Below are 70,562 nucleotides of genomic sequence, written 5' to 3' on the forward strand. Positions count from 1 at the left end.
CTGCTGGCAGCTAACCAGATGAAAAAACACCAGCAGGGTTTGACAAGAAACACAACTCAAACAGCTTCTGAAACGACGCTCAGCCGGCCAAGTCCCATTTCCAACAATGCAGAGTTAAAAAGTAAGCAACCATCCCTTTAATTAAAGGTATTTTTCCAAATCATGCTGGCGTTCAGTATTTACTGGGAATGTGATTTCCGTGAGCTTGGGGAATAGCTTTTAAAGTCTCCTTCCCTCCTTCCTGCCACAACCTATTGGTTTGAGTCCTGGCCTTCATCTTGCACGCCCCTCAGAAAAAAGAAATGTTCCTGGGAAAGACAGTGTAGTGGGACTCTGACAAACTCAGAGTCTGGCCATCAGAAAGGCACACAAAAGTCTTCCACTGTATGTGGGCGAAGAACAGATGGAAAAAAAACCTGTGAACGTGATTCTCATTCAGTCTTAGAACATAATTCAGAATTTGTCAATATTTGTCTACTACGCACAGGAGTGTCAGAAATGAGGGGCCGACTAAGAGGAGTTATTGACTCACTCACTTTGCTCATGTAAAGACAAGTTCCTGGAGTCAACCTCCACGCGTTCACCACAGTTGCTCTCAACATATTATTATTTGCTTGACTCAAACATCACTGAAAGGTTAGGATTTATGCATTTGGCTCTCCGGTTAATAATGCGGGTCAATATTTGCAGAGGAGGGGTGAGCAGTGTGTTTGAGGCATGGCCGAGCAGAGAGTCCCAAGGTCTACAGCTCACCCTGGTGTGAACAGGATCACGAGAGGGCCCGTCAAACCATAATTTAAGATCTCATGTCTGACTTCAATAAGTTATGTCGATATAGGTTGTGTTAGAACCGTTGGGTCAGCCATTTATTCTGATTGTTGAAGTGCTGTGTCTCAAGACTTGTGCGAAATGTTACCTACAGTGACTTACAGTATGAGTGAAATAATTTGGTTTCCAAAAACACATGCAACCAACAGAGCCCTACCTTTTTTCTCTCTGTCTCATCCTCTGCTGGGCTACTGAGCCATTGGGCCCGACCTGCTAGTTCGCAGGCTTATACAAGACCAGCGTTCTTCTTTCACTGGGCAACACGGATATGTGCATCTTAAGTCACTCTAGATAAGCACTTCCCATGATCTCCTCAAAGTTAAAGCCGATGTCCGTTTCACTCACTGTTACTGGTTAGCTGCTTGTATTGAAGGCATGTGTACAGACAGTGTTTCCCCTATGTTTTTCCAACAGTGACACGCCGACACGCCGGCATCAACAACACAATAGACAATGCGTGAAATGCTAAAACGTCCTCCCTGTACTCCAGTCTCTCTTGTTTGTCAACTTTATTTTCTTAACATTATGAGACAATACTGTCTTAGCGTCATTCCCTAATAATAACTGTACTCACTCTCAATTCACCATTCTCTAAAACTGTTCATCAATCAAACTCCTAATATAAGCCACTAACTACTAACTAATATTAATTCCATTTACAATATAGTGTGTTGCATTGGGGGTTATACAGGGCTTAGAACTTACATTTTTGCTGGATGTAACACAAAGTGTCCCATGCTTTCACATTACATTTGTAACTTCACATATTCCTGAGTATTTCATACAATACATTCACTGCGGCACCGAATAGTTTTTCTGCAAAAAACTATCCTTTGTACATTACAGTGGGGGGATGGAAAATACAGTTCCAGAAAAAATTAAGAGACCACTGCACCTTTTTCTTTCCTTTCCAAAAAAGTTGAAAAGGAAGGTTTAGAGTGAGGAACAGAAGGGTTAAAATTAAGAGACCACTACAAATTGAACGCTTCTGTCCCTCACTCAAAACTTTTCCTTTTCAACTTTTTTGGAAAGCAAAGAAAAAGGTGCACTGGTCTCTTAATTATTTCCAGAGCTGTATGGTTGGATGTATTACACAATCCCTCTCCAAAGCTAATGAGCACAAGCAAATTGACAACAACAACATAAAACTAAGAATTTTTGAGAAATGGTCCAGTGCTCCAGAGGCCTTCAGAGGTCTGGGTATGAAGATACCTTTCCTACACTCTCTCTTGCTGCTTCTACATAGCAATATAATTTAAGGGGTAACTCGTCAACCATATTTTTGCATCGGCCCCACCATGCGTTCTGATGGAAGGCTTTGGGCCGGGGGGAAATGTTGATAAATGCTAAAATGCTTTAAATTCCACAGGGATGACCATTATCCCATGACTTATCTTTCAGTGGAAAACAGTTTCTGGTTTGTGAATCACTCACAGCTGCGCCCTGTGCACGGCCGTCACAGTAGGACCATTTCCCTGTTTTTGTGCTTGTCACTTGGCTGTTGTGCTTCTCTGTTCAATCGCAACAACCATCCCGAGAAAAACAAATCAGAAAATTAGAAATATGAGCAGAGAATGACCTAGAATATTCCTCAAATGTATGTGATGGATCACAATACATTTCAAAATGCACACAAAGTATCTGGCATATTTTTCATATTTCGCATATATCCTTAAATGTGTCCAGAAAAACTATCATACATCTCTAGAGACCTCTGCACCTTTTTCTTTCCTTTCCAAAAAAGTTGAAAAGGAAAGTTTTGAGTTAGGAACAGAAGCGTTCAATTTTCAGTGGTCTCTTAATTTTAACCCTTCTGTTCCGCACTCAAAACCTTCCTTTTTGACTTTTTTGGAAAGGAAAGAAAAAGGTTCAGTGGTCTCTTAATTTTTTCCGGGGCTGTATATTTGTTTTCTGCTGCTTTGTGTGTAGCCGTCACCCCTCCCTGGCCTCTCTCCTCCCTGGCCTCTCTCCTCTCGGTCCTCTCTCCTCCCTGGCCTCTCTCCTCTCTGTCCTCTCTCCTCCCTGGTCTCTCTCCCCTATAGACTCTCTCCTCTCTGGCTTCTATCCGCTAACGCCTCTCTCCTCCTTGGCCTCTCTTCTCCCTGGCCTCTCTCCCCTGTAGCCTCTCTCCTCCCTGGCCTCTCTCCTCTCTGGCCTCTCTCCTCCCTAGTCTCTCACCCTTATAGCCTCTCTCCTCCCTGGTCTCTCTCCCCTATAGCCTCTCTCCTCCCTGGCCTCTCTCCTCCCTGGCCTCTCTCCCCTATAGCCTCTCTCCCCTATAGTCTCTCTCCTCCCTGGCCTCTCTCCCCTATAGCCTCTCTCCTCCCTGGCCTCTCTCCCCTATAGCCTCTCTCCCCTATAGTCTCTCTCTTCCCTGGCCTCTCTCCCCTATAGCCTCTCTCCTCCCTGGCCTCTCTCCCTTATAGCATCTCTCCTCCCTGGTCCCTCTCCCCAGCCCCATCAACACGCTTTCTACCTACTTTTTTCAGCGGGCATAGCGTATAAATGACTTCTTACTGATGCATATGAGTGTAGTACAGTGAACGTATATGCAATATACATTATTTTGTAGTACATAAAGCATGCAAAAAGTAGCATACAAAAGCCAGTCGCGATTTTTTTTTTAAATGACCAATAAATAATGTGTACAAGACCGACCTATGAAATAGCTCTGATTGACTTGTTATTTAGTAGAACTTCATGCTACTTCACTCCTGCCAAAATATTAAGTATTTTTCCGCAAGGCAACAAACGTTACTTCCGAAATACATTATGAAGCGAACTAATCAAACAACTGTCATTTGTCCAACCAAATAAACGTAGTCGAGCAGCAGAAAAAACTGCCAGCTCTGCTGGTGCACTTCCCCCAACCGATGAAAACAAAGGTTTTGAAAGCCACCGATCCCATGGTAAGGACTTTGTACCTCTGTTGGTACAGTATATCAGTAAATTACGTAATTTTGCCATAAACCTATTTTTCAATATTGCGGTTTGGCAGTACTCCCTCGTTAACTGCCTTAGCTAGCTAATGTTTTTTAGCTTACTTTAATGTTGACAAATTTTGAGTTTTGGAAATGGTAGCTAGTTCAATTGGAAAATGCGGGTAGGGAAGCTGACAAAAGGACAAAATTACGATACAATTATGAGTCGTTAACAAAATCCCCCGATTTTCACTGTTTTCCAGGAGGGTCACATTGACCTGTCTGTAATATTGGTGGGGGGGGGGGGGGGGTCATGACCCCCCGTCCCCCCTAATTCTACACCCCTGATTACAGTATACCCAATTCTCCGGGCACCACTACACCACTGAATATAGTGTATTTATGTCGATACAGGATTACTTTTCCAAAACACAAGTGTTTCTGGTGTTAAACCAAAGAGAAGGACTCATTAAACCATGTCATCTGGCAGAGGCTCAAAAGTCATGTCCTGTTGATATCCCTGCAGAAATCCCACATTAAGCCTGAGAAGGCTGTCCCCGCAGGACATGTGCTCCAGACCCTGCATCTCTTCTAGGTTACCATTATACGCGGAAGGATGCAGAGATGATGAACACTGACAAAACACTGTTCCAGTTCCCTCAACCCACTGGCTGGGAATAAAGAAAGAACCTTGAGGCACAGTTTGAATCATCGATTCAGCTCAACCCATCAAGATCGAACACTGGATAACTGTGGAACCCTCCCCACACACACACACACACACACAAACACACACAGACACACACATGCACAGACAGTAAGACTGTTAAGAATACATCTATACAGAATGTCTTGGCCCATCTTGTATAAACCTGCCATTCTTCACTTGCTGTGTGAGGGTTGAGTCCTGTTCAATGCTTGGCAGAGCACCAAGAACAGTCAGAATGAATACATTCTCAACTCAGCAGAAGGCATTTAACATTTAACTAATATACTATTAATAATGTAGGGAAGAGAGAAGTCGGAAATGAATTATTGAGCTAAAATGTCTCATGGTGTACTTTTACTTTACTGAAGTTACATGCACGCAGGGCCATCAGCAGGAATCCTGGGCTCCCTGAAAAGACACATCCCTGGGCCCCCTGAAAAGACACATCCCTGGGTCACCTGAAAAGACATCCCTGGGCCACCTGAAAAGACACATCCCAGGGCCCCTTGAAAAGACACATCCCTGGGCCCCCTGAAAAGACACATCCCTGGGCCACCTGAAAAGACACATCCCTGGGCCACCTGAAAAGACATCCCTGGGCCCTCTGAAAAGACACATCCCTGGGCCCTCTGAAAAGACACATCCATGGGCCCCCAGAAAAGACACATCCCTGGGCCCCTTGAAAAGACACATCCCTGGGCCCCTTGAAAAGACACATCCCTGGGCCACCTGAAAAGACACATCCCTGGGCCACCTCACTTATAGGCGACATTGACATTATTACAATAAGTGGGCCCTGCTAGCCCATGGGCCCCATGAACAATAGACATCTTTCCCTGCGTTGGCTATGGCCCTGCATGCAGGCTATTGATCTTGGTGATAATTCATTGTTTGTCACCGCCAGCTGTGGCTGTACCACTCATACTGATAAAGCATGGGGAAAACCCTCCACAAAATAACTTGAGAAAAGACACTACAATCTCTTTAACGTGTAGTTCCTTTCATCATTCAACTTGCCGATAGTTCTGTTTCTTGGTCCAAATTGAATTAGCAAATACTTTATTGTGTGAACTATCGACCCATTTTGGAGCTATTTTTGGAGCAATATAGAATAATTTCATTACTTGGCGTGAAAATGATTCCTTCACCACCAAGAAAAGAAATCACACAGAATTACACAGGCACATGTGACAGGCCTCTACAGCCTTACAGGGCCATGTGATCACACATGTGACAGGTCTCTACAGCCTTACAGGGCCATGTGATCACACATGTGACAGGCCTCTACAGCCTTACAGGGCCATGTGATCACACATGTGACAGGCCTCTACAGCCTTACAGGGCCATGTGATCACACATGTGACAGGCCTCTACAGCCTTACAGAGCCATGTGATCACACATGTGACAGGCCTCTACAGCCTTACAGGGCCATGTGATCACACATATGACAGGCCTCTACAGCCTTACAGGGCCATGTGATCACACATGGTTCTGGGCAAATGCTTTAAGTGCAACTGCAGGATAGTGTGAAGGAATAGCCAGCGAGAGAGAGGGGGAGAGAGAGGGGGAGAGAGAGGGGGAGAGAAATAATTCAGATCTTGGAAGACAATGATCATTCATTTGTTGTGCTAATTTGAAAATGAAATTAAGCAGTTGTTCTCTTATTGGGGCCCGTTGATTAATTCCTGACAACACGGTTCTGAAATATCACTGTTCCAGGACTGGACTTAAATTTAAACTTATTTTACCATGTCATTAATATTACATACATACTTATTATATGCCAAACTCTTTAAAAGGGGTATTGCCTTTAGAATTTTGCTGACTTTCTATAAAATGTTAATTGCTTAGTACAGTAGTCCGCTACAGTATGTACAGTGGTCTGCTAAATACAGTGGTCTGCTACAGTATGTACAGTGGTCTGCTAAATACAGTGTTCTGCTACAGTATGTACAGTGGTCTGCTAAATACAGTGGTCTGCTAAATACAGTGGTCTGCTAAATACAGTGTTCTGCTACAGTATGTACAGTGGTCTGCTAAATACAGTGGTCTGCTACAGTATGTACTGTGGTCTGCTAAATACAGTGGTCTGCTAAATACAGTGGTCTGCTAAATACAGTGGTCTGCTACAGTATGTACAGTGGTCTGCTAAATACAGTGTTCTGCTACAGTATGTACAGTGGTCTGCTAAATACAGTGGTCTGCTAAATACAGTGGTCTGCTAAATTCAGTGTTCTGCTACAGTATGTACAGTGGTCTGCTAAATACAGTGGTCTGCTACAGTATGTACTGTGGTCTGCTAAATACAGTGGTCTGCTAAATACAGTGGTCTGCTAAATACAGTGGTCTGCTACAGTATGTACAGTGGTCTGCTAAATACAGTGGTCTGCTACAGTATGTAAAGTGGTCTGCTAAATACAGTGGTCTGCTACAGTATGTACAGTGGTCTGCTAAGCACAGTGGTCTGCTACAGCATGTACAGTGGTCTGCTACGTTCAGTGGTCTGCTACATTAAGTACTTTGGTCTGCTATGTACAGTAGTCTGCTATGTACAGTGGTCTGCTGCAGTAAGTACAGTGGTCTGCTTAATACAGTGGTCTGCTACAGTATGTACAGTGGTCTGCTAAATACAGTGGTCTGCTACAGTAAGTACAGTGTTTGCTACAGTAAGCACAATGGTCTGCTACAGTAAGTACAGTGTTTGCTACAGTAAGTCTGCTAAGTACTGTAGTCTGCTGCAGTAAGTACAATGGTCTGCTACAGTAAGTACAGTGGTCTGCTACAGTAAGTACAATGGTCTGCTACAGTAAGTACAGTGGTCTGCTGCAGTAAATACAGTGGTCTGCTAAGTACAGTAGTCTGCTGCAGTAAGTACAATGGTCTGCTTCAGTAAATATAGTGGTCTGCTAAGTACAGTAGTCTGCTGCAGTAAGTACAATGGTCTGCTGCAGTAAGTACAGTGGTCTGCTAAATACAGTAGTCTGCTAAGTACAGTAGTCTGCTGCAGTAAGTACAATGGTCTGCTGCAGTAAGTACAGTGGTCTGCTAAATACAGTAGTCTGCTAAGTACAGTAGTCTGCTGCAGTAAGTACAATGGTCTACTGCAGTAAGTACAGTGGTCTGCTACAGTAAGTACAGTGGTCTGCTATGTACAATGGTCTGGTACAGTAAGTACAGTGGTCTGCTACGTACAATGGTCTGCTACAGTAAGTACAGTGTTCTGCTACGTACAGTGGTTGTGTCTGGATTCGAACTGGATTCTTAGGGATTATTGCAAATGAACACAAAGAATGTCATGCCGAAGTGAAACATATAATCTACCACTCATCTAAATAAATTACATAGAAAAATTATTTATTGTGTAAGTATTCACCCCCTTTAGTAGAGGCTCATTTGGCAGTAATTACAGCCATGAGACTTACTATCCACTTACTTTGGATAAGTATCAGCTTTGCACATCTGGACACAGCAATCTTTTTGATCCAAACCTCTCAAGCTGTGTGACGTAGAATGGTGACCGTTGATGAAAAGAAATGTCACATTTTTACACATATTCTCAACTGGATGGAGGTCTTGTCTTTGACAGACCCTCTATGACATTGACATCTTTATTTTCAAGCCACTACAGTATGGCTTTGGCTGCATGTTTTGGATCATTGTCCTGCTGATTAATCTTCTCCCAGGTCCCTTGAATCCTTTGCCTGTAATTTGATGCATCCTATTTTCCCTGTATCTTTCAAGGCCTTGACAAAGAGAAGCATCCCTATAGCATGATGCTGCTGCCACCATGCTTAATTAGGCTTGCGCCAAACATAGCCCTTAGCACTGAGGCCAAAAATGTATATTTTAGTCTAATCAGATCATCGAATCCTCCGTTTGGTCTCAAAGTCTCCCTCATGCCTTCTAGCATGTGAGTTTCCTCGTTTGCGCCCCTCTCCAATGAAGGCCACTTCTGTGAAGCAGTAAACTGCAGTGTATCTCTGTAAGCTGTAGAAGACTGACTCCTTCAGAGTTACCACAGGCCTCTTGGCGGCCTCCCTGACCAGCGTTCTTCTCAACTGGATGCCCCGGTTCGAGGACGGCCTATTCTAGACAGATTCACCATTGGGTCATAAACCTGCAATCCTGTTTGACACCTTGACTCCACACAGAGAGGATCCATTCAAGTAATTATTTGACCTCTAATGACAAGACCAGTTTATTCAAGGGTGACATAGCAAAGGGGATGAATACTTATGCAATCAGTCATTTTATGTTTTATGTTTCCTATTAAATTTAGAACAATCTGTTCATTTTTTTCCTCACTTTGACATCATTTAGTTTTTTGTATTTATCCCAATTAAATCCATTAAAAAGTGGAAAAGTCCTAGGGGGGTGAATACTTTTGAGACCCACTGTAAATATACCTACAGTGATGGTTGCCATTGTATTCAGTTCAGAATGAAGGGAGAGGCTTCAGGAAGTAACTGCAGATGGCACAAGGGCATGATGCAAACTTCCATTTTAGGTCCACTTAAGAGAATGTCAGAGTTAGCTGGCTGTCAAATATATGGCCACCCTTAAAAGACCTGATCGGTTTCCTTGGAAACTCAGAAAGACGCAGGGAGACACAAGGAGACAAAGAGAGAGACAGGGAGAGACAGGGAGACACAATGAGACAAAGAGAGAGACAGGGAGAGCATCGGGTAGAGAGAGACACAACAACATCTCGAATTATGTGAAACTGAACTGGTGTTGAACTAACTAAGGCTCACAATTTTTAAAAGCCTGTCCACTTTTTAGGTGTTAAATTGTTTTGGCCACGCAATTCCGAGTCTCATGGGACATCACATTCTCTTAGCAATAACTCCATGACTTAAACGTGTAATTTTACTTTGTTAGAATGAGTCCCTACCAGGCATCCATGTGTTGTACGGCAAAATGAGCTGTATGCAATTGTTTCACACACACACAAAAAAAAAAAAAACTTTTCACCCGATAATTGTATCTACACAAATTCGACAACTCCATAAAAATCCACGGTGACTCTGTAACGGCCCATTACATTTAAATTCCGTTTTAGTAATTTTTTTCCTACTACAGAGGTCAGTGACTCAGACAATTACCAAGCCCAGTGTGGTGGTGGTGGAGGAGAGTGCTGTGTAGCCGAGCGGCTGTGACATAGCGCCACTCCAGCCGCTTTAAGGTCACCCCAGAGGACATTCTATCCTAATGTGTCTGGAGAAGACGGCTCACCCAATCCATGCCTCATAACAGGGAAGCTGAAGTCAGTAATTGAATCCCCTACCATGCTATATGTTTCTACAGAATGCCTAATGTCTTTGTACAATATTGCGTTGCTCTCTAGGAACCCTCAAAAACAGAAGCGAATATGCTTTGGGTAGGCCAAAGCATTCAAGTATCAATACTGAGGTTAGTCATTGTCAAACAGGCAGTCTTTCCATTTTTCTGACGTTATATGACAATGTTACCTCATTATGACCTTTGTGGTGTGGACGTTCCCGTTAGCTCATGGTGAGTCAACAAACTGCCTGGCGAATTCACGTCAATCCTCCTCTACAAACTTCGAGATCACTGCTGCTCTTCGGCTCTGACTGCGGAGAACGGGGACACTGCAGTGACTTGTTCTGCTGAATTGAAGCCTTGACAAATTGATCACAGTGGAAAAAAACATACAAATCCTTGATTTTCCTTTTCTTTCTATTTTTTTTTCTAGAGAGGAAGTGAAATCCTTTAAATCCACTCTGGGAGGAAATTAGACCCCTGCGACTGTAAAGGCAGCCTCTGGTACACATGTTGCTCATGACTCTTTCAAGTCACTGTTTGAGAATTTCATTGCTTCCTTGTGGACACTGAGTGTACTCAATGTACTCAGGTCTGGCATTTCGCTTGCTATAGGAGTCAATTACTTCTTTTTTTTTTACGGGCTCTTTAATCGTTTCCCATTTTAATTTTTTATTTCAATCTGTCCCCTGGCCTCCAGTGACTACGGGCCAATCCCATCTGGCCTACCAAGTCTCCAGAGCAGCCACATCTGGCTTCTCCTCTGGGCCTTCGTAGTGTCTGTGTGTGTGTGTGTGTGTGTGTGTGTGTGGTATTGCCTCGTTGTGTGGCACATCCTGTCCCTGTTCCCGCTTCCCTTTATGTGGCTTCCTGGTTGAGCGTTGATTTATTCCCCTCTCTCGGTCCCCACTGCTCCCCACCTGGGGGCCTGGTACCAGGAGGGCCTGTCAGCCTGTTCTCCTTCCGTCACATGGCTGTATTTCTGTTTCGCCTGATGAATCTACAGAGCAATGTTTTGATTCACTTAATTATGTTTTTCCCTTTCAGTGTGCCGCTACGCCAACCTGGTTGTCATCTTGAGGCTTTTGAGGTCCTTCTGATCTGACACATCGAAACGGGTGTTTCGCTGATCGGCCCTTCTGTAGGAAATACAATGAGCTGGTGGTTTACAGGGAGATTTGGCAAGACGAAGCAGATGGGGTAGTTCCAACGCCTTTTCTAGAGCTTAGCAAATGACCCTCAGCATTCTGGCCGGGCTACCCAACCTATTTGCTCTGGTCAACTGCTTCGCCAAGCCCGCAGACATTCGTTTTTTCTCAGCAAAGAGTCTTTATCTGAACCCCAGATATTCTCTGGCTACAAAAACAAACAAACCAGTAGATAAGTCCTAGAAATTGATGGGTTCCCTTTGATTGCTCCCAGAAACCATTGCGTTCGGCAAGAGCCAGAACAAACGTTAGGAAAGCGCCATGTGATCAGATTGAGTAGCAATTTCAAAACTACTTGTGACTGTTTTGTAAAACACCACTCATACACCATTTTGACATCACTAAATCAACTGCAATTGTCGGAGTTTCAGACTGAAACATATAGTGAAGGACAGTGAAAAGAGAAAGGTTTCAGTTTTGAGTCCTCAAGAAATCAGGAACCTAAAAATAACTATGATGCCCCATATGTCTTTCAGTTAAGACATTTTACCTGTTATTTACTGTTGAAAAAATATCTGAAGCATTCCTGGCTGGGGAACAATCGTTATGTTCTTTGTTACCAGCTTTGTAATCACATAGTTCCATGAACTGATTTGACACAAATTACTTAGGTAGGAAAACTTCTGAGCCATTGGTAGCCCATGAAATCATCAAAGTTAACACAGTGCTTCCATCATGTGGCCAAAAGAGATATTGCATAGCATTTAGCCATTTCCTACTGAGCTCCCAGTCCCCATTCTCTAATGGCTGGCACACAATGAGAGAGACATATTGTGTATAAGATGACCCTTCTCAAAAAAGGAGATTTGCACTTAAAATAAGTGGCCATGAATAATAAGTTGAATTCACTTCACCATCATTCTGCCTTTACTTTCATTGTCTTCTGCCGATAACATCGGATGGACTGAGGGAGAAAAAGAGGATGGTTGTTTTGCTCTGGGGCATAGCCACGTACAGTGTAAATGTTGAAAACTATCGTAATCATATGCACTGTCAAAGGTTTGGTTTTCATTTGTTTGTTTTTATTAGAAAGAGGCATATGTTAGAAAGCTTTGGAAAACATCCCGATAATGTGTGTAACAACACAGTAACAGCATATAAAAACACCTACAAAAATTGCTACAATATTTTAATTCATCCTTCAAAGTGTCTCCCTGTCTAACGGCCATAAATACAGTTGGTGGAAGTAGAGTCGCTGAGCCTGTGGTAGAGTGGCTGATCATTGAGTGACAAGTGACAGGCAGTAGTGATCCGACAAACAGGCAGTTAATTTGATAATGTGTTGAACCGACGTCCGTGTCACAAGCCCAGCGTCCCAAAAAGCACTAGAATAATAGCATTAATTTGTTCACCATGTAGGGAATAGAGTGCAACCTCTCCCTGGTCTAAAGTACTTGACTATATAATGAATACAGAGTCATTTCCCCATAGTGCCCTGGTCTAAAGTAGTGTACCATATAGTGAATAGTGTGCTTTTCAGGACATCTACAGAGAAAGTGTCTCAGTCCTTAATCCAGTGTGTAGATGTTCTCCTCCACAGGTCTTCTCAAGCGGATCTCATAGATGATATGGGGAGGTTCCTTGGCTGACAGGCTAGGGTATCAGCACAACATCAGATATAGTGCTAAGAATCATATATGTACAGAGTACAAAATCTCTTAAAACATGGTTATGGATTTGTCTGCCAATGGTCTGATACATTACATTTGTTTACCATTAGATGTAAAAAACTGGATTAAAAAGAGAAGCGTGGCTTTACTTTTGTGTGTGTGTGTGTGTTTTGTGTTTACATTTCTGCCATGCTTATCTCGTTAGCTTACCAGCCTGTCTTTAGAGCTCTTCTGTGAATCCCCCCTGAGAAGAAAATAAATGGTTCAAATCAACTTAAATCAATGTTTATTTTTCATATTGCGCAAGAGAATACAACACAGTGTACAAGTTCAGTGGTATGCTTACTATTAAAAAGGGCAATGCAGTTAAAAAACATTTTCCTGTTTGATGCAACTGCCACACTAAAGGGTTAAAATAACTGTTTTGTGTGAGAGAGTTTAGAAATAAAATGCAAACAGAGTTTGAGTCTGTTATTTAGTTGGGATCAAATATTTAACCCAACTCATGACATCACAATCTGATCAGATACTAATACACCAATGACTGCTCATCTGGTTAAGGGAGCGTTCTCTGGACCATCCTATCATCCAATCAGGGCTGTGTATGCAAAAATACTTCACATTTGTCTGCTAACACCCAAACTATCAGACTGAGGATTTACAGGGCCAGAGGAGGCTCGGGGGAAATGCAATTTGAGGTAATTTTGAGTGAATAAACATGCACAGGGATTAATGAGACAGTGTTTGTTTTCCAAAATGAAATTGAAAAAAAAATAATGAGAGGGGGCTTTAAAACTAGTACGTGGTAATAAATGTTAATATGGGCGCACGGTTCACGTCACAGCGGGATGTCCGAATAGGTTAGCATTGGCACGCCGCGTCGTTTCTCTATGGAAGCTGTGAGTTTGCGGTACATACGTTTGAACCCCAGTATGACCAATGCCCCCGTTATAAGTATGAGTAGACTGATGGAGAGAGAGAGCACTGGGATGTTGATCTGGAGAGAGAGGCTCGGCGGAGGGTTCTCCACCTGTTTGTAGAGCACAGAGAGATGTGGGATGATGTTAAAATACCGAGGGGATTCATATCCCAGCAGCTTCGCCTCCGACTTCAGCTGAGTTGTGGAGTCGGTGATGAAGGCAACGAATTTCAAAAACTGCAAAACAATTGCTTGGAAAGTTTTTTTATATATATATATATATATTTATATTTATTATACCCCTCTGGTGGCCATTTTCAAAATGCCAGCCATCCATGGGACCATTTTGGACAGGAGTCGTGAACTTATCTCCCAAAACAATAGTGCCATTTAACCTGCTGTTTTTACGTGCTGGAGAACACAATACAGTGCAGTTTGCAGAATGTAGTATGTATCCTGTAAAACATTCATATGAATGTGCCAAAACACACCAAATATGTATCTTAAATACGTTTCATGATATCTTACATTTAAAAATGTCAAACTATCATAGGGATGGTCAATAAAATATACTGATTGCAAAGATATAATTATGAGAGCATTTGATCAATTTAATCAAAAAAACTTTATCTGTACTTGTGAACCATGGACATTCCAATCAAATTCTATCTTTTTGACTGCGATGCTTTACTGGTTTTTGACTGCGATGCTTTACTGGTTTTTGACTGAGATGCTTTACCGGTTTTTGACTGAGATGCTTAACCGATTTTTGACTGTAGGACACTTACATGCAGGCTACTAACATGCTAAATATGTTATGAGACATTCTGCACATTCAAATTCAAAGATGTCACACACTATTTTGAAAGAGCATGCTGAAATGTGACCCACTGAATCCAGAGATCAATGATTAGGACACCAATTAGAATAATTTTGACCATATTTTCAAATAGTTACCTAAATAAAATACATAATGTTACATTCTATATTACAAAATCAATTTAACATTTGAAGTAATCGTTTTCTTAATATACCTCCTATTGAGGTATACCTCGTAAGTTTGACCAAATGTCATTACACATTTCAAAGAATACCCATCTGTCCAAGTTGATGTATGTGTTGTATTTTGTTTTCCACATGACCTGAAGCAATTTAAGCAATCATTGGGCTTTATGTATTATTTATGAAGATTTGGCTGTGTGAATCCTGTCCCGTTAAAATCAATGAAGCTGATGGGATCTATATTGGAAAACACTTACCATGAAGTAAAATAGAATAACTCTTCCAAGCCATTTTACCTTGACATCTTCATTTATAATAAAATTTGCTTTTGTAAGATTGAAGAGTCTCAGCGTAAAAGCATTTTCTTAAAAATATTAGCTATCTCTGCTGAACATAACGCATTCCTATTGAAGTTAAGCTACAGTGACACGTGTATTAAGTGTTTTCATACAAACCATTGAAACTAACCGTGTAAACATTTTCGAAAGTATGTCGTTTCTCTTAATTTCCTAAAAAGAAATTATAGGGACATATATACACACTTTTTACTTTATTGGAATTTCATTTGAATGTCTTAATGTACTCTGAAATTAAAACATAGGACAAATAAACAGTTTTATAATTGTACATTACTGTATTTTTACTGTATGTTTCAGTAATGTTAACCTAAACTTTTTTTTTTACATCAGGTAGTTTACCATTTACCATTACAGGTTTTTCACAGGAATTGAACTGTTTAAATTTCAATAGAAACTGGAAAAATGGGGCTGTTCCAAATCTTTTGACCAGTAGTGTACATGGCCCTCTTAAGCCTTAATGTCCTTTTAGGCTTTGGGCTTTATATCATTTTAATTGGTTGAGATATAGTCACGTGACTCCTGCCCAATATGTACCATGCAGCCAATTTGCAACCATTTTCGAAGATCTCTGCCTGTGGGGTTGTGGACAAAATAAAAAATGGCGCTATAGACAGAAGAGTTATTCAGACATGCTCTATTTATGTGTGAATTTGAGTGCCGTTATCAAAATTCACACTTGTTTCTGCTTTGCATCTGCTCTTTCATTAAGTGGTTTGCACTGTGGTATTAGTGTAAATTGGAACTCAGAATACTCACAAGTGTTCCAGAATGCGAAACACTGGTGTTCTGTCGCAGGATGGCAAGATGTGATGACTCAACAGCTCTCCAGTGGTCTATCAAAATAGAAACCTCATATTGGTGATGGGGGCATGGCGTCTTTCACCATTACTTGGCAGGAAATCCTGACATTGTATCACCCACTGAGACATCATCCTGACCGCTGCTTGATTCTCTTGAAACGAAAGCTGTAATTTCAACACCTAGCAAGGAAATACTGCATTCACCTATTCAGCTTTAGAATATGAATCTGCCCTAAAAAAAAGAACATATCTAAAGAACATATTCCCTGCAAAGGCATCACATCATAATCACTTTATGTAAAGGGTGAAGCAGGTGATATGACAATGTAAGCACAATGTTGCCCGTCCTGTAACTTCAGATCAGGTTTCAGTGAGTTTCATTATTAACGCCGTAGCCCCACCGTTTGACATAGGGGAAGCGCTGAGTAGGCGATGTGTTTCTAACCCATCTCTCAAGAATCGTCAAACTTCTACTAACCATGCATGAATCATCATCACAACCATGACCTTTAACCCAAAACCAGATCCATCTGACTATGCGCCCTGACATTAGAAGCAGAAGTCATTATCTCAATAACCGATTTCCTGGTAAATATGCACCTCACACAACACCCGAGTAGCATTAATCCACCTTTTACCTGACAGTGCAGCGTACTCACCTGTGACCGGCCTAGCATCTGTGTTATTCACAACGGCACTCGTTGTTGTGACCGCCACTGGAGCTACAAAGAAAACGTGTCAGAATTTCACAGACATAGTGACTGCTGACAGCCTCATCAGCCAGTGGTTCAGCAGAGGTGACTCTAGGAGGTCTCACATCATTCATTATTGTGCAGTTCCTTAAAGGTAAAGGGGTGTAAGGGAGTGGGAGGAGTCAGTTTCCCTGGTAGCCACCTGTGCTTGCAATGTGTTAAATTCAGGCCTCGACTTATCAGACGGATGCATATGTAAGTATATTATGGAAATGGTGACGGTAAAGCCTTTCATTATTCGTTCCTGCTGCATTAATACTATCTTGGGAATGGTTTTAATGTGGGGTTCGAAATGAGAGAATCCACAAAACAAGTGCCAGTCCCTAGATGCTGCTCAAGTGACATTTCAAAAGAACACAACAAAGTTAATACTTTCCCTGTATCATTTCAATAATGTATATTCAAATGAAGGTCAACTGGCCAACATTAAGAAAAAACGGAGAAAATGTCTCCCGCTGCTTTCTTTATAAAGGCAGGGGCGGAAAGTAGTCCATCCAATGCCTAAAATATCCACTCCACGTCGCTCAGAATATAAGACCCAAAAATAATTTACATTACTTACTCTGCCATAAATTACCTTTCATCACCCTCAAGTTTTGAACAACTTTTATGTCGTTGAAAAACCCATTTATGTCCACTCGGCAACAGTATGGGCCGCTGTCGGTTCTCTTCACGTCGAGAATTCCTAAGTCCATTTCTCCCGCGAAGATGTCGCCGTGCAGTCTGTACCTGTCCGACACTTTAGAGATGACGCCGTTTTCATCTGTCTGCACAAGGATGTCGTTGCACCAGAACGTGCCACACTCTCGCCCCCAGCACACCCGCTTCAAACCCCAACGGCTCACCGAATATTGGCATGACAGTGTGGCAGTAGCACCTTCCATCACCCTGAACGCTGACACTGAACACCTGGCTGTTGAGCACCGGGGGAAAGAAGCGCCAGAATAGTAAGGTATATTATCTTTCACACAAACATCTTGACGACACATCTTGACGACACATCTTGACGACACATCTTGACGACACATCTTGACACACATCTTGACACATCTTGACGACACATCTTGACACACATCTTGACACACATTCTCAACTTAGCAATACGTTTTGATCTCCAAAGTCAATATTTTTTTTTAACTGTTGAAAATACTGTGCAACTGTTTCATCCTGCAGTGAACTGCAGTTATAGGCAGTAGGCTTATTGCTGGACTATAGCTCACAGTTGTTCTGCAAGTAGGCCTAATGCATAAAGAAATCACAGTAATTACACATTTACTATAGTTTTAAAAGGGCTCCATTTGTTAGCCATAAATAAACTAGAAAGTGCGAATACGATTATCTATGAAATAGTGTGTGTAGGCCTGTTAATGTAGATGGGAAATTACTAATAGAGAGCCATACCAAACAGCTTCTAACGAAATCTAAACTTAGCAATGCATGTAGACTACCAATTAGATTTTAGCACGTAGGCTTGCTAAGTTTGGCTGCAGACAGTATACTTTCAACCAAACGCCAATGTATCCAACCTGTCGGGGAACAAAGCCACTGGACAGCCTTCGGCAGTAAACAAAGGACACGCCGAGAGGAGCAAGGCTGTTGTTTCCTTCCCTTGTTGCTCGAATCAAGTCCCACCCCAGGCGACCGACTTGAACAACACCGAGGCACCCACCCCCCCCCTCCCCACAGTCAATGGACAGCCCATGACCTGAATGTGCATTTGCCTTACCTGAGACAGTTAGCAGGACAAGGATCAAGCGCAGAAAAGACGGAACGGAGCCGGCAGCCATTGCGTACATCCAGTGTGCGGGAGTGTGGGGTACACACGACACTGTGTCGTGCCGGGCGCAGGCAGGGCGGTGCAGGGACAGGGCATCTGAATGGGCAGCTGTGTTCTCGGGGGCCACTGCCTGTGACATCGCCAGGCTGGAAAGTCAGAGCCGCTGTGACCCCTCTAAACCTCCTCCCATGGCGGGGGTCCGGGAGCAGAGAAAAGGCCCATTGTGGATGGGGTTTGTTGTCCACATTTTCTGGCGTGAACAAACTGCATTGATGGTTTGGGAGGCTCGTCTGCCGTGGTGTGCAGTGGGCACGTGTTTGCACACAGGGATAGGCTTTTTAAAAGCTAGCCCCGGGCTAGTACTAGCTGGGCTGGCCTGTGACCCAAAATCCTTAAATTGATTTAGGGCTTTTAGTACTTCATAACAATGCATATGGACAAATTTCATGGTAACGTAATGATTTTTTTTATTTTAAAATGCATTACAAATCAACATTTAGCATTACAAACTCTGTGCATAACGAACACTTTCAGCACTTTCTACCAATTTGTTTATATGAAGAGGGTAGATTTTTGTTACAATATTACTGTATATGTTTTTCATTTGACCAAAATTGTGGTCACCTAATCTGAGACAGTGAGAGTGACAAGGAAAAATATTTAGGATAGAGACAGAGGGCCAGAGAAAGGGAGAGAGAGAGGGAAGAAGAGGTGGGAGGTGGGGGGGAAAAGTAGGGAGGTGGGAGGACAGGCAGGGAGGTGGGGATACAGGCAGGGAGATGGGGGGACAGGCAGGGAGATGGGGGGACAGGCAGGGAGATGGGGGGACAGGCAGGGAGATGGGGGGACAGACAGGGAGGTGGGGGGACAGGCAGGGAGGTGGAGGGGACAGGCAGGGAGGTGGGGGGACAGGCAGGGAGGTGGAGGGGACAGGCAGGGAGGTGGGGAGACAGGCAGGGAAATGTGGGGACAGGCAGGGAGGTAGGGGGGACAGGCAGGGAGGTGGGGGGGACAGGCAGGGAGGTGGGGGGGACAGGCAGGGAGGTGGGGGGGACAGGTAGGGAAGTGGGGAGACAGGCAGGGAAATGTGGGGACAGGCAGGGAGGTGGGGGGGACAGGCAGGGAGGTGGGTGGGACAGACAGGGAGGTGGGGGGGACAGGTAGGGAGGTGGGGGGGACAGGCAGGGAGGTGGGGAGACAGGCAGGGAAATGTGGGGACAGGCAGGGAGATGGGGGGACAGGCAGGGAGAGAGAGGGAGAGTGAAAGAAAGAGATAGAAGAAGAATTGTCCAAAGTGATTTCATAATAAGAAGACTTCCATGAAAGACTGGAGTCTCCATCTGTGACCAAATGTGGTTTGATTGTGACAAATGTCCTTCTTCATAATCCACATCATTTACCGTCATCCTGTTTACCAACATCTTCCCTTATTTTTATATTAAATTCTTTATGTGGCTTATGCCAAATTTCATGAAAATTGTCTTAATATGTTTGATATATGTACTCCTAGATTTTCATTTGATTTGGGGAGTGTTCACATGAACCTGGTGGTCACAGGTGGTTGACCAACAAGGTGTGGTTTGTGAATAATTAGATAACTTAGTTTCAGGTGTGTTTTCAAGTGTGTTATAACAGGAGGACTGTTATAAGAAGAACACTGTGGTTTGGTTGACAGTTCATGTATCTGCATTAATATGCCTGGGCTACAAAGCCAATGGGTGTGGCTAAATGTCATGATTATAGAGGTGATATAACTGACACACTCAGAATGTGATGTCACACTCTCTGCAAAATAACTGCGGTTTAATCTTCTACCATTACTGGGTCCAATACACTATTACATAATACACTGAACAAAATTATAAACGCAACACTTTTGTTTCTGCCCCCATCTATCATGAGCTGAACTCAAAGATCTAAGAATTTCTCTATGTACACAAAAGGCCTATTGTTCACTTCTCCTTTGCTGAGATAATCCATCCACCTCACAGGTGTGGCATATGCTGATTAGACAGCATGATTATAGTACAGGTGTGCCAAGCTGTACATGCCCTTATGTTGGTCATTAGTCACGAAGAGGATGGCATGTCCTCCAGAGATCTACTGCTGGCATCCGAGTCACGAGAAACGTTGCATTGGGAAAGGTAAATATCATAATATATCATATATTATGATATATATTATATATCATAATCATAATTATATTGATAAATAGCATTTATAGTGAAATGTAATATAAAAACACTGTTTATAAGAAAACTGGTTACAGAATGGTTTGTTATATTTTGATAGACCTGCGTAAGTGTCATAACCAGTCATAAAATGAACACAATATTTGTCATAATGTTTCAAAATAAATGGGGCATTATAGTGTCGTGACCATGTTATGACATGGTTATGACAGAATTATGACCATGTTATGACACTACCCTTCAAGTAATTTCAACCAACACGACTGGATAAGTGCGTCTTAAGTGTATCTTAACGCATCTTCAGGGACATTCCTCATAGTCAGCTCTGTCATCACATTCTGTTTGATAGATGTTCTCTATCGCCACTTCTTGTGCTTGCTGCCCGGGGCTGGACTCTGAGCTCCTGTACCCAACTGTGTCACCAGAGTTCTGTGGTCTGACAAAGGAAGGAAGAGTCAAGCATTGATGTCTATTATGAATGCTGAAGCTTGACATACTTCCGTAGCTGACAGAGGAGATGCCATCGGTAGAGATTCTATTTAGAACACCTGTTCTGCTTTGTGAATATTAAGATTACTGGCTGTATTAGGTTCTAAAAGGAATAACATGCTAGAACCAGCTTAGTGGCCAGAGCCTCTGATGAAGAATTGTAAGGTGGTGAAATCAATAATGCTCCATAGGAATCCAGTGAGGCAGCCTTCTACACCTCTCCAACTTAGAGGGTCAGGGTTATTAAAAGAGGAAGTCAAATGTCTTCTGGAGTTCAACTGACAACCTAAATTTATTTATTCCAGTGCCTCCAAGAGCATCAGGGGCTCAGAAGATGGCCAATTGTTTCCCTTCCCCAGGGTGTTGTGGTCTTGGTTCTCATAAAATAGTTTAATTGAAACCGTGCCTCACAGACCATAAGGGCCTAATCATTTGTAAGTAAGCCCAGATGCTCCATCTACAGATATCACACAGTGACTCATTCATTTCTTACCATATTGTGGTGATTCATTGACTATGACAGTTTGAAGTGGTCGAGTCAGGAAATGGCCTACTTACATTTTGGGTACTGCAGCATCTCTTTTCCATCGCTTTCTTGCCACTGGTATCAAACATTGTTTTCAGAAAAACACACAAAGGCAGACATTTCACTTTTTCCACCCCCTTTTCTACACCCTCAGTGATATACTTGAGTCAATTTGTTGTGATTATTAAGTATAAAGATTGCATGTACTCACTCAAAACAAGAGCAGATACAATCACCAAGCCAATCAGAACCAGTAGAATGGACACAAGGATCCCAAATAGATTAGGGAATCTCATCTGCTTCTGTTGACATCACAAATTCATTCCAACTGGGACAGCATTTCAATAATACAATATGAGAATGTATGGAATTATATGCGCTCATTACTGTTAGTCACTTTGGACAAGAGCATCTGCTTAATTAAATTAGCAGACACTCTTGTCCAGAGATTAAATGTACAACACCATTTCCAAAACAGTTATGATGCTGCTTAAAATGCAAATAAAAACAATGAAATTATGTGCAAATCATTTAAACCATGTAGAAAATAGTACAAAGACATTATATCAAATGTTGAAAACAGTAACATGATTGGGTATTAAAGATCATTCCAGAGAGGATGTGTCTGTCAGAAATGAGGATGAGGAGAGGTTTACCACTCTGTGAAAGACTGCGGGCAAATAGTGCAACAATTCAGGAATAACCTTTCTCAATGTAAAATTGCAAAGAGTTTGGGGATCTCATCATCTACAGCAAATAATGTCATTGAAAGATTCAGATAATCTGGAGAAATCACTGTATGCAAGGAACAAGGCCGAAAACCAATTTTCATTCATTTCATTCATCATTTCATCCAATATTGGATGGCCGTGATCTTCGGGCCCTCAGGTGACACAGCATTAAAAACAGATACGATTCTGTAGAGGACATCACTGCTTGGACTGAGGAACACTTCCCGAAAACCACTGTCTGTGATCACAGTGCGTCACTGCATCCACAAATGCAAGTTAAAACTCTACCATGCAAAGAAGAATCCACATATAAATTAGATCCAGAAACACCAGCTCCTTCTCTGGGGCCAAGGTCATTTTAGATGGCCTGAGGCGAAGTGAAAAACATTCCTGTGATCTGACTAAACAACATTTTGAAATAATTTTTGGGAATTATGGAATAAAGAGGAGAGGGACCATCCCGGCTTGTTATCAGTTCACAGTTCAAAGGCCAGCATCCGTGATGGTATGGGGGTGCATTAGTACACATGGCATGGGTGACTTGCACATCTGTGAAGGCACCATTAATGCTGAACAATATATACATACTGCCATCCAGGAAACAGGGAAGGCCTTACTTATTTCAGCAAGACAATGCCAAACCACATTCTGCATGTATTACAACAGCATGGCTCCGTAGTAAAAGAGTCCAGGTTCTAAACTGGCCTGCCTGCAATCCAGACCTGTTACCAATTGAAAACATTTGGCATATTATGAAACAAAAAGAGGACAGGGGAGACCCCGAACTGTTGAGCAGCTTAAATCCTATATTAAGCAAGAATAGGAATACATTTCACTTACATAACTACAGCAATTGGTCTCCTCAGTTCCCAAACGCAACAACAGAGAGTTGTTAAAAAGAGAGGTGATGCAACACAGTGGTAAACAAGCCCCTGTCCCAAGTATAAATGATTTGGACATCATTGCATTCTGGGTTTTTTTGCAGTTCACGCAATGTCTCAACTTTTATGGAATCAGGGATGTACATACAATACTAGAGAAAAACGGATTTCATATTTCTGGAGGTGCAACTTGCTGTCATGCTTACCGATTCCGATTTGATGTAATGTGTCGAGAATGTGTAAAAATATGAAGAAGAATTTTCCGTCAAGTAATCTACACAGAATGGAAATTAGAATTTTAGAGAATGTAATGCTTCTATGAACAGTCATATGTAGTCGTATTGCCTTGTCCAGTACCGTGTGTGTGATAGCCCCTGGTCTGTGAGGTTGTGGTCATGTTATCTGGTGTCCTGGGTGTTGGAGGGGCAGGTGCTGAAATCAGACAGTAACACAATGACACAGTGCTGAAATCAGACAGTAACACAATGACACAGTGCTGAAATCAGACAGTAACACAATGACACAGTGCTGAAATCAGACAGTAACACAATGACACAGTGCTGAAATCAGACAGTAACACAATGACATGGTGCTGAAATCAGACAGTAACACAATGACACAGTGCTGAAATCAGACAGTAACACAATGACACAGTGCTGAAATCAGACAGTAACACAATGACACAGTGCTGAAATCAGACAGTAACACAATGACACAGTGCTGAAATCAGACAGTAACACAATGACATGGTGCTACAGTCACTTGCTCAGTTCATACAAATACTGCCTCCTACAATCTCCTCCTACAACTCTCAGTTGGATCCCAATTATGTACATTTATACTTTAGTCATTTAGCAGATGCCCTTTTCCAGAGTACTTTTAGTGCATTCATCTTTAGACAGCTACAGTGGATATAAGAAGTATACACACACCTGTTAAAATGCCAGGCAATTTTGGCACCAAAACTTCAGGCGTCCGTTATAAAGCTGAAGATGAAGAGGAAGTTCACCTTTCAGCATGATAACAACCCAAAGCACACATCCAAGTCCACAAAAGCATGGCTTCACCAGAAGAAGATTAATGTTTTGGAATGGCCCAGTCAGAGCCCAGACCTGAATCCAATTTGAACATCTGTGGGCTGTGCACATGAGATGTCCTCGCAATCTGACAGATTTGGAGCGCTTTTGCAAAGAAGAGTGGGCAAATATTGCCATGTCAAGATGTGCCATGCTAATAGACTCCTACCAAAAAAGACTGAGTGCTGTAATAAAATCAAAAGGTGCTTCAACAAAGTATTAGTTTAATGGTGTGCACACTTATGCAACAGGTTCTTGTGAGTTTTTTATTTTTCCCCCTCAAAGATTTCAGTTTGTTTTTCAATTGAATGGTTCACATTATAGGTCAAACATTCACGTTAAAGGTGGAAAATGTTCTGACATGATTTATCTTTGTCTCATTCTTTTATATCACAAGAACCTAGCATTTTAACAGGGGTGTGTTGACTTTTTGTATCCACTGTAGGTAGGACAGGTGATCTCAGTACCTAAACTAAGTTATTGACAGGTTTTCCTCTGAGATTTTCCTCTAAAGTTTACCATTTACCATCAGCTTTGCAAATGTTATAATATCGAAATGAGTTTGTTACTCGTAAATATTAGAAATTGCTACATGTTGCATTCATTGTTGTGTTCAGTGTATAAATGGCAGAATACATCCAATAGTTGTGTGTGTATTTCTTACCTTTGTTCACAGTCAAAGTGACTTCCAATTTCTCATCATTGAACAATCCTACGTGTTGCACTCGACATCCATAAATTCCAGAATCCTTCTCAGAAGTATTGAAGATGGTTAGAGACACATCCCCTGTTATCAGGTCACCGATTAACTGATATCTGCTGGAAACTTTATCTGTCACTTTAGTCCCGTCAGTCGAGATGATTTGGTCACTACAACCTCTGATTGGTATGGTTCCTTTCCCCCAGCATGTGTGCTGTGGCCCCTTATATTTGGCATCATATCTGCAAGGCAGAGTCACGTTCTGACCCTCAATACCATTGACTTCAATGGTACATTCACTGACTTTAAATGAGAAAAAAGTAATGAGAAGAGAAGAAAAGTGTTTGATTTGAAATTCTAATCATTTACTTTCTAAACCAGATAAGCAAACTAAAGTGTATTTATTGTGTGTCACTTACCTGAAAGAAAGTAGAGGAGCAAACATTCAACTATACAGCTTCTCCCCATGATGTCACCTTCAGACCTGGCCAAACTAACCAGAACTAAATAAAACCACTTGAACTCACTCTCTTCCTCTCTGACGTGTCAGGTCTTTAATAAACTCAAGTCAAACCACCTCGACTTCCTCATCACGACATAAATGTGCGGTTGCTTGTTTCTTCTGAGCTTTCTAGAATGCAGAGATGGTTAGGATAGTTCTGTTTTTATTGATACTGTTCAAAATATGTAATTCATCATGCAATCTCTGACAAATTCCCTGGGTATCTCTCTGAATGTTCTTGACACTAGCCAGACAAGCTCTAAAACGGCTCACACAACTGTTACTGACCCCCTCTGTGTTATATAGGATCTACACTCTGTCTTCACTGACCTCAGTTCTGGATTACTGGATATACTGTAGATAGTAAATCAAGAAATACATTAAAAAAAATATATAATAAGTTAAATAATTAATACAATATCAGTTAAATACATAGTGATGTAGATTAATCATAAACATTGTGCAGTAGGTATTTCATTTCCAAATTTTTCAATCTGTTGGAACAAATATTAAAGCATTATTCCTAATAATAGTAATGGTGAAAAATATACAGTCTGCATTTATTTCCCCAAAATATGTATTTGTAGATTTTCATTTGACACCAAAATGGATGCCATAAACAACATGTTTTGTGTGTTACATAGAAATGGCCAGTAGTGGTTAAGCCAACAGGGTGTGGCTTGTGAATAATTTGACAACTTAGTTTCAAGTGCGTTCTTTATTATTATGTCATAGCACAGGGTTTGAACAAGACACTGTCCCACAAAGTTGAACTTCAGTGAAACACTGTGGTTTTGTTTGACATTTAACATATCTGCATTAGTATGCCTGGGCCACAGAGCCAATGGGTGTGGCTAAATGTCATGGTTACAGAGGTGATAGAACTGTCACATTCGGTTATTTGGACCAAAACACTATTACATACAAAAAACCCCATCATCAAGTGTTCAGTTCATTCTGTTGAATTCATTCTGAATGTAGCCAGACATATTATTAAGCCTTTATTCAGACATACATTTCATGTAGCAGTTTGTCCGGCTGAATCGATAGTCCAAGTACGAAGCTACTGCGCTACTTTTTAAGGGCACACGCATCCAGAGCGACTATAGTGTCGTGACCATGTTATGACATGGTTATGACAGAATTATGACCATGTTATGACACCACCCTTCAAGTAATTTCAACCAACATGACTAGATAAGTTCGTCTTAAGTGTATCTTAAGATGGCAATGTTGTTGGGACCACAGTTCAACCCGGTAGTTGTTAGGACATCAGTGGCATAGTCTTAAAGCATGAGGGTGGTGAAAGTTCTCACGCATCTTCAGGGACATTCCTCATAGTCAACTCTGTCATCACATTCTGTTTGATAGATGTTCTCTATCGCCACTTCTTGTGCTTGCTGCACGGGGCTGGACTCTGAGATCCTGTACCCAACTGTGTCACCAGAGTTCTGTGGTCTGACAAAGGAAGGAAGAGTCAAGCATTGATGTCTATTATGAATGCTGAAGCTTGACATACTTCCAGTGGCTACTATTACATATGAATGTCTCATTGTATCAACGTTTTCTCACAACTCATAGTCAAAACATGTTTGTTTGTGCTCTGTGACGGAAACAGACTCCCATAGCTGACAGAGGAGATGCCATCGGTAGAGATTCTATTTAGAACACCTGTTCTGCTTTGTGAATATTAAGATTACTGGCTGTATTAGGTTCTAAAAGGAATAACATGCTAGAACCAGCTTAGTGGCCAGAGCCTCTGATGAAGAATTGTAAGGTAGTGAAATCAATAATGCTCCATAGGAATCCAGTGAGGCAGCCTTCTACACCTCTCCAACTTAGAGGGTCAGGGTTATTAAAAGAGGAAGTCAAATGTCTTCTGGAGTGTATAAATAAAATGTATTTATTCCAATGCCTACAATAGCACCAGCAGCTCAGAAGATGGCCTATTGTTTCACTTCCCCAGGGTGTTGTGGTCTTGGTTCTCAGGGATGTGCTCAAAGGTTTGCAAAGGTTTGCATGCCTGATTGCATATCTTGGAGTATTGATAATATATGTACCATTTGGAAAGAAAACATGAGTGATTAGGCAAAACGCATCTTTTATTTCTTATGGGATTCACATTCAACTGTAGGTCATAACAGAATGGCACAATCATAAAACAAAACACTGCAAAGATTTATAAAAAATGACTGACCCCTGTTTAAAAGTCTTCATACCCTTTGTTCTTATTACTGTGTATTGCCCCTTTAGCATTAATGACCAGAGTGCTGTCTTTTGTAATAGTTGTCCATGAGGCCCTGAATCCTTCCAGGTGGTATAGCTGCCCATTTGTCTTGGCATAATGCCTCCAGGTCATGCAAAGTCTTTGGTCGCCTTGCATGAACCGCATGTTTGAGATCTCCCCAGAGTGGCTCGATGATATTAAGGTCAGGAGACTGTGATGGCCACTCTAGAACCTTCACTCTTTTCTGCTGTAACCACTGGAGGGTCAACTTGGCCTTGTGCTTAGGGTCATTGTCGTGCTGGAAAAACCAAGAGCGTCCCTTGTGCAGTTTTCATGCAGAAGAATGCAAATTGTCTGCCAGTATTTTCTGATAACATGCTGCATTTAATCATGACATACATTTTCATAGGATTCCCTGTGCCTTTAGAACTCACACACCCCCATAACATCAGTGAGGCACCACCATGCTTCACAGTGGTATTCAGTTCACTATAGGCCTTGGTTATGACCATGGTTTCGTCACTCCAATTTACAGTGTGCCAGAAGCTGTGAGGCGTGTCAAGGTGTTGTCAGGAATATTGTAACCAGGCTTTTTTGAGACATTGGTGCAGTAAAGGCTTCTTTCTGGCAACTCGACCATGCAGCTCATTTTTGTTCAAGTATTGTCGTATTGGAGAAACCTTTATTTCTCCTGAGGTTACCTGTGGGTTTTTCTTTGTATCCCAAAAAATTATTCTGGCAGTTTTGGCTGAAATCTTTCTTGGTCCACCTGACCTTGGCTTGGTATCAAGAGAAGCCTGAATATTCCACTTCTTAATAAGTGATTGAACAGTACTGACTGCCATTTGCAAGGCTTTGGATATCTTTTTTAATCCTTTTCCATCTTCATAAAGTTCCATTACCTTGTTACGCAGGTCTTTTGACACTTCTTTTCTGCTCTCCGTGGCTCAGTATCTAGCCTGCTCAGTGCATCCATGTGGGACCTAACAAACTCATTGACTATTTATACACAGACACTAATTACAAATTTAAAAGCCACAGGTGAAATTCACCTTTAATTGCCATTTTCACCTGTGTGTGTGTCATTTTGTGTGTTTGTAACAAGGCCAAACATTCAAGGGTATGTAAACTTGTGATCAGGGCCATTTAGGTGATTTCTGTTATCATTATGATTCAAAAAGGGAGCCAAACTTATATGCGATAAATAAATGTCTTTATTAAATCACTATCCTTAAATAAAAGGTAGGTTTTTTGCATGATCAGTCATATTTACAAAATCAATGCCAAAATTTCACAATTTCTGCCAGGGTATGCAAATTTATGAGCACAACTGTATATCATCGTTTTAGTGAAACCAAGCCTCACAGACCATATGGGTCTAAACATTTCTAAGTAAGCCCACATGCTCCATCTACAGATATCACACAGTGACTCAGTCATTCATTAAATTATTGTGGTGATTCATCGACTATGACAGTTTGAAGTGGTCGAGTCAGGAAATAGTCTCCTTACATTTCAGGGACCAGAGCATCTCTTTTCCATCTCTTTTCCATCTCTTTCCTGCCATTGGTAACAAAGATTGTGTTTTCAGAAACAAACTCCAATATACACTACTACGTTTTGCACTACTTTTTCAACAACATCAGTGATATAGTTGAGACAAATGTACCGTATTTATAAAGTATAAAGATTGCGTGTACTCACTCAAAACATAAGCAGATACAGCTATAGGAACCAGTAGAATGGACAGCAGGATCTTAAATTGGTTATTGATTCCAATCTGCTTCATTTGACATCACAGATTAATTCCAATTAGAACAGCATTTCATTAATCCAATATGAGAAATTATGGAAATACATGCAGTCATTAGTTTATCTGGATAACAGCATCTGCTAAATTGCTTAAATGTACATACAATACTAGAGAAAACAGGATTTTATATTTCTGGAGGTGTAACTTGTTGTCAAGCTTACCGATTCCAATTTGATGTAATGTGTCGAGAATGTGTCTGAATATGTAGAAGAATTTTCCTTTAAGTAATCTACACAGAATGGAAATTAAACACAGAATGGAAATTAAAATGTTATAGAAAGTAATGCATCTATGAACGTTGTATGTGGACAGTTAGGATGTCTTTATTGCGTTGTTCGGTACCGTGTGTGTGATAGCCCCTGGTCTGTGAGATTGTGGTCATGTTATCTGGTGTCCTGGATGTTGGAGGGACAGGTGCTGAAATCAGACAGTAACACATTGACAGTGCTGGAATCATACAGTAACACAATGACACAGTGCTGAAATCAGACAATAACACAATGACAGTGCTGAAATCAGACAGTAACACAATGACACGGTGCTGAAATCAGACAGTAACACAATAACATGGTGCTGAAATCAGACAGTAACACAATGACACAGTGCTGAAATCAGACAGTAACACAATGACACAGTGCTGAAATCAGACAGTAACACAATGACATGGTGCTACAGTCACTTGCTCAGTTCACACAAATACTGCCTCCTACAATCTCCTCCTACAACTCTCAGTTGGATCCCAATTATGTACATTTATACTTTAGTTATTTAGCAGAAGCCCTTATCCAGAGTACTTTTAGTGCATTCATCTTAAGACAGCTAGGTAGGACAGGTGATCTCAGACAGTTCTATCACCTTGTTCACGTTATAGGTCAAACATTCACGTTAAAGGTGGAAAATGTTCTGACATGATTTATCTTTGTCTCATTCTTTTACATCACAAGATCCTAGCATTTTAACAGGGGTGTGTTGACTTTTTATATCCACTGTAGGTAGGACAGGTGATCTCAGTACCTAAACTAAGTTATTGATAGGTTTTCCTCTGAGATGTTCTTCTTATGTTTACCATTTACAATCAGCTTTGCAAATGTTATAATATTGAAATGAGTTTGTTACTCGGAAATATTTGAAAATGCTACATGTTGCATTTACTGTTGTGTTCAGTGTATAAATGGCAGAATACATCCAATAGTTGTGTGTGTATTTCTTACCTTTGTTCACAGTCAAAGTGACTTCAAATTTCTCATCATTGAACAATCCTACGTGTTGCACTCGACATCCATAAATCCCAGAATCCTTCTCAGAAGTATTGAAGATGGTTAGAGACACATCCCCTGTTATCAGGTCACCGATTAACTGATATCTGCTGGAAACTTTATCTGTCACTTTAGTCCCGTCAGTCGAGATGATTTGGTCACTACAACCGTTGATTGGTAAGGTTCCTTTCCCCCAGCATGAGTGTTGTGGCTCCTTATATTTGACATCATGTCTGCAAGGCAGAGTCACGTTCTGACCCACAGTACAATAGACTTCAATGGTACATTCACTGACTGTAAATGAGTGAAAAGTAATGAGAAGAAAAGTGTTTGATTTAAAATTCTAATAATTTACTTCTAAACCAGATAAGCAGACTAAAGTGTATTTATTGTGTGTCACTTACCTGAAAGAATGCAGAGGAGCAAACATTCAACTATACAGCTTCTCCCCATGATGTCACAATCAGACCTGGTCAAATTAACCAGAACTAAATAAAACCACTTGAACTCACTCTCTTCCTCTCTGACGTGTCAGGTCTTTAATAAACTCAAGTCAAACCACCTCGACTTCCTCTTCATGACAAATCCACAGCTGCCTGTTTCCTATGAGCTTTCTAGAATGATGGTTAAGTTAGTTCTGTTTTTATTGATACTTTTGTTCAAAATATATAGTTTTTCATGCAATCTCTGACAAACTCCCTGGGTATCGCTCCGAATGTTCTTGACCCTAGCCAGACAAGCTCTGAGGCGGCTCACACAACTGAGGCGGCTCACACAACTGAGGCGGCTCACACATCTGTTACTGCCCCCTCTGTGTCTTAGAGGATCTACACTCTGCCTTGACTGAACTCAGTTATGGTTTACTGATATACAGTTAAGCACACTACATTTAATTAGTAAAATAAATAGTGATGTAGCTCATGATGAAAATATAGCAGGACTTATAATTATTTAATCCTGCTTTTATTTCTGTATTTTTTAAATACGTTTACAGTGCCTTCTAATTCTTTTTCAGACCCTTTCACTTTATCCATATTTTGTGGTGATATAGACTTCTTGGGTATGTATGTACCAGCTTTGCGCACCTGAATTTGGGTAGTTTCTCCCATTCTGTCTGTCAGATCGGATGGGAGCTTTGGTGAACTGCGATCTTCGAGTTTCTCCAAAGATGTTGAATATGCTGGGCCACTCAAGGACATTCACAGACTTGTCCTGAAGTCACTCCATGGTTGTCTTGGTCACGTGCTTGTCACCTTGTTGCACTACTCCCTTTGTACTACTGGACTCTCCCTTTGCACTACTCCCTTTGTACTACTGGACTCTCCCTTTGGACTACTCCCTTTGTACTACTGGACTCTCCCTTTGCACTACTCCCTTTGTACTACTGGACTCTCCCTTTGCACTACTCCCTTGTACTACTGGACTCTCCCTTTGCACTACTCCCTTGTACTACTGGACTCTCCCTTTGCACTACTCCCTTTGTACTACTGGACTCTCCCTTTGCACTACTCCCTTTGTACTACTGGACTCTCCCTTTGCACTACTCCCTTGTACTACTGGACTATGACACTGATTTGCGTCTGATAAGGAAGTTTCAGTTGTGGTATGTTCATGTGTACCTCGGGTTGTTCTCATGGATGGATCTTAACAGAGACAGGGCCGTCTTACCAGTGTGAAGCTCAGTGGGGCGGTACAGAGTGGTCAGCTCAGACTTCAACATTTCCTCATTTCCTAGAGGCCATAGTTTCACCACACAGTCAAGCCCAGATGTAGGGAATGACAGGACAAATTGTGGGAAGCGCGAGCTGTCAACCAGCTTGGCGGCGATCAGGTGGTCACTTTGTGAAAACCTCTGCTCCACCTGGGTGATGACTGTGTTGCATGCCTCCATCACCTGGCGCTGTGTTGGTTACTCGTCGGCCTGGCTCGTCTGTTCCATCGTTGATGTCTGTCACTTTATATTGATGTCAAAACGTATATCAAAATGGTTGAAAAATATACATTCTGTCTTTTTTTCCGAAAAATATGCATTTGTAGATTTTCATTTGACACCAACATTTATCCTATAAACTTCATATTTTGTGCGTTACATGGAAACGGCCATTAATGTATAACCAACAAGGTGTGGCTTGTGAATAATTAGACAACTTAGATTCAAGTGTGTTAATTTATTATGTGATTGCAAATGGTTTGAACAAAACACAATGTTGGTTTAACTTGGACCAATACACTTTTACAAACTAATAATACCATCATAAAAAATCATGTTACTTCTGAATAAGGCAAGCCATATTAGTTTTACCTTACTTTTTCAAAAAAAACTTTTAATATGCAAAAATCGTCCAATACGACTGGATAAGTTCGTCTTAAGTGTATCTTAAGATGGCAATGTTGTTGGGACCACAGTTCAACCCAGTAGTTGTTAGGACATCAGTGGCATAGTCTTAAAGCATGAGGGTGGTGAAAGTTCTCAGGCATCTTCAGGGACATTCCTCATAGTCAACTCTGTCAACACATTCTGTTTGATAGATGTTCTCTATCGCCACTTCTTGTGCTTGCTGCACGGGGCTGGACTCTGAGCTCCTGTACCCAACTGTGTCACCAGAGTTCTGTGGTCTGACAAAGGAAGGAAGAGTCAAGCATTGATGTCTATTATGAATGCTGAAGCTTGACATACTTCCAGTGGCTACTATTACATATGAATGTCTCGTTGTATCAACGTTATCTCACAACTCATAGTCAAAACATGTTTGTTTGTGCTTTGTGACGGAAACAGACTCCCATAGCTGACAGAGGAGATGCCATCGGTAGAGATTCTATTTAGAACACCTGTTCTGCTTTGTGAATATTAAGATTACTGGCTGTATTAGGTTCTAAAAGGAATAACATGCTAGAACCAGCTTAGTGGCCAGAGCCTCTGATGAAGAATTGTAAGGTGGTGAAATCAATAATGCTCCATAGGAATCCAGTGAGGCAGCCTTCTACACCTCTCCAACTTAGAGGGTCAGGGTTATTAAAAGAGGAAGTCAAATGTCTTCTGGAGTTCAACTGACAACCTAAATTTATTTATTCCAGTGCCTCCAAGAGCATCAGGGGCTCAGAAGATGGCCAATTGTTTCCCTTCCCCAGGGTGTTGTGGTCTTGGTTCTCAGGGATGTGCTCAAAGGTTTGCAAAGGTTTGCATGCCTGATTGCATATCTTGGAGTATTGATAATATATGTACCATTTGGAAAGAAAACATGAGTGATTAGGCAAAACGCATCTTTTATTTCTTATGGGATTCACATTCAACTGTAGGTCATAACAGAATGGCACAATCATAAAACAAAACACTGCAAAGATTTATAAAAAATGACTGACCCCTGTTTAAAAGTCTTCATACCCTTTGTTCTTATTACTGTGTATTGCCCCTTTAGCATTAATGACCAGAGTGCTGTCTTTTGTAATAGTTGTCCATGAGGCCCTGAATCCTTCCAGGTGGTATAGCTGCCCATTTGTCTTGGCATAATGCCTCCAGGTCATGCAAAGTCTTTGGTCGCCTTGCATGAACCGCATGTTTGAGATCTCCCCAGAGTGGCTCGATGATATTAAGGTCAGGAGACAGTGATGGCCACTCTAGAACCTTCACTCTTTTCTGCTGTAACCACTGGAGGGTCAACTTGGCCTTGTGCTTAGGGTCATTGTCGTGCTGGAAAGTCCAAGAGCGTCCCTTGTGCAGTTTTCATGCAGAAGAATGCAAATTGTCTGCCAGTATTTTCTGATAACATGCTGCATTCATCATGACATACATTTTCATAGGATTCCTTGTGCCTTTAGAACTCACACACCCCCATAACATCAGTGAGGCACCACCATGCTTCACAGTGGTATTCTGTTCACTATAGGCCTTGGTTATGACCATGGTTTCGTCACTCCAAATTACAGTGTACTTGAAGCTGTGAGGCATGTCAAGGTGTTGTCAGGAATATTGTAACCAGGCTTTTTTGAGACATTGGCGCAGTAAAGGCTTCTTTCTGGCAACTCTACCATGCAGCTCATTTTTGTTCAAGTAACGTCGTATCGAAGAAACCTTTATTTCTCCTGAGGTTACCTGTGCTTTTTTCTTTGTATCCCTAAAAATTATTCTGGCAGTTTCGGCTGAAATCTTTCTTGGTCCACCTGACCTTGGCTTGGTATCAAGAGAAGCCTGAATATTCCACTTCTTACTAAGTGATTGAACAGTACTGACTGCCATTTGCAAGGCGTTGGATATCTTTTTTAATCCTTTTCCATCTTTATAAAGTTCCATTACCTTGTTACGCAGGTCTTTTGACAGTTCTTTTCTGCTCCCCATGGCTCAGTATCTAGCCTGCTCAGTGTATCCATGTGGGACCTAACAAACTCATTGACTATTTATACACAGACACTAATTACAAATTTAAAAGCCACAGGTGAAATTCACCTTTAATTGCTATTTTCACCTGTGTGTGAGTCATTTTGTGTGTTTGTAACAAGGCCAAACATTCAAGGGTATGTAAACTTGTGATCAGGGCCATTTAGGTGATTTCTGTTATCATTATGATTCAAAAAGGGAGCCAAACTTATATGCGATAAATAAATGTCTTCATTAAATCACTATCCTTAAATAAAAGGTAGGTTTTTTGATTGATCAGTCATATTTACAAAATCAATGCCAAAATTTCACAATTTCTGCCAATGTATGCAAATTTATGAGCACAACACATAGTTTTAATGAAATCAAGCCTCAAAGACCATATGGGTCTAAACATTTCTAAGTAAGCCCACATGCCCCATCTACAGATATCACACAGTGACTCAGTCATTCATTAAATTATTGTGGTGATTCATCGACTATGACAGTTTGAAGTGGTCGATTCAGGAAATGGTCTTCTTACATTTCAGGGACCAGAGCATCTCTTTTCCATCTCTTTCCTGCCATTGGTAACAAAGATTGTGTTTTCAGAAACAAACTCCAATATACACTTCTACGTTTGCACTACTTTTTCAACAACATCAGTGATATAGTTGAGACAAATGTACCGTAATTATAAAGTATAAAGAATGCATGTACTCACTCAAAACATGAGCAGATACAGCTATAGGAACCAGTAGAATGGACAGCAGGATCTTAAATTGGTTATTGAATCCAATCTGCTTCATTTGACATCACAGATTAATTCCAATTAGAACAGCATTTCATTAATACAATATGAGAAATTATGGAAATACATGCAGTCATTAGTTTATCTGGATAACAGCATCTGCTAAATTGCTTAAATTTACATACAATACTAGAGAAAACAGGATTTTATATTTCTGGAGGTGTAACTTGTTGTCAAGCTTACCGATTCCGATTTGATGTAATGTGTCGAGAATGTGTCTGAATATGGAGAAGAATTTTCTGTCAAGTAATGTACACAGAATGGAAATTTAAATTTTAGAGAAAGTAATGCATCTATGAACGTTTTATGTGGACAGTTAGGATGTCTTTATTGCGTTGTTCGGTACCGTGTGTGGGATAGCCCCTGGTCTGTGAGGTAGTGGTCATGTTATCTGGTGTCCTGGATGTTGGAGGGACAGGTGCTGAAATCAGACAGTAACACAATGACACAGTGCTGGAATCATACAGTAACACAATGACACAGTGCTGAAATCAGACAGCAACACAATGACACAGTGCTGAAATCAGACAGTAACACAATGACACAGTGCTGAAATCAGACAGTAACACAATGACACTGTGCTGAAATCAGACAGTAACACAATGATATGGTGCTGCAGTCACTTGCTCAGTTCACACAAATACTGCCTCCTACAATCTCCTCCTACAACTCTCAGTAGGCTCCCAATTATGTACATTTATACTTTAGTTATTTAGCAGAAGCCCTTATCCAGAGTACGTTTAGTGCATTCATCTTAAGACAGCTAGGTAGGACAGGTGATCTCAGACAGTTCTATCACCTTGTTCACGTTATAGGTCAATCATTCACGTTAAAGGTGGAAAATTTTCTGACATGATTTATCTTTGTCTCATTCTTTTACATCACAAGAACATAGCATTTTAACAGGGGTGTGTCGACTTTTTATATCCACTGTAGGTAGGACAGGTAATCTCTGTACCTAAGCTAAGTTACTGACAGGTTTTCCTCTGAGATTTTCCTCTGAAGTTTACCATTTACCATCAGCTTTGCAAATGTTATAATATCAAAATGAGTTTGTTACTCGTAAATATTTGAAATTGCTACATGTTGCATTTATTGTTGTGTTCAGTGTATAAATGGCAGAATACATCCAATAGTTGTGTGTGTATTTCTTACCTTTGTTTACAGTCAAAGTGACTTCAAATTTCTCATCATTGAAAAATCCTATGTGTTGCACTTTACATCCATAAATTCCAGAATCCTTCTCAGAAGTATTGAAGATGGTTAGAGACACATCCCCTGTTATCAGGTCACCGATTAACTGATATCTGCTCGAAACTTTATCTGTCACTTTAGTCCCGTCAGTCGAGATGATTTGGTCACTACAACCGTTGATTGGTAAGGTTCCTTTCCCCCAGCATGTGTGTTGTGGCCCCTTATTTTTGACATCATATCTGCAAGGCAGAGTCACGTTCTGACCCTCAATACCATTGACTTCAATGGTACATTCACTGACTGTAAATGAGAGAAAAGTAATGAGAAGAAAAGTAAAGTGTTTGATTTGAATTCTAATCATTTACTTCTAAACCAGATAAGCAGACTGAAGTGTATTTATTGTGTGTCACTTACCTGAAAGAAAGCAGAGGAGCAAACATTCAACTATACAGCTTCTCCCCATGATGTCACGTTCAGACCTGGTCAAACTAACCAGAACTAAATAAAACGGACACTTGAACTCACTCTCTTCCTCTCTGACGTGTCAGGTCTTTAATAAACTCAAGTCAAACCACCTCGACTTCCTCTTCATGACAAATCCACAGCTGCCTGTTTCCTATGAGCTTTCTAGAATGATGGTTAAGGTAGTTCTGTTTTTATTGATACTTTTGTTCAAAATATATAGTTTTTCATGCAATCTCTGACAAACTCCCTGGGTATCGCTCCGAATGTTCTTGACCCTAGCCAGACAAGCGGCTCACACAACTGAGGCGACTCACACAACTGAGGCGACTCACACATCTGTTACTGCCCCCTCTGTGTCTTAGAGGATCTACACTCTGCCTTGACTGACCTCAGTTATGGTTTACTGATATACAGTTAAGCACACTACATTTAATTAGTAAAATAAATAGTGATGTAGCTCATGATGAAAATATAGCAGGACTTATAATTATTTAATCCTGCTTTTATTTCTGTATTTTTTAAATACGTTTACAGTGCCTTCTAATTCTTTTTCAGACCCTTTCACTTTATCCATATTTTGTGGTGATATAGACTTCTTGGGTATGTATGTACCAGCTTTGCGCACCTGAATTTGGGTAGTTTCTCCCATTCTGTCTGTCAGATCGGATGGGAGCTTTGGTGAACTGCGATCTTCGAGTTTCTCCAAAGATGTTGAATATGCTGGGCCACTCAAGGACATTCACAGACTTGTCCTGAAGTCACTCCATGGTTGTCTTGGTCACGTGCTTGTCACCTTGCTGCACTACTCCCTTTGTACTACTGGACTCTCCCTTTGCACTACTCCCTTTGTACTACTGGACTCTCCCTTTGCACTACTCCCTTGTACTACTGGACTCTCCCTTTGCACTACTCCCTTGTACTACTGGACTATGACACTGATTTGCGTCTGATAAGGAAGTTTCAGTTGTGGTATGTTCATGTGTACCTCGGGTTGTTCTCATGGATGGATCTTAACAGAGACAGGGCCGTCTTACCAGTGTGAAGCTCAGTGGGGCGGTACAGAGTGATCAGCTCAGACTTCAACATTTCCTCATTTCCTAGAGGCCATAGTTTCACCACACAGTCAAGCCCAGATGTAGGGAATGACAGGACAAATTGTGGGAAGAGCGAGTTGTCAACCAGCTTGGCGGCGATCAGGTGGTCACTTTGTGAAAACCTGTGCTCCACCTGGGTGATGACTGTGTCGCATGCCTCCATCACCTGGCGCTGTGTTGGTTACTCGTCGGCCTGGCTCGTCTGTTCCATCGTTGATGTCTGTCACTTTATATTGATGTCAAAACGTATATCAAAATGGTTGAAAAATATACATTCTGCCTTTTGTTCCCGAAAAATATGCATTTGTAGATTTTCATTTGATACCAAAATTCATCCTATAAACTTAATATTTTGTGTATTTCCTGGAAACGGCCATTAATGTATAACCAACAAGGTGTGGCTTGTGAATAATTAGACAACTTAGATTCAAGTGTGTTAATTTATTATGTGATTGCATATGGTTTGAACAAAACACTGTCCCACAACGTTGGTTTAACTTCAGAGGAACACTACGGTTTTGTTTGACATTTCACATATCTGCATTTATATGCCTGGGCCACAGAGCCAATGGTTGTGGCTAAATGTCATGGTAACAGAGATGATAAAATTGACACAAACAGAATTTGTCACACTATCTGCAAAATAACTGCAGTTTAATCTTCTGCCATTACTTGGACCAATACGCTATTATATACTAATAATTCCATCCTAAAAAATCTTGTTACTTCTGAATAAAGCCAGCCGTATTAGTTGACCTTACTTTTTCAAACAAACCTTTTAACAAACCTTTTAAAAATCCAACCAACACGACTGGATAAGTTCGTCTTAAGTGTATCTTAAGATGGCAATGTTGTTGGAACCACAGTTCAACCCAGTAGTTGTTAGGACATCAGTGGCATAGTCTTAAAGCATGAGGGTGGTGAAAGTTCTCACGCATCTTCAGGGACATTCCTCATAGTCAACTCTGTCAACACATTCTGTTTGATAGATGTTCTCTATCGCCACTTCTTGTGCTTGCTGCACGGGGCTGGACTCTGAGCTCCTGTACCCAACTGTGTCACCAGAGTTCTGTGGTCTGACAAAGGAAGGAAGAGTCAAGCATTGATGTCTATTATGAATGCTGAAGCTTGACATACTTCCAGTGGCTACTATTACATATGAATGTCTCGTTGTATCAACGTTATCTCACAACTCATAGTCAAAACATGTTTGTTTGTGCTCTGTGACGGAAACAGACTCCCATAGCTGACAGAGGAGATGCCATCGGTAGAGATTCTATTTAGAACACCTGTTCTGCTTTGTGAATATTAAGATTACTGGCTGTATTAGGTTCTAAAAGGAATAACATGCTAGAACCAGCTTAGTGGCCAGAGCCTCTGATGAAGAATTGTAAGGTGGTGAAATCAATAATGCTCCATAGGAATCCAGTGAGGCAGCCTTCTACACCTCTCCAACTTAGAGGGTCAGGGTTATTAAAAGAGGAAGTCAAATGTCTTCTGGAGTTCAACTGACAACCTAAATGTATTTATTCCAGTGCCTCCAAGAGCATCAGGGGCTCAGAAGATGGCCAATTGTTTCCCTTCCTCAAGGTGTTGTGGTCTTGGTTTCTTAGAGTTGTGCTCAAAAGTTTGCATACACTTGGAGAATTGGTAATAAATGTACCGTTTTTATAGAAAACATGAGTGATCAGGCAACACACATATTTTATTTCTTATGGGATTCACATTCAACTGTAGGTCATAACAGAATGGCAAAATCATAAAATAAAACATGGCAACAAAAAAAATTTTTTACTGACCCCTGTTCAAAAGTCTGCATACCCTTAGTTCTTAATACTGTGTATTGCCCCTTTCAGCATCAATGACAGTGTGCAGTTTTATGTAATAGTTGTCTCCAAATTACAGTGTGCTAGAAGCTGTGAGGTGTGTCAAGGTGTTGTCAGGCATATTATAACCAGGCTTTTTTGTGGCATTGGCGCAGTAAAGGCTTCTTTCTGGCAACTCGACCATGCAGCTCATTACTGTTCAAGTATCATCGTATTGTGCTCCTTGAAACAACCACACCATCTTTTTCCAGAGCAGCCTGTATTTCTCCTGAGGTTACCTGTGGGTTTTTCTTTGTATCCTGAACAATTCTTGCAGTTTTGGCTGAAATATTTCTTGGATTACTTGACCTTGGCTTGGTATTAACACATCCCTTGGTATCAATTTCCCATTTCTTAATAAGTGATTGAACAGTACTGACTGGCATTTGCAAGGCTTTGAATATCTTTTCATATCCTTTTCCATCTTTATAAAGTTCCATTACCTTGTTACGCAGGTCTTTTGACAGTTCTTTTCTGCTCCCCATGTCTCAGTATCTAGCCTGCTCAGTGCATCCATGTGGGACCTAACAAACTCATTGACTATTTATACACAGACACTAATTACAAATTAAAAAGCTACAGGTGAAATGTACCTTTTAATTGCCATTTTCACCTGTGTGTCTCCTTGTGTGTCTGTAACAAGGCCAAACATTCAAGGGTATGTAAACTTTTGATCAGGGCCATTTGGGTGATTTCTGTTATCATAATGATTTAAAAAGGAGCCAAAGAACTGTGCGATAATAAATGGCTTCATTCAATCACTATCCTTAAATAAGAGGCAGTTTTTTTGCATGATCAGTCATATTTTCAAAATCAATGCAAACTTATGAGCACAAATGTATATCATAGTTTTAGTGAAACCGTGCCTCACAGACCATATGGGTCTAAACATTTCTAAGTAAGCCCACATGCCCCATCTACAGATATCACACAGTGACTCAGTCATTCCTTAAAATATTGTGGTGATTCATCGACTATGACAGTTTGAAGTGGTCGAGTCAGGATATAGTCTACTTACATTTTAAGGACCAGAGCATCTCTTTTCCATTGTTTTCCTGCCATTGGTAACAAAGATTGTGTTTTCAGAAACATACTCCAATATACACTTCTACGTTTTGCACTACTTTTTCAAGAACATCAGTGATATAGTTGAGACAAATGTGCCGTGATTATAAAGTATAAAGATTGCGTGTACTTACTCAAAACATGAGCAGATAAAATCACCACACCTATCAGAACCAGTAGAATGGACACCAGGATCCCAACTTGGTTAGTGAATCCAATCTGCTTCATTTAACATCACAGATTAATTCCAATTAGAACAGCATTTCATTAATCCAATATGAGAAAATATGGAAATATATGCAGTCATTAGTCACTCTGGATAACAGCGTCTGCTAAATTGCTTAAATGTACATACAGTACTAGAGAAAATAGGATTTCATATTTCTGGAGGTGCAACTAGTTTTCATGGTTACCAATTCCGATGTGATGTAATGTGTCGAGAATGTGTCCGAACATGGAGAAGAATTTTCTGTCAAGTAATCTACACAGAATGGAAATTAGAATTTTAGAGAAAGTAATGCTTCTATGAACGTCGTATGTGGACAGTTAGGATGTCTTTATTGCGTTGTTCGGTACCGTGTGTGTGATAGCCCCAGGTCTGTGAGGTTGTGGTCATGTAATCTGGTGTCCTGGATGTTGGAGGGGCAGGTGCTGAAATCAGACAGTAACACAATGACATGGTGCTGAAATCAGACAGTAACACAATGACATGGTGCTGAAATCAGACAGTAATACAGTGACATTGTGCTGAAATCAGACAGAAACACAATGACACAGTGCTGAAATCACACAGTAACACAATGACACAGTGCTGAAATCACACAGTAACACAATGACATGGTGCTGTAGTCGCTTGAAATTACTACATGTTGCATTTATTGTTGTGTTAAGTGTATAAATGGCAGAATACATCCAATAGTTGTGTGTGTATTTCTTACTTTTGTTCACAGTCAAAGTGACTTCAAATTTCTCATCATTGAACCATCCTGCGTGTTCCACTCGACATCCATAAATCCCAGAATCCTTCTCAGAAGTATTGAAGATGGTTAGAGACACATCCCCTGTTATCAGGTCACCGATTAACTGATATCTGCTTGAAACTTGATGTTTCACTTTAGTCCCGTCAGTCGAGATGATTTGGTCACTACAACCTCTGATTGGTATGGTTCCTTTCCCCCAGCATGTGTGTTGTGGCCCCTTATATTTGGCATCATATCTGCACGGCAGAGTCACGTTCTGACCCTCAATACCATTGACTTCAATGGTACATTCACTGACTGTAAATGAGAGAAAAGTAATGAGAAAAAAGTAAAGTGTTTGATTTGAAATTCTAATCATTTACTTCTAAACCAGATAAGCAAACTAAAGTGTATTTATTGTGTGTCATTTACCTGAAAGAATGCAGAGGAGCAACCATTCAAGGATACAGCTTCTCCCCATTATGTCACGTTCAGACCTTGCCAAACTAACCAGAACTAAATAAAACCACTTGAACTCACTCTCTTCCTCTCTGACGTGTCAGGTCTTTAATAAACTCAAGTCAAACCACCTCGACTTCCTCTTCACGACATAAATGTGCGGTTGCTTGTTTCTTCTGAGCTTTCTAGAATGCAGAGATGGTTAGGGTAGTTCTGTTTTTACTGATACTGTTCAAAATATGTAATTCATCATGCAATCTCTGACAAACTCACTGGATATCTCTCAGAATGTTCTTGACACTAGCCAGACAAGCTCTGAGGCGGCTCACACAACTGTTACTGCCCCCCTCTGTGTCTTAGAGAATCTACACTCTGCCTTGACTGACCTCAGTTCTGGATTACACAAGAAGCAAGAAAAGAAGAGAAGCATTATGAAACATAAGCACTCCACCACAAAGTCCTGAACATATGCCAGAGATGCCACGACAGCCACTGTCAAGGTGAAGTGCAACAGGCAGAAGAATCATAAGTTGAGAGTAGAAAATTAGTTTAGAGCATGTGTAATTGTCTAATGCACGGTTCCCCAAACATGGGCTTCTAAACCCATGGGGTATGTGAAGGAACTGCAGGGGGTTCTAGTTGATGAAAAGCTAATAATTTTTAAAATCGTAAAATTTAAATAAATCACTTGCAAAAAATATTTAAATATTTTATTTGTTTATCTGTATGCCATGTGACTATTAACCAATATCAGAGAATCAGGGGGTTCTTCATATCAATATTTGATGTCAAGGGGGTTCGGCTAACAAAAAAAGTGTTTAATGTGACATACTCAGCATTTTCATGCAATGTTGGACTGACTATAACAAGTTTTGTTTAAAATCCTGTTTAAACTAATATAATTTTGTCCGTTACGGGGTAGAGAAAAAAAGGTGTAAAAATTATAAAAAGTCTTTAATGCCTGAGATGGGAAAATATGATTTTTTGAAGGTGTGATATGTGCCTAATAATGTGGGGTATTTAGAAATGTAATCATATGTAGTTCAAAAATTTAAAAAGTCCAAGTTGAAATATTACCGAATCCCAGGAATGACCCATATACTGTAGATAGTAAATCAAGAAATACATAAAAAAATATATAATAAGTTAAATAATTAATACATTATTAGTTAAATAAATAGTGATGTAGATTAATCACAAAAATGCTGCAGGACTTATAATGATTTAATCCTGTGTTTTTTTAATGTATTTTTTTATTCTGTATTTACACTGCCTTCTTCACTTTCTTTATTTGAAATTTCTTCACACTTTGTTTTGTTATAGGATGTTTTGGAAGGATGGTGGTTTGTTGTTCATTCTGGTAATAACACCTTATTTCCAAAACACTCAAGCATAATTTCTTAAATAAATGAAGCAGCCAGCCTACCTACACCTGAACATGAGCAATCTGACATGCTTTATTGCATGGAAATGTTGATATATTTCCCTCGGACCAACTGTAGGATAGAACAATAACAGTCTTGTCTTGCTCTCTTTGCACCCTGTTTGTCTGGTGTCCTACAAAATTATTTACATTAGATTCCAAAAAGCTTTATCTAAAACTCCCATTTCCCTATATTATTTGTATTGTCATTTCATGCAGAAAGACAAGGAAAAAATAAATAGACAACTACATATATAATTAAATATGTACATACATAATAAATTATAGAAATGTAATTATTAGAGGAAGTAGAGGTGTTATAAATCATTACCTCTACTACTACAGTGCATTGTCAACTATTTACCTATTTGGGATTAGGGTTAGGGTTTAATATTGATTTAGTCTTTTATTGATTTGGCATAAATGTGGCATGTGTATTCTATCATTTTAATGTCATATATTTTGAAATAAAGATATAGTTCATTTATTACCTCATAGATTATGAGGAAATGTGTTTTACTTAGTCAAACATTAGTAAAATTACTGTAAGTCTTTAATATTTGTTCCAACTGGTTGAAAAATTTGGAAAACGAAATACTGCTGTATTCTATAAGATATATTCTAATTTATTTCATAATTGTATCGTGCATTTAATTTTTTATGAAATAAATTAGAATATATCTTATAGAATTATTTCCCCAAAATATGTTTTGTAGATTTTCATTTGACACCAAAATGGATGCCATAAACAACATGTTTTGTGTGTTACATAGAAATGGCCAGTAGTGGTTAAGCCAACAGGGTGTAGCTTGTGAATAATTTGACAACTTAGTTTCAAGTGCGTTTTTTATTATTATGTCATAGCACGGGGTTTGAACAAGACACTTTGCCACAAAGTTGAACTTCAGTGAAACACTGTGGTTTTGTCTGACATTTAACGTATCTGCATTAGTATGCCTGGGCCACAGAGCCAATGGGTGTGGCTAAATGTCATGGTTACAGAGGTGCTAGAACTGTCACATTCAGATGTGTTGTCAGATTCGGTTATTTGGACCAAAACACTATTACATACAAAAAACCCCATCATCAAGTGTTCAGTTAATTCTGTTGAATTCATTCTGAATGTAGCCAGACATATTATTAAGCCTTTATTCAAACATGCATTTCATGTAGCAGCTTGTCCGGCTGAATCGATAGTCCAAGTACGAAGCTACTGCGCTACTTTTTACATTTACATAATCAGGGCACACGCATCCAGAGCGACTTACAGTCAGATAGCGGGTACATTTTCAGACAGCTCGATGGAACAGCCACTCAAACCGGCAGTTGTAATCTCGTCCGTGGCGTAGTGTTTAACGCATGCGTGTGGTGAAGGTGCTCACACATCTTCACAGTCAGTCCTCATAGTCGTCTCTGTCATTCTGCTCTATTTGATAGATGTTCTCTACCGCCGTCTCTCGTGTGAGCAGCACGGAGTTCTGTGGTCTGATCCAAAAGAAGAGTCAAGCACTGATATCTATTGTGCATACTGAAGTTGGTATGCTAAACAAGTATAATAATGACACACTTGGTTATGATTAAAACGTAGTTTCTCATTATGACTTGGTGTTTCATAATCCATAATTGTAACCTGGTGTTTCATAATTCATATAGTCATTTCAATGGCTTTTGTCATAACTCAAAACATGTTAAACTCCAAAATGCTCTCATTTCAACACACACACACACACACACACACACACACATTTTTTATCAACACAGCAAGTATTATAAAAGTGTTGATAAATTATAAACATTATGCAATGGCGTAATTGGAATCAGACTGGCTTTAGGACCACACGGAGACACTTTGCTTTAATGTAGTTCCTGGAACGGTCTGGTTACCATAGTAGAAAAGAGGCTACGGTTGCCACTAGCAACTATGATCTATGGCTCAAGAAAGTTTGGTAGCCTAGCTGAGCATACCGCTAGCTAATTACCTCCCGTAACGTATGAATGAGGTAGATATTTAGCTTTAGTTTTTCTAAAACCGGCAACCATGTGTGGTGTAGTTAGGTTAACGTTATGTGTGAACGATAGTTGCAAATGTACATTAGTTGCTAGCTAACGTTTTGATCAAACATTGCCATCAGGTTCTGCAGGTGTCAATGTAGATCAAGCTGTTCATGTCATTCTGTGCTGCTTTTTAGCAGGATCAGACAGCCAGGCAGAAAAGGTCAACTGTGGAGCTGAGGTGAAATGTTGTCTTTAAAGGTGAATAACTTAAACGCAATTATTGATGTTATAATGTGTAGCCCATATCTTGAATGTTCATATTTATTAGCAGAACCTGAATGTTGAGTTGACCAGTATTGTCATGGAAGAGAGTTCTGGTGGAGATGATGTTGTGAAATTCAAGTACAGTAGCTACTGGCAAAATGTTCATGTAGATCACATTATATCAGCCACACACATTGAAATACAGAGGTCTGTAGTAGTTATTCACTAAGAGCACACACATAGACAATATGTTAACTAAGTAATATTAAATGAAATGGCTGAAGGCTGAATTTTTTGTGTTATTGTAGCAGAATCAATGAGATGATGTGTCCACTAGGGCACTTATATCATATGGCCAAAAGTAAGTGGACACCTGACCATCACACCTATATGATTTTGTTGGCCATCCCATTCCAAGACCATGGGCATTTGCAAAAACATATTTGTCCCCACTAGCGTGGGTGTGGCTACACCAGGGCCTGCAGGGGGTGGGCGGTCTCTGCTTGACCTGTATAAACAATGTCTTTTGTGATTTTCTATTGTGTGTTTCTATGTGGTTAGACACACAACTGTGTGTTTCTCAGTCAGACCTGAGGATCAGCTTTCCATGCGTGTATACGCATTTTTGCTTTAGCAATTTTTTCTCTCTTGTACTACAAGTACAGTACAACGAAATGCAGTTAGCATCTAACCAGAAGTGCAAATAGAGGGCAGAAAATATACAAGTGTATACAAGTATAAAGTATATGTATATTACAAGTGGAATGTGCAGATAGGCAATGAAGGCTATGTGTGTATTTGTGAATAAATATTATGGATTTATCCCATTGAGATTCCACTGGTAATCTCAGGAAGATAAATATTTAGTTATAGAAGTGTGTCTGAACAGGCAACGTTTTTCTGTTGCACACCAAGTTTCTGTATTCCGGTGGCGGTTTTGTCTCGTGCTCTGGGGGACTTTGGATGCTGCGGCGTGTGGGTGCTGCACCTTTTTTTTATTGTTACACATGATAAAACCGCTGTGTGCTACAGGCTGCTTGAGAAGAACTCTTGAAACATATATTACATCCTCCAATCCTCTGAGACATGTGACCTGAAGTGGGGCCAGTGAAGAGGACTGTTAAGATCCCAGCTGTGATATTGGGACAACCTATGACAGGCACAGTCGTGCATCTGGTCAAAATCCACAATATACATACCCCAGGTACATGTTTATTGAACCCAGAAACGGGAAATGTGCTGAACAAATAGCACAATGGTTAGACCAAGAGCATGTGGAGCTTTCCCGGTTCAAGGAGGTTGGCGAGTGTCCCTCAGACAAATGCATTGGATTCCCAGCTGCACACATTGGTACAGTCTCACTAGAGACTGGTGCACCAAACCACGTGCTGGTTGTTCTGTGATTTCCCTGCAGCATGGGCCCTCACATTTCCCGGATATAAAAGCAAGAGACGACACACTTACTCACTTGTTGACCGTTGCGTTTTTGTTAACTTTGCAACTGTATCGAAGAGAAATGTTGGATTGTTTTTGTTCACCTCAATCAGGTTGGAGAAATAAGCTGATCGAGCAGATGTGAGTGCTTTTCGGTAGTGTAATATCTATCCAGGGTTGTCTGAATACTTGGTGGAGCGCCACTTTCTCTCCAATTTTCTGGAGGCTTATGCTCGAGTGTTCTAATATTGTCTGTGTACCAGGGAGCAAGTTTCTTGATGCGTATTTCTTTTGGTTTTAGTGGTGCAACCGTATCTAAAGTATTTCGTTGTGAGTTTAGATCCTCGATTTGATCGTTTGCGGATATTTTTACTTTGTCGTTGATGAGCGAGCCAGAGAATTTATAATACGGCTTTTGAAACTCATTGTTTGCGGAACAAGTGGATTTCTTGTTTTAACAGTAAATGTAATAAGACAGTGATCGGATATTCCAGGATTTTGGGGGGGAATTATTAGATCTACAATATCTATTTCTCGTGACAGGACTAAATCTAAGGTGTGATTGTGGCAGTGTGTTGGACCTGACACACTTGGTTTGTGTCGAAAACAGATTTCCATAGCTGACAGAGGTGATAATGTTGGTAGGGATGTCATTTAGAACACATGCTCTCTGTGCATTGTGAATATTAATAATAATTTATGTATTCAGTTCTGAAGGAAATTACATGCAGCGTGTAGCATAGCAGTTAGACCCTCTGACCAGCAGGCAAATTAAAAGGTTGCTAGACTGAATTCCCAAGCTGACAAGTTGAACAAATGCATCCTATTTATTTAAAAGTGATAGTTCAACTGACAGCTAAAATACATATCATCTTTTAAAGGGATACTTTGGTATTTTGGCAGTTAGAATTTTTTCCTATTTGCCAAAAATGTGACAAATTCATTTATATGATTCTTTCTCTCTCAGGCTGCATTACTGCCTGGTAAGGCATCTGCTCCACTGCAGATTGAATGGCCCTCCAGAGGGTGGTGAAGTCTGCGGAGCGTGTCATTGACTGCCATCTTCCCTCCATGCAAGGCATCTACCAGGCACAATGCCTTAGGAAGGCACGGAACATCATCAAAGACTACAGCCACCTAGGTTGTGGTCTGTTCACACTGCTGCTGTCTGGTAGATGCTACCGGAGCATCAGGACCTGCACTTCCAGACTCACAAATGTGTTTTCCACCAGGCCATAAAGCTTCTCAACCAGCAACCCTGATCTATGATCATATTGATAAGTTGAACATTTCAAATGCTCTGATGACTTTCTTTGTACATTTAATGGCTTATTAAATGTTGGCATATTATACTTATATTTATAATATTTCTATCCATATTTTTCATATACCCCATTCTACACTTTTTGGAATTGCGGCTAGTTTACATTAACTGATATATTTTTGCTTTATATATTTCTTAATGCTTATTTCCATATCAGAAGAATATCATTGTTCAGAATGACACTATATTCAGTGCATTTGATAAATAAAAAACTTTACTTGCGGTTTGAAGAAAGCTTAGATAGCATTTAGCTAGCCTAGCGTAATTGCTGGAAGAGTTTAATACTTTATGGCTCTGGTCAAAACTTGGGAAATAGTGCTTCTTATCACTCAAAAGCAGTGACAGTTTGTCATTTTTAGTTTTACAAAGCTATACTCCGTAATCAATATTTTATGCATTTCTTTGTCACTGATAGTCATAAGAAATTAATCATCTGTGGTATATTGGCATTCACGCTATAGTGTCTATAGTGACAGGTCCATCAACTTCCCCATTTACAATATTAAATAAACAATAATTAAATAAAATCCAAAACCCTGAGTCACACTTGGTGATTTTGCACACACCTGCAAAACCACCAATGGCTCACAAGATGTTAACAGTGTCCTGAATGCTTATTGTTTCACTTCCTCAGTGTGGTCTTGAGTCTTATAGTTGTAGTGAAACAATGCCCCACAGAACATGCAGGCTTAATCATTCAGCTAAGAAAGCTCACATGCCCCATCTACAGATATCAGACAGTTACTCTGTCATTTCTTAGCATATTTTGGTGATTTTTGGAGTGGCAAAGTCAAGAAATAGCCTACTTACATAGCCATTCTTTTCCATCGCTTTCCTGCCAATAGTAACAAACATTATGTTGAGTATTCAGGAAGAAAACACCACCTTTCCAAGAACATCAGTGATATAGTTGAGGCAAATGTGTCGTGATTATGAAGTATAAAGTTTGTGTGTACTCACTCCAAATAAGAACAGATAAAATCACCATGCCTATCAGAATCAGCAGAATGGACACGAGGATCCCAACTTGGTTAGGGAATCCAATCGGCTTCTGTTGACATCACAGATTAATTCTAACCAGAACAGCATCTTGGTGCAATAATAGATCAGATTGGATTTAGTAGTTGTGGGAAAAACATTTACCAGATCCATGTGATGTGTCGTGAATGTGTCCGAATACAGAGTAGAATTGCTGTTCATATAATCTACACAGTGAGGAAATCAGAGTAATTTTAAGGAATTCATGCTTATTTTGACATTGTTGAAAAGCGTGATTTCATGGCCCGGCATGTATTTGTTATTGCTTTTTTCGGTACCGTGTGTGTGATAGTCCCAGGTCTTCGTGGTTATGGTCACATTATCTGTTGTCCTGGGTGTTGGAGGGGCAGGTGCTAAAATCAGACAGTGATACAATGACACGTTGCTGAAATCAGACAGTAACACAATGACAGTGCTGAAATCAGACAGTAACACAAAGACATGGTGCTGAAATCAGACAACAACAGAATGACACATTGCTGAAATCAGACAGTGATACAATGACACAGTGCTGAAATCAGACAGTACACAATGACACGGTGCTGAAATCAGACAGTAACGCAATGACATGGTGCTGAAATCATACAGTAACACAATGACACAGTGCTAAAATCATACAGTAACACAATGACACAGTGCTAAAATCTGACAGTGATACAATGACACGGCGCTGAAATCAGACAACAACACAATGACACAGTGCTAAAATCAGACAGTAACACAATGACACAGTGCTAAAATCAGACAACAACACAATGACAATGCTGAAATCAGACAACAACACAATGACACAGTGCTGAAATCAGAAAGTAACACAATGACTGTGCTAAAATCAAACAGTGATACGATGGCATAATGCTGAAATCAGACAGTAACACAATAACATAATGCTGAAATCAGACAGTAACACAATGACACAGTGCTGAAATCAGACAGTAACACAATGACAGTGCTGAAATCAGACAGTAACACAATGACAGTGCTGAAATCATACAGTAACACAAAGACATGGTGCTGAAATCAGACAACAACACAATGACACGGTGCTAAAATCAGAAAGTAACACAATGACTGTGCTAAAATCAAACAGTGATACGATGACATAATGCTGAAATCAGACAGTAACACAATGACACACTGCTGAAATCAGACAGTGATACAATGACACAGTGCTGAAATCAGACAGTAACACAATGACACAGTGCTGAAATCAGACAGTAACGCAATGACACGATGCTGAAATCCGACAGTAACACAATGACACAGTGATAAAATCAGACAATGATACAATGACACGGTGCTAAAATCAGACAACAACACAATGACACAGTGCTAAAATCAGACAGTAACACAATGACACAGTGCTAAAATCAGACAACAACACAATGACAATGCTGAAATCAGACAACAACACAATGACACAGTGCTAAAATCAGACAACAACACAATGACACAGTGCTAAAATCAAACAGTGATACGATGACATAATGCTGAAATCAGACAGTAACACAATGACACAGTGCTGAAATCAGACAGTAAGAGCACTAACATTGCTCTTAATTACTGCCTCAGCTTTAACAATGAATAAATAAATCAAATATAAACACAATATGTAGAGTGTTTCCTATGTTTATCTGAGCTAAAATAAAATTATTAATTTATATATATTTACAGATTTACTGATATACTTTATATACTGTAACTGTATTTGAAATTGTTCAAATACATCCAATATTTGTGTGTGTATTTCTTACTTTTGTTCACAGTCAAGGTGACTTCAAATTTCTCATCATTGAACAATCCTCCGTGTTGCACTCGACATCCATAAATTCCAGAATCCTTCTCAGAAGTATTGAAGATGGTTAGAGACACATCCCCTGTTATCAGGTCACCGATTAACTGATATCTGCTCGAAACTTTATCTGTCACTTTAGTCCCGTCAGTCGAGATGATTTGGTCACTACAACCACCCAACATTGGTATGGTTCCTTTCCCCCAGCATGTGTGCTGTGGCCCAGTATATTTGGCATCATATCTGCACGGCAGAGTCACGTTCTGACCCACAGTACAATAGACTTCAATGGTACATTCACTGACTGTAAATGAGAGAGAGAGAATTCGAACAGATTAAAAATGTTCAATGTAAATCCTAACCCTCAACTACAGAAGGGTTGTTCTATCAGACATCACTTACCTGAAAGCAGGTAGAGAAGTCCGCAGGCTAGAATGCACCATCTGTCCATTATGTCACCTTCACCAGACCCAAACTGCATTTAGTTTCTGAAGTCTCGCTGTCCGACAACAGTCAGGACTTTTAATAAACTCAAGTCAACCGCCTGGACACATGACTTCCACTTCTTGAAATTATTTTGCAATCACTTGTTTACGCTGCAATTTCAGGTTCTTTTTTCTTTTGAAGGTTGCTTCACTTATTCACAAATACGGTTAATTTACAGAATCTCTTCTGGGTAGTTCACAATTATAAAGATTAAGCTTCATCCTGCTCACACAGGACCAGCCCACGCCATGACCTCTTACTCCCTGCTCTCTACAGATTCATTCCAGTAACTAGTGATATCCAGCCGACTGAGAACCTGTCCATTTGACCCACATCCCTTGTCTTCAACATCTCCCTTCCCACATCAAAGCAACACTGACCCCACATAGAAACTAAGATTCATCCCAAACTGCAAACTACTGGTAACCCTTATTTTCTTCCCAAAACAAGCTGAAGTGTTCGGCAACCTGTCAATCAACTAAGATTGTTGTGCTCTGTGCCAAAGATGCTTCATGCTCTGTCTCTCCAAGACCTTTACTGAAAAGGCAGCCTTTGTTTATGTAAAGGCTAAAGTCAAGGCAAATCACGTTCGACCTTTTTTCACAGTTAGTTAGATCTTGTAACCTGTAATAATCTAAGATGCATTTAGAAGAAGCTGCATATTTCAAAGGGCTGTGAGTTGTTTATTTGACCAATTAAATATGTTAAAAAAGCAGAATACTTGAGCAGGCTTTTGCAAGTTTCCAAGTTTATTTATCAAATACACCGAATAACACAGCATCTTCCTGCACAATTACATTATTGTGATGTAGTAAGTATTTAAAAAATATATAAGCAAAAATATAGCAAAAAATAAATTGATAAAAACATAGCACTGTAAACTAGCAGCAATTTAAAAAGAGTACTGTAAACTAGCAACAATATGGGTAGTAGTATTGAATATTATACATGTATGGCAATGATATACTGTACATAACAATGTAAACTAGCAGCAATTTTAAAAAGAGTAGTATGGGGAATATGAACAATATGGGTAGAAGTATTGAATGTTGTTGATACATATGAGGGTCCTAGGGTCCTGAGCTTAGGAACAATCTTAGTGGGAACAATAGTGTTGAATGCTGAGCTGTAGTCCAGGAACAGCATCTTCACGTATGTGTTGTCTTTTTCCAGGTGGAACAGGGCGGTGTGTGTCGTCAGGGCGACGGCATCATCCGTAGATCTATTGGGGCGGTATGCAAATTGAAAGGGGTCCAAGGTGTCTGGAAGGGTGGAGCAGACGTGAATTCTGACCAGTCGCTTGAAGCACTTCATGATGGTGAAGGTCAGTGCTACAGCGTGGTAGTCATTCAGGCAGGTGATGGAAGGTTTCTTCGGTACAGGGATGATAGTGGTCTGTTTGAAGCAGGACGCAACTACAGACTGATTCAGGGAGAGGTTGAATATAGAGGTATAAACTCTGCTAACTGATCGGCGCACCCTCTGAGGACACGGCCTGGAATGTCATCCGGCCCTGGTGACTTCTGAGGGTTCACTTTTTTGAGAGCTCTCCTCACGTCAGCCATGTTTAGGGACAGAGTGTAGTCATCCTGGTCCTCGGCAAGCCTCATCCAAGGAATTGTGTTGATCGCCTCACGGCCGTGCTTGCAAGGTGTTGAACTTCAGTTCTGCAATTAGATACAATGAGTTTCAGCCACTTGCAAATTGAAGGAGAGTTTGCAGGTTCACAACTGAACGTTGCATTGTGCACAGACATTTTACAAGTCGGCCGTGTTTATGGATTTGTAGTCTGTTGAAGCTAGTAATGACCCTGATTTGAACTGAATGCTGAATCACAGTACATGCGCAATGACCTCTTAGTCATTTTCTAGAGAATTTAATACAAATATTTTTATCCTCTTCATCTTGGGTAATAAAAGAAGTAGCCCAGTCCCAAAATTAATAGAAAATATCTACTGACTTTCTGACTAACTTTTACATGTTAAGCTCCTTTAAAATATGTTTATTACAAATGTTTACTTCATTCAAATATTAAGCTTTCTTTGTAATATTTTGTTGAATCAAAGTATGTTTCGTCTTTGACATTTTTTAGATTTGTTGATACATTGCACTTTTTAATATTTTGCTTTCTGAATTAAGATTCTTTGGAATATATTTGCCTATTTTAACACATCACATGCTTTTGATGCATTTTCATATTTAAAATATTTAACTGAGCAATATTTCAGGCCTTTGAAATATTTACAGTAGGTTCATTTACTTTTGTCATTTAAATACTTTTGTTCTTTCTAATATTTATTCTTTCTTTTGGAGAATGTGCAGTCCTCACAACTCTTTGGTAAAGTAGAATACTACTTTGAAAGCAGTTTTTCCCCTAGTGCCATCTTAGTTCAGAGTGACGGGCCAGAAACAGAAAGCCTGCTAGATGTAATCCCCAAAGCTGACAAGGTGAATCAAACCTTTCTTTTCTCTGCTATTGACCAAGGCAGCTTCCCAGTGTGGCATCCACCCTTGAACCTCTTCATTCAAACGCAGTAAAAAACAGAAATCTAGTTCTGGTTTGGCCTGGTGTGCATTCAACAACAAAAATGACTAAATCCTTTAATTTCTTCAATTACATAATTGCAGTAATGTAGTATAATCAACACTGAGTTCAAGCAAGCCATGTCTTGGGAGGTTTTTCATCTCTTTATTTACAGCTTATCCCCAAAAAACATGTATGACTGCCAGTTCAACATAATTAATGAATGAATGAAATCCTTTTATTAGACACACTGTGAGTAGTCCTACTAAAAAACTATTAGACAAACCAGTACACAACATTCAGATCAAATCTCAACTCTATAAAGTACTGTCGGTGGTGAGGAAACAACTTTGTCAGGTCCTCAGTCCTCCCCCGCAATGCCCGCTGTAGTGGAAGGTCATTGATGAGATGGGGACTGAGGGGAGGAGACATGGAGAGGAGAGGGGACACAGGGAGGGGAGGAGACATGGAGAGGAGAGGGGACACAGGGAGGGGAGGGGACGTGGAGAGGGGAGGGGACGTGGAGAGGAGACACAGGGAGGGGAGGGGACATGGAGAGGAGAGGGGACACAGGGAGGGGAGGGGACGTGGAGAGGGGACACAGGGAGGGGAGGGGACATGGAGAGGAGAGGGGACACAGGGAGGGGAGGGGACGTGGAGAGGGGACACAGGGAGGGGAGGGGACATGGAGAGGAGAGGGGACACAGGGAGGGGAGGGGACATGGAGAGGAGAGGGGACGTGGGGAGGAGAGGGGACACAGGGAGGAGAGGGGACACAGGGAGGAGAGGGGACGTGGGGAGGAGAGGGGACACAGGGAGGAGAGGGGACATGGAGAGGAGAGGGGACACAGGGAGGAGAGGGGACGTGGGGAGGAGAGGGGACACAGGGAGGAGAGGGGACACAGGGAGGAGAGGGGACACAGGGAGGAGAGGGGACACAGGGAGGAGAGGGGACGTGGGGAGGAGAGGGGACGTGGGGAGGAGAGGGGACGTGGGGAATGTGCAATTGAGAACTTCTCTATATGTCTGTAGGAGCATTATATATCCAGGCATCCGCATCATGGTAACTGAGAGGTATTTCCACCAGGAGATCTCTGCTTCTGGGACTGGGGGAACTGGCAGGTCCTCCTCTGCCATTTCTGGATCGCCTCAGACCTGATTGGTGATACAGGGAAAAGAATTAAATAAAATATTTAATAGTTCAAGAGGTCACAGATTTCCCTATTTTGGTGCTTTTTGTTATGATTTTAACAGAATGAACACCAAAACATTTTAGGTTTTTTTTGGTCATATAACTTACCAAAAGGTTAACCATAACTTACCAAAATGCTCTCATAACTTACCAAAATGTTAAGGATTTATTTTCAGTTTATTGAGTAGTTTATTTTGTATAATATCCTTTTGTACTGGTGTCGGAGGGGTGGAGGGTGTGTGTGAGTGTGTGTGGGGGGGGGGGGGGGGGGGGTATTTTCCAGCACAGTAAGCAGAAAACGTATGAGTCACCTCTTTCACTTCCACTCCAAGTAGCTAAATTAAACTTTTCCACAGACAGCCTTTGAACAAAGACTTGGCAGAACAGGCTTGGAGCAGACAGTTTCAACACATGAATAAGCTAATGCCATTACTTAAGAGAAAAATAATGACTACGCTCATTTGATGATTGGAGAAGGAAAAGCCAAGGCTGTAAACATTTGGAATGACTCCACAACTCACGGAGAAGAACTGTCAGTATCAGGCCCGGCAGGAAGAGGATCAATCCCACTCTGATTGTGTGTCCTATGTAGCTTTCCAGGGATGGAGGTGCCATGAGCCGCTGTGTGGTTTAAAGGGTTTTGTCATTGGCGTTGGGAAGAAGTTGAGAAAGTCGGCAAAAAATACAGAGATGTTTGCGTCAACAATTGTTCGCTAACATTGACGTTTAGAAAGGCATTTGTTGTGTGAAATTCTCCTGTCTTCTAAATCCCTGTCTGGAACATTGGGAGTATGCGTGATTTAAAATACCCTACCTTTGTCCTTCTGACAAGCTGCATCACTGGGCCCGTAGTGCTGAGAGGAAAGATGTCAGGATCTGGCTCACCTAGGAAGAAAGAGTCATGCTTCACTGTATAGTTACTTTGTCCGCTCTGTTTTGATGGTCAGCACAGGTTTATGATATGACACTGTTGGTGATGATGTCACATACCTTGCCTGTCCTTCCTTGACTTGATAGTGGACCCGGATGTCTCTGTGAGAGGCAGGAGGAGCCCTGGGGAGTCTGTGACGGGAGGTGCTATACATGAAAGCATAGTTGTTGTTTTTTGTTCTATTCCCAAGCAAACATTTTAAAAGTAAGAGTGGAAACGTACCTTGTCTGCCGTAGTGCGGTGTGAAAGGCGACCCAGGTGTGTCGATGTTGGCAGGTGTTGGTTCTGGTGCTGTTGGGACAAAGTCCGGGGCGACGGTGCGCATGACTGCTGCTGCAGGATGAGGGATTTATGTTTTAAAAAATATCAAATCAATTATATATTATGAATAATGTTACTAAACTTATTGTTTCTGGAGAAGTGCACATGCTACATACCAACAGGACACAAATAGCACTTAACAGTTTGCAAAATGTTTGTTCACAATTTCGCCCGAATAAATCAGAAGCCACACCAACAATCACCCCTATATTTGTCCTGTAGCCGTCACCAAACTGACCACTGCTTTTCAGGCTCACCTGTCTTAAGGCAAACATCAGTGGCGTTTTCTTACCTGGTCGAACGATTAAATAAACGAGGAAGGTCAGGTCGTTGAACAGCCCTGGTAGCTCCACACGGCAGTGGTAGAAGCCCGAGTCGTCCTCGCGGGCGTTGTAGATGTTCAGGGAAACATCTCCACGCTGCAGGTCCCCACCTAGCCGGTGCCTGCCTGACCTCCTGTAGATCACCTCCACTCCGTTGGTGGCGACGACCGTGTTCTCGCAGGCGAACGGAGAAGGCCCTCGTCCCATCCCCCAGCACACCTCCGTGAGGCCCTGCGTGGCCGTGTCATACCGGCAGGGAAGAGACACCGTCCTGCCCGCAACACCGACCACTGTCTCCATGACTCCATCACACGCTGTCGACAGGAAAGACACATGGTCAAGGCCCCTTCAGCAGTGTTAGACACGCAGAGTAGTACAGTAGTAAGACATTTTCTTCCGTTTCTTTTCGGTTGTTTTTACAGCTTTACCTGACAGACGTTCGAGATGTACGAAGGTTGAAACAGACAGGACTTACATGTCAGCAGAGAGACTGTGATAAAAGCACGAAGAGAAGATGGCATTTCTTTTGTGTTCATCAAAACTAGTTTGGGTACAATGACTAGACCCACTTCCCTGTTTTTACTCATTTAAGAGACTTAGGAAGTGTGTCAATGAAGCCTACACACGTCTGGCTTTGCCGGGAGGGATGTCCCCGAGATGATCTCATACCGCCACACATTCACTCCATGTATTTCAGAAGTTGTTCACATTCATGTCTTCTTTTGTATTTGGGGTTTCTGCAGTTCACTGCTGAAACACAATATTGTTTTAGTTCTGATTATTCCTTGTTGTTGTTTTATATGAATTCAGTTTGTTAATCATTTGTATCTTTTTTTTATTTAAATGTACTTCTGTCCGCATTTTTTTAAAAGTGCAATTGCATTTCACTTTAAGTCTGCGCTGGTTGACAATGCGTGGGACAAATACATTTAATTTAATGTGATGGCAACATTCACACACCAGAGGGAGTAGTGAGTCTTGTAAATCCATGGAGACATCTAAACCTTGAGAAATCAATATTGTGAAAGTATGAAAAGTTTCTTTGTCCTCTGTTAAATCTACAATGAGAAAGTGAAATCTACAAATCTCTGTGAAACTACTTTCCATGATAACATGATAACTTTCAAACAGCCTTTTCTTTAGACACTGTCAAAATCCCACGTCATCATCCATCTATCATCCCAAACTTAAAGGCAGTATTGTAATTTTTTTATGTCACTAGGGATGAGTGAAATATGATATGTCCAGTACCAAAGTTAGGTTGGTACTTTTCATTCAAGCACGTTTGGGAACATTCCTTGATTTTCTAAAAATACTGATTGGCGAATCCCACAGATAATTTAACACACGGTTTCCTGGTCTGAAATGACTGGTTTATTTTTTATCATTTATAAGCCCTTGCCAAGAAGGTAGCTTATAATTCTACAGCAGAAAACACAACACAACTTGTTACCGTAAACATTTATGGAAGTTACAGTAAACAGAGCAAAGTGCTTGAAAGGTAACTTGAAATGGGTTTAGAAACATTTCACATTATCAGCCCTGCAATAACCAATCATCAGTCAGAATGAAAGTGATCCGGTTTTAAAATGTTTTTTTAAATGTTCCCATTTACAGTGAAACCTTAAAGCTATTTTATCAAACTCTATACTTGTGCTGGGAATATTAGACCAAAAATATCGGTGTTACCAGACAGGAATGTCAATGATTTTGTACGATGCTTAAATATAGGGGCAGATGTCCTGAAATGACTCGGCTGTTCAGTCGGTTCACCTTTTTATGATCTTAGAGAGCTGACTTAGAACATGGATTAACTTCGCTGTGTGGATCTACTCTGAGGCCCTGCATACCATCTTTCTACACGTCGTTCCTAATGAAGACTCCAAGGGGTTTGTGGAGAAGTGATCTATAAATAGATCTGTTGTCGCGGAGACTGTTGTTTTCCTCGTCCCTGAAAGCAGCAGGACCGGGTCCCCATTCCGTTCAAAGGGGCCGTCCGATGAGCTATGAAAAGTTGACGGCGCTGACCGGACCCCACTGGAAGAGTGTGTGGCAGACAGTGGATGTTCCCCGTGGGGCCCGCGTCCTCTCGGGTCTGGCGGTTCCACGGTGTGCCGAAGCTCCACAGCGACGTCCTACTGTCGCAGCCACTCGCATTCAGGAGCAGCAGGGTTGTCTAGAAAATGAGGCCGTTGACCTTTGCAAAGCCCTCCCCCCATGTCTGTCAACCTGGTGCATTTGACTCCAGCCACTGTCTTTCACAGAGCGGCTTCCGTGAGAGCGTCCTGCTCATGTGAGACCTTTGCAGCCAACAGCCATTTTTTGGGGTGCACAGGCAGCAAGGGGGCTCTCAGTAGGCGACCATTCATTTTATTTTAGGTTGTTGTGCATTTATTTGTTGGTATTATTTGCGGTGCCACTGAGGGAGATAGCCGATGAGTCTGCCACGACATACTGTTGTCCTTGATGCCTGTAAGCCGCTACATTTACATACTGTTGTCCTTGATGCCTGTAAGCAACTACATTTGGCTTAATTTAGCAGGAAATAAGGGCCCTTCACTGTGACTGCTAATCAGAAACATTTCATGTGATGATTGCCCTCATTTGTCTTTGCGAATGACCCTGAGTCTCACTGGTGACGAGACATTTCCAGGGGACCGTGTACTATGCAATTGTATGGGTAGGTTCACTGCAAAGAATTTCACTACAATAACATGTTACACAGGCTGTAAATTCAATATGTAATTAAGTTAAAGCACGAATGATTCGTAACCAAAAACGTAAACAATTTAAAAGCAATGGGATTCGGTAACATCCGCTACGACGTTGCTATCTCTCCGGGACAGATTTGGTGGGTGTCTGAGATGACATTGATTGGAGAATCGTTAAACCCAAATTATTCACCCTTCAAAATCTCCGCTCAGTGTTGCTGTGAGCACTTCCCCAAAAAGTGTAACATCCCAAATTGTAGTTAAAATAGTGTACTTATCATGCCTCCACGCTGAGTGGCAGTTTAATCAAATTTGATAAGATCTAGCTGCATCTCCCATCGTGTCTGGAACATTCAGCCCTGGAAGGTGACATTTTAGATAATGCCCTTGATGTGCTCATCTTCTGGTGTGTAGTTTTGGGCTTCATGTACGGGCCCTTTATTCTGAGCAGTAGAGGGACGGGTGTAGAGACTGGGGAGGGAACAGGTGGTGGTGGTGGGGGGGGGGGGGGGGGGGGGTCACTTTTGTGGGGGTGGGGCTGGGGGGAAAGAGGACAGAGGTGGCATGGCATATGGGGGCCTTTTTATCTTTCTTTTGTTTGTTTTCCTTTTGGTCATGACAGTTTATTTGCTGTTTGCATTTTCATTTGGAGAAAACAATGGGGCACAAACACACCAGTCCAACACAGAGTGCATGTCTGCTTTTGTACAGTATGTCGATAATTCCATTGTTTTACACAGGATTAAGATTGAATGTATCTTCAGATTTAATTTGTGTGTACCTACATCATATGTTACTGTCACACGCATGGACAATGCACTGAAAAAGTAACTGCCCACTTCCTGATTTCCTCCTTTTATTGCATTCTGAAAAATATGTATGTCTTAACAAGTATATTTATCTTGTTTTCACGTAAAAAAGTTGTTTTAGATCATTCGGCTAGATTTTAGAAAATATGGTGTCAGATCTTCATACAAATTATAATATGAGATGAAGATAACTGGAGTAAACACAAAAGTCAGTGTTGAAATGATAGGAAAACAGTGATCCACCACCACCAACTGTCTCTGTGTGAAAAGGTGATTGACCCCCCGACCTTAATAACTGCTAACACCACCTTTAACAGCAACAACTGTCCCTGTGTGAAAAGGTGATTGACCCCCCGACATTAATAACTGCTAACACCACCTTTAACAGCAACAACTGTCTCTGTGTGAAAAGGTGATTGACCCCCCGACCTTAATATCTGCAAACACCACCTTTAACAGCAACAACTGTCCCTGTGTTAAAAGGTGATTGACCCCCCGACATTAATATCTGCAAACACCACCTTTAACAGCAACAACTGTCCCTGTGTGAAAAGGTGATTGACCCCCCCGACCTTAATATCTGCTAACACCACCTTTAACAGCAACAACTGTCCCTGTGTGAAAAGGTGATTGACCCCCCGACCTTAATATCTGCAAACACCACCTTTAACAGCAACAACTGTCCCTGTGTGAAAAGGTGATTGACCCCCCGACCTTAATATCTGCTAACACCACCTTTAACAGCAACAACTGTCCCTGTGTGAAAAGGTGATTGACCCCCCGACCTTAATATCTGCTAACACCACCTTTAACAGCAACAACTGTCCCTGTGTGAAAAGGTGATTGACCCCCGACATTAACAACTGATAACACCACCTTTAACAGCAACAACTGCAACCAAACACTTCCTGTAATTGGAGATCAGTCTCTCACATCGCTGTGGAGGAATCTTGACCCGCTGTTCTGTGCCGAAGCATGAATTGTGCGGTTAAAGTTCTGCCACAGCATCTTGTGGGTTTGGGACCATTGTCGTGCTGCTTAACTCAATTATGCTTCAGCTTCAGATCACAGACGGACGAGGGGACATTCTCTTGCTTGATGACTTCTGGGATGTGTCATTGCTAATCACTTGTGGAGTCATTTTGGTAGGCCAGCCACTGGCTTCACCACTGTTCCAAGTTTCCTCCATTTGGAGATAATGGCTGTCACTGTGGTTCACTGGACTCCCAAAGTCTTAAAAGTGGCTTTCCAGGCTGATGAATCTCAACAACCTTTTTTATCATCTCTTCTGGTATTTATTTTTATCGTGGCGTTGCTTGCTGCTTGTTGAGAACGTGTAGCCCACTTCACATTGAGGTTCTATTTAAGTCATGTTTAGATAGAACAAGGCTGGTAGTAATCAAGCCCATGCCTCTACAATAATTGAAGATAATGATCAATTTAATTTTGTTAATGGGTTGATTGAGTAACTAAGGGGGCAATCACTTTTTCACACAGGCCCAGTAGCCCAGTAAACTTTTTCCTTCAAAAAATAAAATGAAAACAGAATTTTGTGTTTACTCTTTTTTAATCTTGTATTTTGTATGAAGATCTGCAACCACTAAGTGTGACAAATATTCAATAATAAAGGAAATCAGGATGGGGGCAAATAAATTTTCACGGTACTGTATACATACAGTCCAGGCGAAATATTTGTATACATATTGCCAAATGAAAATATGCCCAAATACCTAAAAACAAAAAAGGGATTAACACCTGTAATCATGAAATGGTCCGTAACAGCTGGAAGGTACAGTCGGATTGCAAACGTAATCATCTGCAACAAGCCCTCGTTGTTAAAACTGCCATCACGGACTGCAATTGGCTCCCCATCACTCAAGTGCCGTAAAAAGAGGACTTAACGCAACGCGTCATAATGTCACCGTGTTAATCCCATCATCATAGGTTCATCACTTGTGTAATTACACTATAATAACGACCCGTAAAGTTATGTGTTACACGGACCCAGCCAAGCGCCCTTGGAAGCGTCGTAACACACATCGGCTAAGTGGCAGCATGTGTTTCTTTGAGCTCGAGCCCGGGTGGATCCAACCTTCATTTGCAGCAAGACAAAGACGGAGGACCTCTTTAAGCCAAGCCACTGGTGCATCCCGTTTATTTAATTAAAAGTTAGTGTGGGGGAACTCAGCTATAACTTTTCCAATTTTGTGAAGCTAGAGAGAGAGAGAAAACAGTGTTTCACTAATGAATCGGTTGTCATTGTGTGGCTTGGAACGGTGATTGCACTGCAGGAAAAACGGGAGGGAGGCATAACGCCATGGGGCGGGTTCATCGTAATTAATTATTAATTATTTAATTAGTGACATATGTAATTACATCTACCTGCTGTGGTCTTGCTATTTTGTTTTTTGGTTCAGCGGATCACAGGAACCCTGAGTCAGCTGCTCAGCAGTGGTAATCCTTATGTGTTGAGGGGATGAAACCAGTGATGAAACGTGTTGTACACACTGCTGAGTCAGCACATAATGACCACCTGCCTAATGATGAAACATGTTATACACACTGATGAGTCAACACATTATGACCACCTGCCTAATGATGAAACATGTTATACACACTGCTGAGTCAACACATTATGACCACCTGCCTAATGATGAAACATGTTGTACACACTGCTGAGTCAGCACATAATGACCACCTGCCTAATGATGAAACATGTTATACACACTGCTGAGTCAACACATTATAACCACCTGCCTAATGATGGAACATGTTATACACACTGCTGAGTCAACACATTATAACCACCTGCCTAATGATGAAACATGTTGTACACACTGATGAGTCAACACATTATAACCAGCTGCCTAATGATGAAACATGTTATACACACTGATGAGTCTACACATTATGACCACCTGCCTAAAGATGGAACATGTTATACACACTTATGAGCCAAATGATGAAACATGTGTTATACACCCTGATGAGCCAAATGATGAAACATGTGTTATACACAGGGCATCCTGGTGCCATCACTTCCCCAGGTAAATGGTGCACATGTACATGGCCTTTCACATGATGTAAAAGAAAACAGGACTCATCGGCCCAAGCAACATTCCTCCACTGACTTGTGTCACAATACACCTGTTGGTTTGGACCAGACAGCATAGCCTAAGTTGCCCTCGTGCATCGATGAGTCTTGGGCGCCAAACAAATTGTCACCAGTTCGTGGTTTGTCCCTCCTCGGACCGCTGTCGGTAGGTACTCACCACCGTTGACCAGGAGCACCCCACAAGCCTTGTCGTTTCAGAGAAGCTCTGACCCAGTCGTCTGGCCATGACAATTTGGCCCTTGTCAAAGTCACTCAGGTCTTCACACTCGCCCATTTCTCCTGCATCCAACACTTTGACAACAAGAGCTGATTGTTTGCACACCAAATGTTTTGGCTCATCTGTGTACACTGTTATAGTAAACAGAACTTGAGGCTAGATTTTCAGGGCAGTCATATTGTCACATTGTAACCCAATAAAGAAGATGTTGTTGTTTGTTACCATCACCAACCAAAACCATTGCATATTACACATCGAGGGGACACCCTAACAGTAATCTTGCAGAAACCATCTTCAAGATTGTCACAGTACATAGGACCTGTTACTCCATTGGCGGAGTTGCATTTTGACATTTCTGAAGAGGTTTTTACAAAACAAACTTTCTCTGTGACCTATAAGAGGTTTAGCCAGCCCTAGAACCAGACGCATGGTTTCCTACAGTGTCTTTAAAGGGGCGCTGTGCAGAATCCTGCCGCTTACATTTACAAGACTGAATTTAAACTAGACGAAGACTTAACACCTTCTCGTCTTCCCTTACTGAACAAGACCAGAATAGTGTTAGCTGGTCCAGGGTTGTTTTTAGGTGAGCTGATAATACTGCGAGTGTATAAAGCAATTGTGAGGATGCAAACTGATAAACGGACCGGCAGGAACGTTTCAGTGGGACAAAACCAAGCAAAGAACATTCCCTTACTAAATGTGAATCAACCCTTTAGTCCGCTGTTTGTTCTGTAATCTCGATTTGTCTCCCAAATTGGGATGGGCACTGTTCCCTTCTGCGAAAGTTTGGTCTCATTACATTCCTGGGTAACGGGATGCAAAATAAAACCCTTCACTCTCCTTTATTTATTTCTCATTGTGCTTATTCCTAAAGATGATCCGAGACTATTTGTCACAATACTGTCATTAGTCCAACATCACTCTGTTTGTCCTTGTTGTTTCATGTTACAACGCAGTTACGCAACTTGGGGTTCCTTCTACTGATTGTTTGTGGTGTCACTTCAATCAGATACAATGAAACACCATCTAAATTAACAGGCGCTGGTCATGCCAGTTGAAGCAACAGCCGCGTGTCGATAAGAGGTTGCAGTGGATGCTTTCCTCTCCCTCTGAATGAAGAGCACAACTCCTGTGCCAATCCGTCTTACTCGCTAAGAGCCGTGCCGAAGGCGAACGGCGAGACTAATCTACTGGGCAATTCATAACACTTCCATTTGGAAAAGACGATTAATTCCGTCGTCCACTTTAGTCTGTGTACTGTACAGTAAAGCAGTTGTAAACCACTTCTGTTGTAGCCTGCAGTCATCTAGAACAAATGTGCCGAAATTATATAGGAACGCAGTCGTAGAAATGTTTGTATCGGCCAAAAAGCAATAGCCAGTAAAATGCCATGCTAGATCCTCTCTTACTTCCCTTAGGAATTCACTCCCAAGGCCATAAACAACTAAGGCTTAGAATTTATGATTTGAGATCCCCTGTCTTGGCCATCCACGTAAGAAAACGGATTATAAGTTTGGCACCGGACATAATTTCTGTAAAGAAAAAAAAAACAGTTTTCCATTTTTATGGACAGGCCTTCATTTATCCATTACATTCAAATCACCTAGAGTCCTATCCAAGACCACTGCAGTGTCCATGCTTGTATGTGTATGTGTGTTTCCTTGTCTGTGTGTGTGTGTGTCGGCGTTCCTGTTTTTGTGTGTATTTATCTTAGTAGTTTCTGTGCTATTTGTTTGTTTTATTTCTCCCTTGTTTAGCCAAGTCGCCCAACCAATTCTCATTTTCAGTGACAACCCGGCCAGAGGACGGCACATGTAGAACCACGTAAACGGTGGAGTATTCAGAGAGAAAGAAAAGAGAGAAAAGACTTTCAGTCCTGGGCTAAATACGTGTCCGTGAAACTGCCCCTTCACACGACAGGTGCACTGATCAGATAGTAGCCTGGCTGGTTGGTCTTGGAAGGAGCGCGGTGTGATCAAGGTGTCTAGAGTGCTTTGCAATTGACATAAATGACAAAGGATGCCAAAGGAAGTTTAGGCTTTATGGATGACCGTACATAGAGATATCTGCCAGAGGGCCGCTTACTGTTGGACTAGTAGATGTTAAGGGGTAAGGTGCCTACAAGAGACTTGTAAATAAGTTGGTTCAAGTGAATCTGACCAGGGCCAGTTAGCCAAGGTTTAAAGGTCACAGTGATGGGGCGTGACATTGGGGTGAAAAAAAGTACACTACCATTCAAAAGGGGTCACTTAGAAATGTCCTTGTTTTTGATAGAAAAGCACCTTTTTTGTCCATTAAAATTACATCAAATTGAAATACAGTGTAGACCTTGTTTATGTTGGCAATGATTATTGTAGCTGGAAATGGCTGTTTTAATGGAATATCTACACAGGTATACAGAGGCCATTATCAGCAACCATCAGTCCTGTGTTCCAATGGCACATTCTGTTTGTTAATCCAAGTTTATTATTTTGATCATTAGAAAACACCTTAATTACATTGTTGGTGGTCTATCAAGTGTCCAATCACAGTGTTCTCAGCTGAACACCTTGTAGTCCAATCTTACTAAAAATCTCACCCATGTAGCGCATTTGCATTCTCATTGGTTGCAGACAAGATAAATAATACATAATTCCACATGTCAATATAATTACATACACCATACACTACTGTTCAAATGTTTCTGGTCACATAGAAATGTCCTTGTTTTTGAAAGAAAATCTATTTTATTGTCCATTAGAATAACTCAGAAATGCAGTGTAGACACTGTTAATATTGTAAATAACTATTGTAGCTCTTCCTCTGCCTTAATTTCTCAGAACAAGAATAAACTGACAAGTTTCAGACGAAAGTTCTTAGTTTCTGAATATTTTGGGTCTGTAATCGAACCCACAAACCCTGATGCTGAAGATACACTAGTCTAAAGGACCAAACCTGATTTACAACATTAACAATGTCTACACAGTGTTTCTGATCAATTTGATGTTATTCTAATGGACAACAAATGTGCTTTTCTTTTAAAAACCAGCACATTTCTAAATGACCCCAGACATTTGAAGGGTAGTGTATGTTTTTATGGAAAACAAGCACATTTCTAAGTGACCCCAAACTTTTGAATGGTATTGTAGATGGCAGTGTGATAAATTAATCAAACATACTTAGGAGTTTCAGCAGAATGTTCATATTGTGAAGGACTGGCAGGATATAGTTTGACTCTTTTGAAGAACAAGAAACCAATTCTAGATTTGACCTTTCACTGAATGTGGGTGACATGGGTATTGCAAAAGAAAGTCCATCCGGCTGTATACCAAGATAATTGCCATCAATTTTTCCTGTATTAAGGAGCTGGTGGAGGTCAAAGAAGGCATGTTGGGTGTTATGGAAGCTATTTCATAAGGTATTCACAGTATTCTGTGACTTGCCAGTTGTACACAGGATCATGTAATGGGCATGACAGCGGATGATGACAGTGGATGATGTGGTTGGGCATGACCCTTGTTGGTGTCGTGTGAGAGTGCGACGCCCGCAGAGGTTCAGGACATAAGAGATTGCGCCCCAGGAGAACGCAGGGGAGATTCTGGAAAAATCTACATATCAATATTATCGTTTCTACTCCGCAGCAAAATTGGGTCTAATAATGTGAGTTGGTAGGGACAAAGGCACCCACATATAGACCACACTTGATTGTGTGGCTGAGTTCCAGACAAAAGTAAATGTACTATAAGGCTAATTAGAAGGAGGTGTTTGGGCAGGCTACCTCAAGATCATGTTCACATTAGGACCGGTTCTTTTGAGATTTCCCCCTTTGTGTTTCATCACAAACCACGCCAGGATATGTTAATCTCCAGTAATAGAAACCTTTCATCCATTCACACAAGCAGAATACATCTGGGTTGCTGTTAAATAGAGGTGGTGTTTGATCTTGAAGTTCTTTGAATCATATGATTCTGCGTAAACTAATATACCAATTTCAACCATTACATATAAATCCAGAATTATTTGCACCCTTTATGAAAATGAGCAAAAATGTATATATAAAAAGAACCACACATGCAATGGGTGATATTTTGGGCCTAAACAAATGGGTAAGTCTCATGCTTTTTTTCCAGAGATTTTTAGAACAAAATTAAGTTTTACTTACTAGTAACACAAATCTTCGTGAAGATGCAGATTCCAAAAATATTGGCATCTTAATTGTCAGAATTTGGGGGAGCTTCCCCTGGAGAGAGTGACAGCACTCAGCCTCTTTCTGTGGTGTTTAACAAGGTTGGAGAACACTTGTGGAAAGATCTTGGACCACTCTTCCATGCAGAACATCTCCAATTCATTGAGATTCTTTGGTTTTCTCTACCACAGATTTTCAATGGGTTCAAGTACGGAGACTGAGCCATTGCAAAACCTTGATTTTGTGTTGCTGCAACCATCTCTTTGTCGATTTTGATGTGTGCTTTGTGTCATTGCCTTGTTGGAAGACCCAACCAGGGCTCAGTTTTGCGGCAACCAGATTTTGTGTTAAAATGTTCTGGTATTGAATGGAATTCATTATGCCATTGACCTTTATAAGAGACCCTCGACCACTGGCAGCAAAACAGACCCAAAGCATCAAAGAGCCACCAGCATATTTTACTGTGGGTACAAGGGGCCGTTCTTGGAATGCAGTCCCCTTTGGGTCCCTAACATGACGATGGTGTGAAGGTCCAAAAAGCTTCCTTTGTGTCTCATCTGACAACAACCCACGATTCCAGTGTTGCTCCAATTTTGCTTGGCACTGGTCAGACGCTAGGATTTGTGTCTTGGTGTCAGGAAGGGCTTCTTTCGTGGAACTTGTCCAAAAAGCTTCTGGTCATGGAGATGACATCTTGCTGTTGATTTTGAAACCCCAAATTTCAACTGAACTTTGCATTTGTTAAACTGTGATCTCCGGGCTCCTCTTTGCCTCTCTCATCACCCTCCTCAGTGTGTGTGGGGGCACTGTGCAGATGCGTCCCCTTCCCGGCAAATCTTCAATAGTTCCATGCTTTTCAAATCCTTCCACAATCTATCACAATTAAAATTTTCGAAGATACTGAATTTGGGATTTTCATTAGTTGTCAGTTATAATCATCACAATTAAAAGAAATAAACATTTGAAATATATCAGTCTGTGTGTAATGAATGAATATAATATTCAAGTTTCACTTTTTGAATGGAATTACTGAAATAAATAAACTTTTTGATGATATTCTAATTTTATGACCAGCACCTGTATGTGTTTTACAGAATAAACTTTTCAGAAGATAAAAAAAACTATTTTGCAGGAATTAAAACAATAGTCAGTAATTCCTCCAAACTTTTGAGGAAAATTATAATCATAATATGTTTTATCTAGATTATATTAATGTTTTTGCTTATTTTTATGAAGGGTGCCAATACTTCTGGAGTGGACTGTAGCCCTTTTATATATGTAACTAATAAGTGTCCATTCCAAGACAAATTCTCAAATACATGTATACAAAATGTATCATATTGTTCAAATAGTATTTCATAGTGTGTTATTTGGTCATTGAAAATTGTCATAAAGGTAGGCCAGAGATGCAAAAAATACATAAAATATAAAAACCGTCATAAAAATGATTTACCGTCACAAGACATATAGTACTAAAAGGGAAGCTTCCTAATTTCCTTTCGGTGAGTGTTTAGAAACGATCTTAGCCTATTTTTACCAACTGCGTGACAGAATTAGGCAGGAACTTAATTAACCAAACAATGAGAAGAGGGGGGGCCAGCAGAAAGACAGCTGAAACCGTCAGGTATCGTCTTGTTCTGCAACACAACCAGGAGGACTTTGGACAGGGACAG

The 70,562-nt window shown here is 40.9% G+C and overlaps 6 protein-coding genes and 1 long non-coding RNA gene across 11 annotated transcripts; all 7 read right to left on the reverse strand.

The window, feature by feature from the left end:
- Positions 1–11,956: 11,956 nt before the first annotated feature.
- timd4 (T cell immunoglobulin and mucin domain containing 4) lies at positions 11,957–18,450 on the reverse strand. Of its 2 annotated transcripts, none has more exons than XM_010871207.4 (7): positions 18,119–18,450; positions 16,955–17,305; positions 16,300–16,362; positions 15,597–15,673; positions 13,479–13,590; positions 12,771–12,804; positions 11,957–12,543 (listed from the first exon to the last, which is right to left on the reverse strand). In XM_010871207.4, exons 1-7 carry the CDS (start codon positions 18,306–18,308, stop codon positions 12,459–12,461), a joined length of 912 nt encoding a protein of 303 aa, XP_010869509.2. In that variant the 5' UTR covers positions 18,309–18,450; the 3' UTR covers positions 11,957–12,458. The 2 variants fall into 2 exon arrangements, with proteins under 2 accessions (XP_010869509.2, XP_010869511.2); XM_010871209.5 differs by having other exon boundaries at positions 16,970–17,305; positions 18,119–18,449.
- Positions 18,451–20,448: 1,998 nt separating this feature from the next.
- LOC105011290 lies at positions 20,449–21,678 on the reverse strand. The gene is made up of 3 exons (XR_003781978.2): positions 21,588–21,678; positions 21,409–21,451; positions 20,449–20,797 (listed from the first exon to the last, which is right to left on the reverse strand). It is a non-coding gene; the product is annotated as an uncharacterized LOC105011290 (long non-coding RNA).
- Positions 21,679–26,114: 4,436 nt separating this feature from the next.
- Positions 26,115–31,015, reverse strand: LOC117592750 (hepatitis A virus cellular receptor 1 homolog). The gene is made up of 6 exons (XM_034292970.1): positions 30,967–31,015; positions 30,518–30,856; positions 29,649–29,723; positions 29,468–29,535; positions 29,198–29,276; positions 26,115–26,724 (listed from the first exon to the last, which is right to left on the reverse strand). The coding sequence occupies exons 1-6, from the start codon at positions 31,013–31,015 to the stop codon at positions 26,645–26,647; spliced, it is 690 nt and encodes a 229-aa protein (XP_034148861.1). The 3' UTR covers positions 26,115–26,644.
- Positions 31,016–35,241: 4,226 nt separating this feature from the next.
- On the reverse strand, positions 35,242–37,548 carry LOC117592760 (hepatitis A virus cellular receptor 1 homolog). Its single transcript, XM_034292971.1, has 6 exons — positions 37,333–37,548; positions 36,880–37,218; positions 36,071–36,145; positions 35,908–35,942; positions 35,638–35,716; positions 35,242–35,494 (listed from the first exon to the last, which is right to left on the reverse strand). The coding sequence occupies exons 1-6, from the start codon at positions 37,379–37,381 to the stop codon at positions 35,454–35,456; spliced, it is 618 nt and encodes a 205-aa protein (XP_034148862.1). The 5' UTR covers positions 37,382–37,548; the 3' UTR covers positions 35,242–35,453.
- A 1,403-nt stretch (positions 37,549–38,951) lies between these two features.
- Positions 38,952–43,433, reverse strand: LOC105011316 (hepatitis A virus cellular receptor 1 homolog). Of its 2 annotated transcripts, none has more exons than XM_029121330.2 (7): positions 42,799–43,433; positions 42,346–42,684; positions 41,984–42,058; positions 41,821–41,888; positions 41,542–41,626; positions 41,361–41,397; positions 38,952–39,553 (listed from the first exon to the last, which is right to left on the reverse strand). In XM_029121330.2, the coding sequence occupies exons 1-7, from the start codon at positions 42,845–42,847 to the stop codon at positions 39,418–39,420; spliced, it is 789 nt and encodes a 262-aa protein (XP_028977163.2). In that variant the 5' UTR covers positions 42,848–43,433; the 3' UTR covers positions 38,952–39,417. The 2 variants fall into 2 exon arrangements, with proteins under 2 accessions (XP_028977163.2, XP_028977162.2); XM_029121329.2 differs by having other exon boundaries at positions 41,542–41,629.
- A 1,647-nt stretch (positions 43,434–45,080) lies between these two features.
- Positions 45,081–52,975, reverse strand: LOC105011292 (T-cell immunoglobulin and mucin domain-containing protein 4). Its single transcript, XM_010871210.5, has 7 exons — positions 52,498–52,975; positions 52,058–52,399; positions 50,582–50,656; positions 50,409–50,470; positions 50,226–50,316; positions 50,076–50,100; positions 45,081–45,733 (listed from the first exon to the last, which is right to left on the reverse strand). Exons 1-7 carry the CDS (start codon positions 52,574–52,576, stop codon positions 45,643–45,645), a joined length of 765 nt encoding a protein of 254 aa, XP_010869512.4. The 5' UTR covers positions 52,577–52,975; the 3' UTR covers positions 45,081–45,642.
- A 3,060-nt stretch (positions 52,976–56,035) lies between these two features.
- Positions 56,036–58,458, reverse strand: havcr2 (hepatitis A virus cellular receptor 2). 3 transcript variants are annotated; one of them, XM_010871212.4, is made up of 7 exons: positions 58,348–58,458; positions 57,842–58,186; positions 57,451–57,558; positions 57,288–57,374; positions 57,112–57,182; positions 56,819–56,918; positions 56,036–56,260 (listed from the first exon to the last, which is right to left on the reverse strand). In XM_010871212.4, the coding sequence occupies exons 1-7, from the start codon at positions 58,406–58,408 to the stop codon at positions 56,124–56,126; spliced, it is 909 nt and encodes a 302-aa protein (XP_010869514.2). In that variant the 5' UTR covers positions 58,409–58,458; the 3' UTR covers positions 56,036–56,123. The 3 variants fall into 3 exon arrangements, with proteins under 3 accessions (XP_010869514.2, XP_019903659.2, XP_010869513.2); XM_020048100.2 differs by having other exon boundaries at positions 57,288–57,359; positions 57,451–57,561; XM_010871211.4 differs by having other exon boundaries at positions 57,451–57,561.
- Between the last annotated feature and the right edge of the window lie 12,104 nt (positions 58,459–70,562).

The sequence above is a fragment of the Esox lucius genome, chromosome 7 (genome assembly GCF_011004845.1).
Source record: "Esox lucius isolate fEsoLuc1 chromosome 7, fEsoLuc1.pri, whole genome shotgun sequence".
NCBI lineage: Eukaryota > Metazoa > Chordata > Actinopteri > Esociformes > Esocidae > Esox > Esox lucius.

Coding starts and splice junctions, on each gene's coding strand:
- timd4 (XM_010871207.4), bottom strand. CDS start 18,308: ATGTCACAGGCAGTGGCCCCCGAGAACACAGCTGCCCATTCAGATGCC. Junction 16,363..16,954: donor GAAAGGTAATTTATGGCAGA/GTAAGTAATGTA, acceptor TTTTCTTTGTAG/CTCCAGTGGCGGTCACAACA. Junction 15,674..16,299: donor AGATGCTAGGCCGGTCACAG/GTGAGTACGCTG, acceptor CTATTTTGATAG/ACCACTGGAGAGCTGTTGAG.
- LOC117592750 (XM_034292970.1), bottom strand. CDS start 31,015: ATGGGGAGAAGCTGTATAGTTGAATGTTTGCTCCTCTGCATTCTTTCA. Junction 29,277..29,467: donor ATTACATCAAATTGGAATCG/GTAAGCTTGACA, acceptor TGTCAAATGAAG/CAGATTGGAATCAATAACCA. Junction 26,725..29,197: donor TGTATCTGCTTATGTTTTGA/GTGAGTACACGC, acceptor TTCCTTTGTCAG/ACCACAGAACTCTGGTGACA.
- LOC117592760 (XM_034292971.1), bottom strand. CDS start 37,381: ATGGGGAGAAGCTGTATAGTTGAATGTTTGCTCCTCTGCTTTCTTTCA. Junction 35,717..35,907: donor ATTACATCAAATCGGAATCG/GTAAGCTTGACA, acceptor TGTCAAATGAAG/CAGATTGGATTCAATAACCA. Junction 35,495..35,637: donor TGTATCTGCTCATGTTTTGA/GTGAGTACATGC, acceptor TACCAATGGCAG/GAAAGAGATGGAAAAGAGAT.
- LOC105011316 (XM_029121329.2), bottom strand. CDS start 42,847: ATGGGGAGAAGCTGTATCCTTGAATGGTTGCTCCTCTGCATTCTTTCA. Junction 42,685..42,798: donor GCTCCTCTGCATTCTTTCAG/GTAAATGACACA, acceptor TCTCATTTACAG/TCAGTGAATGTACCATTGAA. Junction 42,059..42,345: donor CACTTTGACTGTGAACAAAA/GTAAGAAATACA, acceptor GTCTGATTTCAG/CACCTGCCCCTCCAACATCC.
- LOC105011292 (XM_010871210.5), bottom strand. CDS start 52,576: ATGCAGTTTGGGTCTGGTGAAGGTGACATAATGGACAGATGGTGCATT. Junction 50,317..50,408: donor CGACACATCACATGGATCTG/GTAAATGTTTTT, acceptor TGATGTCAACAG/AAGCCGATTGGATTCCCTAA. Junction 50,101..50,225: donor TTTATCTGTTCTTATTTGGA/GTGAGTACACAC, acceptor TACTATTGGCAG/GAAAGCGATGGAAAAGAATG.
- havcr2 (XM_010871211.4), bottom strand. CDS start 58,408: ATGAACACAAAAGAAATGCCATCTTCTCTTCGTGCTTTTATCACAGTC. Junction 57,562..57,841: donor TTATTTAATCGTTCGACCAG/GTAAGAAAACGC, acceptor CTCATCCTGCAG/CAGCAGTCATGCGCACCGTC. Junction 56,261..56,818: donor GATACTGACAGTTCTTCTCC/GTGAGTTGTGGA, acceptor ATCACCAATCAG/GTCTGAGGCGATCCAGAAAT.